The sequence below is a fragment of the Arachis stenosperma genome, chromosome 6 (assembly GCF_014773155.1).
Source record: "Arachis stenosperma cultivar V10309 chromosome 6, arast.V10309.gnm1.PFL2, whole genome shotgun sequence".
Taxonomy (NCBI): Eukaryota; Viridiplantae; Streptophyta; class Magnoliopsida; order Fabales; family Fabaceae; genus Arachis; species Arachis stenosperma.
Window position 1 is genome coordinate 33,516,500 of NC_080382.1, and position 66,454 is coordinate 33,582,953.

Consider the following 66,454-nt stretch of genomic DNA (forward strand, 5'->3'; position numbering starts at 1 on the left):
AAATCACAGAAAAACACACAAACTCATAGTAAAGTCCAGAAAAGTGAATTTTAACTAAAAACCACTAAAAATATACTAAAAACTAACTAAAAGATACTAAAATCATACTAAAAACAATGCCAAAAAGGGTACAAATTATCCGCTCATCAACGAGCTTCAAACTCCTGAAGGCGGGGCGTTAGTGACAGACGCAAAAGAATCACTGGATTCTATTCCGACCTGATTGAGAACCGACAGATGGATAGCCGTGCCGTGACAGGGTGCGTTGAACATTTCCAATGAGAGGACGGGAGGTAGCCACTAACAACGGTGAAACCCTACATACAGCTTGCCATGGAAGGAGCCTTGCGTGTTTGAAGAAGAAGAAAGTAAGAAAGCAGAGATTCAGAAGACAGAGCATCTCCAAAACCTCAACCTGTTCCCCATTACTGCAAAACAAGTACTTATCTCATGTTCTTTTGCTTTCACAATCAATCCTGATAATTTCTGATATCTTGACTAAGATTTACAAGATAACCATAGCTTGCTTCAAGCCGACAATCTCCGTGGGATCGACCCTTACTCACGTAAGGTATTACTTGGACGACCCAGTGCACTTGCTGGTTAGTTGTGCGGGATTGCAAAAGTGTGATTGCAATTTCGTGCACCAAGTTTTTGGCGCCGTTGCCGGGGATTGTTCGACTTTGGACAACTGACGGCTTATCTTGTTGCTTAGATTAGGACTGTTTTATTTTTGTTGGTTTAGAGTCTTTTAGTTGAGTCTAGTTTCATATTTTAAGTTTGGTGTTAATTGCATGCTTTTGTTTTTATTCTAATTTTCGAATTTGCATGTCTTTAGTCCCTTTTTGATCCGTAAAAATTCTAAGTTTGGTGTCCTCTTTGTGTTTTTCCTTTAAAATTTTCGAAAAAAATTGTGTTTGATTTTCTAAAAATTTTAAGTTTGGTGTCATTTTGTTGTTTTTCTCTTTCCTCTTTTCAAAAATCAAATCTTTATCATAAAAATTTTTTCAATCATATCTTTTTAATTGCTATTTTCAAAATCTTTTTAATTAACTAATTGATTCAGTTCTCAATTTGCTTTGATCTTATTTTCTTTTTGATTTTCGAATTTTTATTTTAATTTCCTTTTGTTTTATTTTATTTTTCGGTTAATTCAAAAAAAAAAAACAACAACAACAAAATTTATCTGTTTGCAATCCATATCATTTCCCTTTATCCATTATGGACCTAAGTGGGATTGATCAGTCCAGAAGGACTCTGGGGTCATATGCCAACCCCATTACAGCTGCATATGGGAGTAGCATCTGTACACCTCCCATCAAAGCAAGCAGCTTTGAGCTAAATCCTCAACTCATTATCATAGTGCAGCAAAATTGCCAGTATTCCGGTCTTCCACAGGAAGAACCTACTGAGTTTCTGGCACAGTTCTTACAAATTGTTGACACAGTACATGATAAAGAGGTGGATCAGCATGTCTATAGACTATTACTGTTTCCATTTGCTGTAAAAGATCAAGCTAAAAGGTGGTTGAATAACCAACCTACAGCAAGCATAAAGACATGGAAACAGTTATCAGACAAATTCCTGAATCACTTTTACCCTCCAAAGAGGATGACACAGCTAAGGCTGGACATCCAAGGCTTTAAACAAGAGGATAATGAATCCCTTTATAATGCCTGGGAGAGGTATAGAGGTATGCTAAGAAAATGCCCCTCTGAAATGTTTTCAGAGTGGGTACAGTTAGACATCTTCTACTATGGGCTTACAGAAAAAGCTCAGATGTCTTTAGACCACTCAGCTGGTGGATCTATACACATGAGGAAGACAATTGAAGAGGCTCAAGAGCTTATAGACACTGTTGCTAGAAATCAATATTTGTACTCTAGCAATGAGTGCTCTCCAAAAGAGGAAATCATGACAGTAGTCACTGATCCTAATCCTCAAGAACAGATGATTGAGCTTAATCAACAACTGCTCCTGATGACAGAACAGTTAGCAGAATTTAAAGAGATGCTCCATGAAACTAAAGTTGCTAACAAGAACATAGAACTGCAGTTGAATCAAGCAAAACAGCAAATATCTAAACAGATAACAGAGGAATGTCAAGCAGTTCAACTGAGGAGTGGTAAGACACTGAATAACACTGCTCAAAAGAGAAAAAAGCCAAATAAGGAACAATTGACAGAGGACAACCAAACCACTGTTCAAAATCCCTCTGAGGACAGTAAGAGCCCAGAGAGGATTGCTATTGGCGTTCAAACGCCAGAAGGGGAAGGAAAGCTGGCGTTAAACGCCCATTCCTTACCCAGTTCTGGCGTTCAAACGCCAGAAAAGGGAGAGAAGTTGGCGTTTAACGCCCAATCTTCATCCATTCTTGGCGTTCAGACGCCAAGGGAGGATCAGACACCTGAGAGTGCTGACAGTAATCCCACTAAAAAGGCTTCTTCAACCACTTCTGTAAGGAATAAACCTGCAGCATCTAAGGTTGAAGAATATCAAGCCAAGATGCCTTATCCCCAGAAACTCCGCAAAGCGGAACAGGATAAGCAATTCGCCCGCTTTGCAGACTATCTAAGGACTCTTGAAATAAAGATTCTATTTGCAGAGGCACTTGAGCAAATACCTTCTTATGCTAAGTTCATGAAAGAGATCTTAAGTCATAAGAAGGATTGGAGAGAAACTGAAAAAGTATTTCTCACTGAAGAATGCAGTGCAGTCATTCTGAAAAGCTTACCAGAAAAGCTTCAAGATCCAGGAAGCTTTATGATACCATGCACATTAGAAGGTGCTTGCACCACGACAGCCCTGTGTGATCTTGGAGCAAGCATCAATCTAATACCTGCATCCACTATCAGAAAGCTTGGGTTGACTAGAGAAGTCAAACCAACCCGGATATGCCTCCAACTTGCTGATGGCTCCATTAAACATCCATCAGGCATAATAGAGGATATGATTGTCAAGGTTGGGCCATTTGCCTTTCCAACTGACTTTGTGGTGCTGGAAATGGAAGAGCACAAAAGTGCAACTCTCATTCTAGGAAGACCTTTCCTAGCAACTGGACGAACTCTCATTGATGTACACAAAGGGGAAGTAACCCTGAGAGTCAATGAGGATGAGTTCAAGTTGAATGCTGTAAAAGCTATGTAGCATCCAGACACACCAAATGACTGCATGGGCACTGACATTATTGACTCTCTGGTAGAAGAGATCAATATGACTGAAAGCCTAGAATCAGAGCTTGAAGACATCTTCAAGGATGTTCAACCTGATCAAGAAGAACCACAGGAAACAAAGGAATTTTCGAAAATTCCTCAGGAGGAGGATAAACCTCCCAAACCTGAACTCAAACCACTACCACCATCCCTGAAGTATGCTTTTCTGGGAGAGGGTGAAACTTTTCCAGTGATTATAAGCTCTGCTTTAAATCCACAGGAAGAGGAAGCACTGATTCAAGTGCTAAGGACACACAAGACAGCTCTTGGGTGGTCCATAAGTGATCTTAAGGGCATTAGCCCAGCCAGATGCATGCACAAGATCCTGTTGGAGGATAATGCCAAACCAGTGGTCCAACCACAGAGGAGGCTAAATCCTGCCATGAAGGAGGTGGTGCAGAAAGAGGTCACTAAATTACTAGAGGCTGGGATTATTTATCCTATTTCTGATAGCCCCTGGGTGAGCCCTGTACAAGTTGTCCCCAAGAAGGGAGGCATGACAGTGGTTCATAATGAAAAAAATGAACTGGTTCCCACAAGAACAGTCACAGGGTGGCGTATGTGTATTGACTACAGAAGGCTCAATACAGCCACCAGAAAGGATCATTTTCCTTTACCATTCATAGACCAAATGCTAGAAAGACTAGCTGGTCATGATTATTACTGCTTTTTGGATGGCTATTCAGGTTACAACCAAATTGCAGTAGATCCTCAGGACCAAGAGAAAACAGCATTACTTGCCCTTCTGGCGTGTTTGCCTACAGGAGGATGCCTTTTGGTCTGTGTAATGCTCCTGCAACCTTTCAGAGATGCATGTTATCCATCTTCTCTGATATGGTGGAGAAATTCCTGGAAGTCTTCATGGATGACTTCTCAGTATATGGAGACTCATTCAGCTCCTGTCTTAATCACCTAGCACTTGTCCTGAAAAGGTGCCAAGAGACTAACCTGGTTTTATACTGGGAAAAATGTCACTTTATGGTGACTGAAGGAATTGTCCTTGGGCACAAAATTTCAAGCAGGGGAATAGAGGTGGATAAGGCAAAGGTAGAGGTAATTGAAAAGTTACCACCACCTGCCAATGTTAAGGCAATCAGAAGCTTTTTGGGGCATGCAGGATTTTACAGAAGGTTCATAAAGGATTTTTCGAAAATTGCAAAACCTTTGAGTAACCTGCTAGCTGCTGACACACCGTTTGTGTTTGACACACAGTGTCAGCAGGCGTTTGAGACCCTGAAAGCTAAGCTGGTCACAGCACCAGTCATCTCTGCACCAGATTGGACATTGCCATTTGAATTAATGTGTGATGCCAGTGACCATGCCATTGGTGCAGTGTTGGGACAGAGGCATAATAAGCTTCTGCACGTCATTTATTATGCCAGCCGTGTTCTAAATGACGCACAGAAGAATTACACAACCACAGAAAAAGAGTTACTTGCAGTGGTCTATGCCATTGACAAGTTTAGATCCTATCTAGTGGGATCCAAAGTGATTGTGTACACTGACCATGCTGCTCTTAAATACTTACTCACAAAGCAGGATTCAAAACCCAGGCTAATAAGATGGGTGTTGCTTTTGCAAGAGTTTGATATAGAAATAAGAGACAGAAAAGGGACAGAGAACCAGGTAGCTGATCATCTGTCCCGAATAGAACCAGTAGCTGGGGCGTCCCTCCCTTCTACTGAGATCTCTGAGACCTTCCCAGATGAGCAACTCTTTGCCATTCAGGAAGCTCCATGGTTTGCAGATATTGCAAACTATAAAGCTGTGAGGTTCATACCCCAGGAGTACAGCTGAGTGCAAAGAAAGAAATTAATTTCAGATGCCAAGTACTACCTATGGGATGAGCCATATCTCTTTAAGAGATGTGCAGACGGAATGATCCGTAGATGTGTACCCAGAGAAGAAGCACAAAGGATCCTATGGCATTGCCATGGATCACAGTATGGAGGACATTTTGGGAGTGAGCGAACAGCCACTAAAGTCCTCCAATGTGGCTTCTACTGGCCTACTCTCTATAAAGATTCCCGAGAGTTTGTGCGTAACTGTGACAGTTGCCAAAGAGCTGGTAACTTGCCTCACGGATATGCCATGCCTCAACAAGGGATATTAGAGATAGAATTGTTTGATGTATGGGGAATTGACTTCATGGGTCCATTCCCACCATCATACTCAAACACTTACATTCTGGTGGCAGTGGACTATGTATCTAAGTGGGTAGAAGCAATTGCTACACCCACTAATGATACCAAGACCGTGCTGAAATTCCTCCAGAAACACATCTTCAGCAGGTTTGGTGTTCCCAGAGTACTAATCAGTGACGGGGGCACTCATTTCTGCAATAGACAGCTATACTCTGCTATGGTCAGATATGGAATTAGCCACAAGGTGGCAACTCCTTATCATCCACAGACAAATGAGCAAGCTGAAGTCTCAAACAAAGAATTAAAAAGAATCCTAGAACGGACTGTGATAGCCCGAAGAAAGGATTGGGAAAAAAGTTTGGATGATGCTCTGTGGGCATACAGAACAGCATTCAAGACTCCTATAGGAACCTCTCCATACCAACTAGTGTATAGGAAGGCCTGTCATCTGCCCGTGGAACTGGAACATAAAGCCTACTGGGCAACCAGATTCCTAAACATGGATGCTCAGTTAGCTGGTGAAAAAAGATTGCTCCAGCTGAATGAGCTAGAAGAGTTCAGACTCAATGCCTTTGAAAATGCAAAAATTTATAAGGAAAAGGCAAAGAAATGGCATGACAAGAAGTTGTCAACCAGAGTCTTTGAGCCAGGACAAAAAGTTCTGCTCTTCAACTCTAGGCTCAAATTGTTTCCAGGAAAACTTAAATCCCGGTGGAGGAGTCCGTATGTGATTACAGGAGTGTCACCATATGGATATGTTGAGCTTCAGGATATTGATTCTGACAAAAAGTTCATTGTTAATGGACAAAGAATCAAGCATTATCTTGAAGGCAATTTTGAGCAGGAATGCTCAAAACTGAGACTTGAGTGATTCTCAGTAAAGGTCCAGCTAAAGACAGTAAAGAAGCGCTTGCTGGGAGGCAACCCAGTCATTAGTAGGTCATATGTTTTGTTTTTACAGAGGCAAGTATCAAAAATGAAGGAATTCACAGAGTTACAAAAGGATTCAGCGCAGAAAGCAGAGAAAAAGAGCTTACTGGCGAAAAAACGCTAGTAAGGGGCATTTTGGGCGTTAAACGCCAGAATGGGCACCATTCTGGGCGTTTAACGCCAGTAAAGGTGTCATTTTGGGCGTTAAACGCCAGAATGGGCACCATTCTGGGCGTTTAACGCCAGGTGTGCAGCATCCTGGGCGTTTAGAAAAACGCCCAGTGACAAAGGGGATTCTGGCGTTTAACGCCAGCCAGGGCACCTGGCTGGGCGTTAAACGCCCAAAAGGGGCACCAAATGGGCGTTAAACGCCAGAACGGGTGCCATTCTGGGCGTTTAACGCCAGAAAGGTGGGGGACCAAGATTTTGTTTTCCAATCAAATTTTTTTCAAACTTTCCTTTTCTTACCCATACTTTTCTACATATACCCATCTCAACCTTTCATCATTCACTTTAAAATCCTCACAAATCAAAATCATTCTTCAAATCCCTCTCAAATCAATCCCAAATCTTATTCAAAAACTCACCCTTTTCTCAAATTCTCTCCATATCTTCTCAAATTTCTTTTCAATTTTTTCGAAATCTCAATCCCCCCTTATAAAAACACGTTCGGCCTCACCATTCCCCCACACCATTCGAATTTGCTCTTCTCCTCTCTCTCTTCTTTCCTTTCTTTTGCTTGAGGACAAGCAAACCTCTAAGTTTGGTGTGCTTTTCCGTGATCACTAAGCCAAGATTCATCAAGGTCATGGCTCCTAAGGGAAAACAAACCAATTTAAGAAGAAAGAAAGAGAATAATCCAAAGAACCTTTGGAATCAAGAGAAGTTCTTAACCAAAGAAAATGAAGACCATTATCACAAAATAATGGGTCTGAGGTCAGTGATCCCGGAAGTTAAATTTGATCTGAAAGAAGATGAATATCCGGGGATCCAAGAGCAAATTCGAAACAGAGGATGGGAAGTTCTAACCAATCCTGAGATAAAGGTTGGAAGGAATATGGTTCATGAATTCTACTCAAATCTGTGGCTAACAGATAAGCAGAGAATGACTGGAACTGCTTACCATACCTACAGAACCATGGTCAGAGGGAAAGTTATGTACTTTCATCTGGACAAAATAAGAGAAATCTTCAAATTGCCTCAACTGCAAGATGATCCTGAATCCTTTAATAGGAGAATGGTGAGAGTAGATAAAGGGTTGGATCAAGTTCTAGAGGACATATGCCTCCCTGGAACTAAGTGGATAACCAATTCAAAGGGTGTCCCAAACCAACTCAAGAGGGGAGACCTCAAACCAATTGCAAGAGGTTGGCTAGACTTCATTGGGCGTTCCAAACTGCCCACTAGCAACCGTTCTGAGGTCACTATCAAGAGAGCAGTGATGATTCATTGCATTATGCTTGGAAAAGAAGTGGAGGTTCATCATGTGATTGCTTGTGAGATCTACACAATTGCAAATAAGAATTCCACTGAAGCCAAATTGGCTTACCCAAGCTTGATCTCCTTGCTCTGTAAAGAGGCTGGGGTAAAGATGGGAGTAGATGAGTTCATACCCATTGAACACCCAATCACCAAGAAGTCAATGGAAGGACAAATGCAAGACAACTCTATCAAAAGGAGGGCGCAGGAGTTCCTCCCTGAATTCCCTGAAATTGGCTACTGGGCCAGCCTAGAAGCATCTATCAACAAGTTTCAAGAGACTATGGAGCAACTTAAGGAAGAACAGCAGAATCAGAATTGCATGCTTTGCAAATTGCTGAAGGAACAAGAGAAGCAGGGGCGTGAACTCCAAGAGTGGAAACGCCAAAAGCTCTCCTCTCAAGCTGAGGAAGCATCCACTTCTCAAAATCAAGGTTGTTGAGTCCTAACTTTGTGAAAACCTCTATCATTAGGAGCCTAGTTTAAATTTTTGTTTTCTATTTTTTTCTATTTTTAGTTTCATTTTATATCTATTTTTGAGTCTTATTCTTAATTTATAATTAATAAAATTTAAAGTTTATGCCTTAAAGCTATGAATGTCCTATGAATCCATCACCTTTCTTAAATGAAAAATGCTTTAATCACAAAAGAACAAGAAGTACAGGATTTCGAATTTATCCTTGAAACTAGTTGAATTAGTTTGATGTGGTGACAATAATTTTTGTCTTTCCGAATGAATGCTTGAACAGTGCATATGTCTTTTGAACTTGTTGTTTTGAGAATGTTAAATTTGTTGGCTCTTGAAAGAATGAGAAAAAAGGGGAACTGTTATTGAGGATCTGAAAATTCATCAAATTGATTCTTGAAGCAAGAAAAAGCAAAAAAAAAATCCGAAAAAAAAGAAAAAAAAAAGGAGGAGAAGAAAAAGAAAAAGAAAGAAAAAGAAAGAAATAAAGTGGTGAACCAAGGCAAAAAGAGTGTGCTTAAGAACCCTGGACACCTCTAATTGGGGACTCTAGCAAAGCTGAGTCACAATCTGAAAAGGTTCACCCAATTATGTGTCTGTGGCATGTATGTATCCGGTGGTAATACTGGAAGACAGAGTGCTTTGGGCCACAGCCAAGACTCATACACTAGCTATGTTCAAGAATCATTATACTTAACTAGGAGAATCCATAACACTATCTGAGTTCTGAATTCCTAAAGATGCCAATCATTCTGAACTTCAAAGGATAAAGTGAGATGCCAAAACTGTTCGGAAGCAAAAAGCTACTGGTCCCACTCATCTAATTGGAACTATGTTTCTTTGATATTTTGGAGTCTATAGTATATTCTCTTCTTTTTATTCTATTTTGATTTTCAGTTGCTTGGGGACAAGCAACAATTTAAGTTTGGTGTTGTGATGAGCGGATAATTTATACGATTTTTGGCATTGTTTTTAGTATATTTTTAGTATGATTTAGTTAGTTTTTAGTATATTTTTATTAGTTTTTAGTTAAAATTTACTTTTCTGGACTTTACTATGGGTTTGTGTATTTTTCTGTGATTTCAGGTATTTTCTGGCTGAAATTGAGGGATCTGAGCAAAAATCTGCTTTAGAGGCTGAAAAGGACTGCAGATGCTGTTGGATTCTGACCTCCCTGCACTCGAAGTGGATTTTCTGGAGCTACAGAAGCCCAATTGGCGCGCTCTCAACGGCATTGGAAAGTAGACATCCTGGGCTTTCCAGAAATGTATAATAGTCCATACTTTGCCCGAGACTTGATGGCCCAAACCGGCGTTGCAAATCAGCCTCAGAAATCCCAGCGTTTAACGCTGGAACTGGCATAAAAATTGGAGTTAAACGCCCAAACTGGCATGAAAGCTGGCGTTTAACTCCAGAAAAGGTCTCTACACATGAAAGCTTCAATGCTCAGCCCAAGCACGCACCAAGTGGGCCCGGAAGTGGATTTTTCTGTCATTTACTCATTTCTGTAAACCTTAGGTTACTAGTTCACTATTAATAGGATCTTTTGACATTGTATCTGTACCTCATGACACTTTACACGTTTCTTTGTGTACTTTCCACGGCATGAGTCTCTAAACCCCATGGTTGGGGGTGAGGAGCTCTGCTGTGTCTTGATGGATTAATGCAATTACTACTGTTTTTCATTCAATCATGCTTGCTTCCATTCCAAGATATTACTTGTTCTTAAACCGGATGAATGTGATGATCCGTGACACTCATCATCATTCTCAATTATGAACGTGTGCCTGACAACCACCTCCGTTCTACCTTAGATTGAGTAGATATCTCTTGGATTCTTTAACCGGAATCTTCGTGGTATAAGCTAGAACTGATGGCGGCATTCAAGAGAATCCGGAAGGTCTAAACCTTGTCTGTGGTATTCTGAGTAGGATTCAATGATTGAATGACTGTGACGAGCTTCAAACTCCTGAAGGCGGGGCGTTAGTGACAGACGCAAAAGAATCACTGGATTCTATTCCGGCCTGATTGAGAACCGACAGATGGATAGCCGTGCCGTGACAGGGTGCGTTGAACATTTCCAATGAGTGGATGGGAGGTAGCCACTGACAACGGTGAAACCCTACATACAGCTTGCCATGGAAGGAGCCTTGCGTGTTTGAAGAAGAAGAAAGTAAGAAAGCAGAGATTCAGAAGACAGAGCATCTCCAAAACCTCAACCTGTTCCCCATTACTGCAAAACAAGTACTTATCTCATGTTCTTTTACTTTCACAATCAATCCTGATAATTTCTGATATCCTGACTAAGATTTACAAGATAACCATAGCTTGCTTCAAGCCGACAATCTCCGTGGGATCGACCCTTACTCACGTAAGGTATTACTTGGACGACCCAGTGCACTTGCTGGTTAGTTGTGCGGGATTGCAAAAGTGTGATTGCAATTTCGTGCACCACCCTTCTACTGTTGGGGCATGCATCTCCTTGCATCATTGGCAAGTTGAATGCCAACCTTACATTTTCCGGACTGAAATCTAAGTATTTCCCCCGAACCATTGTAAGCCAATTTTTTGGGTTCGGGTTCACACTTCGATCATGGTTTTTGGTGATCCATGAATTAGCGTAGAACTCTTGAACCATTAAGATTCCGAATTGTTAAATGGGGTTGGTGAGAACTTCCCAACCTCTTTTTCGAATCTCATGTCGAATCTCCGGATACTCATTCCTTTTGAGCATGAAAGGGACCTCAGAGATCACCTTCTTGGCCACAACTTCATAGAAGTGGTCTTGATGGACCTTTGAGATGAATCTCTCCATCTCCCATGACTCAGAGGTGGAAGCTTTTACCTTCCCTTTCCTTTTTCTAGAGATTTCTCCGGCCTTAGGTGCCATAAATGGTTATGAAAACACAAAAAGCAATACTTTTTCCACACCAAACTTAAAAGGTTTGCTCATCCTCGAGCAAAAGAAGAAAGAAGGACGAAGAAGAAGAAAAAATAGAGGAAATGGAGAGTTGTGAGTGGTTCGGCCAAGGGGGAGAAGAAGTGTTTGTGATGTGTGAATTTGAAGGATTGATGAGGGATTTATATAGGAGTGGAAAGAGAAGGTAAGGTTCGTGTATTATGGGTTGGGTTTGGGAGGGAAAGGATTTGGATTTGAATGGTGAGGTGGGTAGGGTTTTTGGGGAAGAGTAGGTGGAGGTGATTGGTGCAGAGGTGATAGGGAAGAGAGATAGAGGTGATTGGTGAAGGGTTTTGGGAGAGGGTGTTATTGGAATGTGTGAAGAAGAGAGAGATTGAGTTGAGGTAGGTGGGGATCCTGTGGGATCCACAGATCCTGAGGTGTCAAGGATTTCTCATCCCTGCACCATTCTAGCATGTAAACGCCCCTTTGAGTGCCAATCCTGGCGTTAAACGCCATGTTGCTGCCCATTTCTGGCGTTTAATGCCAGCTAGGTGCCCTTTTCTGGCGTTAAACGCCAGTCTGGTGCCATTTTCTGGTGTTAAATGCCCAGAATGTGCCAGACTGGGCATTTAATGCCCATTCTGCTACAAATGCTAGTAAGCTCCTCCTCCAGGGTGTGTTGTTTTTAATGCTATTTTTGAATTTTCTTTGATTTTTACAGTTGTTCTTGTGACTCTACATGATCATCAACCTAAAGAAAACATAAAATAACAATGGAAAATGGAAATCTAACATAAATAAATAAAAATTGGGTTGCCTCCTAATAAGCGCTTCTTTAATGTCAATAGCTTGACAGTGAGCTCTCATGGAGCTTCACAGATACTCAGAGCATGGTTGGGGCCTCCCAACACTAAACTTAGAGTTTGAATGTGGGGGCTTTGGTTGACTCTGTATTGAGAGAATCTTTTCATGCTTCCTCTCCATGGTTGTAGAGGGAGATGCTTGAGCCTTAAACACAAGATAGTCTTCATTCAATTGAAAGACTAACTCTCCTCTGTCCACATCAATCACAGCTCTTGCTGTGGCTAGGAAGGGTCTTCCAAGGATGATGGATTCATCCTCCTCCTTCCCAGTATCTAGGATTATGAAGTCAGCAGGGATGTAAAGGCCTTCAACCATCACTAAGACATCCTCTACAAGTCCATAAGCCTGTTTCATGGATTTATCTGCCATCTCTAGTGAGATTCTTGCAGCTTGCTCCTCAAATATCCCTAGTTTCTCCATTATAGAGAGTGGCATGAGGTTTATACTTGATCCCAGGTCACACAGAGCCTTCTCAAAGGTCATGGTGCCTATAGTACAGGGCATTAAGAATTTTTTGGGATCCGGTTTCTTCTGAGGTAATGTCTGCCTAATCAAGTCATTCAGTTCATTGGTTAGCAAGGGGGGTTCATCCTCCCAAGTCTCATTACCAAATAACTTGGCATTCAGCTTCATGATTGCTCCTAGATACTGAGCAATTTGCTCTTCAGTAGTAACTTCATCTTCTTCTTCAGAAGAATATTCTTCAGAGCTCATGAATGGTAATAGAAAGTTCAGTGGAATCTCTATGGTCTCTAGATGAGTCTCAGATTCATTTGGTTCCTCATGAGGGGACTCCCTAGTGGTCAGTGGACATCCCATGAGGTCTTCCTTACTATGGTTGCTAAGCCAGAACGACTCTGCTCAGAATTCTCTGTCTGTTGCTGAGAAGATGATGGAAAAGACTTGCTATTGCTAAACCTATTTCTCCCACCATTATTGTTATTGAAGCCTTGTTGAGGATTCTCTTGATCCTTCCATGAGAAATTTGGGTGATTCCTCCATGAAGAATTATAAGTGTTTCCATAGGATTCTCCCATGTAATTCACCTTTTCCATTGCAGGATTCTCAGGGTCATAAGCTTCTCCTTCAGAGGAGGCTTCTTTAGCACTGCCAGATGAAGCTTGTAATCCAGTCAGATTCTGAAAAATCATATTGACTTGCTGAGTCAATATTTTGTTTTGAACCAATATGGCATTCAGAGTATCAATCTCAAGAATTCCTTTCTTCTGAGTTGTCCCATTGTTCACAGGATTTCTTTCAGAAGTGTACATGAACTAGTTATTTGCAACCATTTCAATGATTCAGACAGACAATCATAGAAGATACCTATGATGCTCCATTTTAAAAGTATGTCAGAAGGACACCTTCTGATCAATTGCTTGTATCTTTCCCAAGTTTCATAGAGGAATTCACCTTCCTTCTGTTTGAAGGTTTGAACTTTCACTCTAAGCTTACTCATCTTTTGAGGTGGAAAGAATTTAGCTAAGAAGGCATTGACCAGCTTTTTCCAAGAGTTCAGGCTGTCTCTAGGTTGTGAGTTCAACCATATACTAGCTCTGTCTCTTACAGCAAAAGGGAATAGCATAAGTCTGTAGACCTCAGGCTCAACCCCATTGGTCTTAACAGTGTTACAGATTTGCAAAAATTTGGCCAAGAACTGATGAGGATCTTCCAATGGAAGTCCATGAAACTTGTAATTCTGTTGCATCAGAGAAACTATCTAAGGCTTAAGCTCAAAGTTGTTTGCTCCAATGGCAGGAATAGAGATGCTTCTCCCATAAAAGTCGGGAATTGATGCAGTAAAGTCACCAAGCACCTTCCTTGCATTGTTGGCATTGTTGTTATTTTTGGCTGCCATGTCTTCTTCTTTTTCAAAAATTCCTGTCAAGTCCTCTCCAGAGAGTTGTGCTTTAGCTTCTCTTAACTTCCTCTTCAGAGTCCTTTTAGGTTCAGGATCAGCTTCAACAAGAATGCCTTTATCTTTGTTCCTACTCATATAAAATAGAAGAAAATAAAGAAAGTATGGAATCCTCTATGTCACAGTATAGAGATTTCTTGATGTGTCAGAGGAAAAGAAGAATAGAAGGATGAGGTAGAGAGAGGAATTCGAACTTATAGAGAGGGAGGGGGTCCGAATTATTAAAGGAGGATAAGTGTGAGTGATTAAATAGAAAGAGATGGGAGAGAAAAGAAATTTGAATATTGAATAAAAGAAAGAAAAAGGGAAAAATATTTTTATTTTTATTTTAAAAATTAGTTAGTATTCGAAAATTAGGAAAGGAATAAAACAAAATTAGAGTTTAAAACAATTAGTTAATAAAAAAGATTTTTGAAAAAGTTATTAGTGGTTTTGGAAAATTGGAGAGAGAAAAGTAGTTAGGCGATTTTGAAAAAGACAAGAAGTTAGAAGGATATTTTGAAATTAAAATAAAAGAGATATGATTTAAAAAGATCTGATTGAAAAAGATGTGTTTGAAAAGATATGATTGAAGAAAATTTTATTTTTAAAAAGATATGATGGAAAAGTTATGGTTGAGAAAGATTTTTGAAAAAAAGATTTGATTTTTAAAATTAATGACTTGACTAACAAGAAACTAAAAGAAATGATTCTAGAATTCAAAGATTGAACATTTCTTGACAAGAAAGTAACAAACTTGAAATTTTTGAATCACAGCATTAATTGTTAGCAAGGATTTTCGAAAATATTAAAAGAAAAATGAAAAAGATTTGATTTTGAAAAAGATATGATTGATAAGAGAGGATATGAAAAAGATAAGATTTTGAAAAATTAGTTTTAAAACTTGAAAAATTGAAAAAAATTTGAATTGAAAACAAATTACCTCCTTGGTGTTATCCTGGCGTTAAACGCCCAGAATGGTATCCATTCTGGCGTTTAATGCCCACTTGGCTACCTCCTTGGGCGTTAAACACCCAGCCAGGTACCCTGGCTAGCGTTTAAACGCCAGAAATCCTTCCTTACTATGGGGTTTTGAATGCCCAGCTTTTTCTCTGTGATTCCTCTGCTGTATGTTATGAATCTTTAATTCTCTGTATTATTGACTTGAAAAGACATAATTTTGAATTTTTTTTAACAAAAGAAAGACATGTAAGACACCAAACTTAAAAATTTTCATACTAGAGACACTAACAAATTGAGAATGCACATGAGAAACAAAAAAAGATACAAAACAAGAGAATTTAAAGATCAGACAAAGAAAATCATCAAGAATAACTTGAAGATCAATGAGAACACAAGAACATACTTTCGAAAAATGCAAGAAGAATAAAGACATGCAATTGACACCAAACTTAAAAATTGACACTAAACTCAAACAAGAAACACAAAAATATTTTTGATTTTATATTTTTATAAAAAAATTTGTAATTTTTCAAAAAAATTTTTGGAAAAACGAAAAAGAAGAGAAAAAATTTTTTGAAAGATTTTTGAAAACTTTTTGAAAATAAAATAAAGGTTGAAACAAGAAGAAAATTAACTAATATAAGCAACAATATAAACCATCAGTTGTCCAAACTTGAACAATCCCCGACAACGGCGCTAAAAACTTGGTGCACGGAATCGTGATTCACACTTTTCACAACTCCGCATAGCTGACCAGCAAGTGCACTGGGTCGTCTAAGTAATACCTTACGTGAGTAAGGGTCGATCCCACGGAAATTATCGGCTTGAAGCAAGCTATGGTCATCTTGTAAATCTCAGTCAGGCAGATTCAAATGGTTATGGGATTTTGATAATTAAAAGATAAATAAAACATAAAATAGGATAGAGATACTTATGTAATTCATTGGTAGGAATTTCAGATAAGCGTATGGAGATGCTTTATTCCTTTTGAATCCCTGCTTTCCTACTGTTTTCATCCAGTCATGCGTACTCCTTTTCATGGCAAGCTGTATGCTGGGGGATCACCGTTTTCAATGGCTACCGTCCGTCCTCTCAGTGAAAATGGTCCGGCTACAGGTTACGTAGGGCTCATCATCTGTCGGTTCTCACTTGTGTTGGAATAAGATCCAATGATCCTTTTGCGCACTGTCACTGCGCCCAGCACTCGCGAGTTTGAAGCGCGTCACAGTCATCCCATCCCAGATCCTACTCGGAATACCACAGACAAGATTTAGACTTTTCGGATCTCAAGAATGCTGCCAATTGATTCTTGCTTATACCACGAAGACTCTGATCTCACGGAATGGAAGGCTCTATTGTCAGGAGAGGCAACCATACGTCGTGGACCAGGAGGCCAAGAGATATACATTCAAGCTTGTTTTCATGTAGAACGGAAGTGGTTGTCAGGCACGCGTTCATAAGTGAGAATGGTGATGAGTGTCACTTGATCATCACATTCATCATGGTGAAGTGTGAACGAATATCTTAGAACAAGAATAAGCTTGAATTGAATAGAAAACAGTAGTAATTGCATTAATTCATGAGGAATAGCAGAGCTCTACACCTTAATCTATGAGGTGTAGAAACTCCACCGTTGAAAATACATAAGTGATGAAGGTCCATGCATGGCCGAATGGCCAGCCCCCTAAGCGTGATCAAGATATCAATAGTGATACAAAGATAGTCTCAAAAATGATCTAAAGATCTCCTTCTCTCAAAATACAATAGTAAAAGGTCCTATTTATAATGACTAGTAACCTAGGGTTTACAAAGATAAGTAAATGATGCAAAAATCCACTTCCAAGGCCCACTTGGTGTGTGCTTGGGCTGAGCATTGAAGCTTTCACGTGCATAGGCTTTTTTTGGAGTTAAATGCCAGCTCTGGTGCCAGTTTGGGCGTTTAACTCCAGCTTTCATGCCAGTTCTGTCGTTTAACGCCAGAAAAGGGTCTCTGACAGGCGTTTTGACGCCAGTTTGGACCATCAAATCTCGGGCAAAGTATGAACTATTATACATTGCTGGAAAGCCCAAGATATCTACTTTCCAACGCAATTAAGATTGTGCCAATTGGGCTTCTGTAGCTCCAGAAAATCCCCTTTGAGTGCAGGAAGGTCAGAATCCAATAGCATCTGCAGTCATTTTTCAACCTCTGAATCAGATTTTTGCTCAGGTCCTTCATTTTCAGTCAGAAAATACTTAAAATCACAGAAAAACACACAAACTCATAGTAAAGTCCAGAAATGTGATTTTTTCATAAAAACTAATAAAAATATACTAAAAACTAACTAAATCATACTAAAAACTACCTAAAAACAATGCCAAAAAGCGTATAAATTATCCGCTCATCAGCCTCTCAGGTATTTGCTTGCTCAACTGACCTACTTGCACCTCTAAGTTTCTGATGGAAGCTCTAGTTTCCTGCATAAAATTATTCAATAATACTTCCCAATCAGTATTCTTCTGGGGTTGAGAATTTGCCTGCTGAGGTGGTTGTTGTTGATGATACTGAAACTGGCGGTTATTGAAATTATTCTAATGGAAATCACCCTGAGAATTATTATTAAAATTCTATGGCCTCTGAGGTTGCTCTCTCCACCCTAAATTTGGGTGATTTCTCCACCCCTGATAATAGGTCTTGGCATATGGATCATTATTGGGGTTTCCAAGAGCATTTCCCATATAGTTGACATGTTTAGAAGGAAATTAAGCATAATCATAATTATCACCTTGCATGAAGCTACCGGTCATGTCATAAGGAGCCACTTGAGGGGCAGTCTGAGTATTAACAGCTGAAACCTGCATCCTACTCAGTTACTAAGTAATCAAATTCATTTGCTGAGTCACAACTTTGTTCTGAGCAAGAAGAGCATCCAAAGCCTCTACTTCCAAAATGCCTTTCTTCTGAGGGGTTCTAGAGTTCATAGGATTCCTATTAGATGAGTAGAGATATTGGTTGTTAGCAACCAACTCAATAAGCTCAATAGTCTCCTCTGGTGTCTTCTTCAAGTGTAATAAACCACCTACAGAATTATTTAAACACATTTTGGACATTTCGCATAAGCCCTCATAAAAGATATCCAGCTGAGTCCATTTAAAAAACATGTCCAGAGGGCATTGCCTGGTCAGTAGCTTGAACCTCTCCCAAGCTTCATAAAGGGTCTCACCATCCTTCTGTCAGATGGTCTTAACCTCCACCCTTAACTTAGTCAGCTTTTATGGTGGGAAAAATTTAGTCAGAAATCCAGTGACCACCTTATCCCAAGTATCCAGACTCTCCTTGGGTTGAGAATCTAACCACAGCTTTGCTCTATCCCTCATAGAAAATTGGAAGAGCATGAGTTTGTATACCTCCGGATTCACTTCGTTAGTCTTCACAGTATCACAAATCTGTAAAAAATTAGAAATAAACTGATTTGGGTCTTCGTGAGGAAGTTCATGATACTGGCAATTTTGTTGCACAAGAGTGACCAACTGTGGTTTCAGCTCAAAGTTGTTTGCAGCTATAGGAGGCACCACAATGCTTTTTCCATAAAGATCTGCATTGGGAGCAGTGTATGAGCCAAGAACTTTTCTAGGTTGCTCATTCTCATTCAGATTTGCCATATTGGCATTCACATCATGATTCTGATCCATGGTGGAATTTGCAGCTTCCCTTTCAAGAGTTCCACTCAGATTTTCACTAGCCTTGTAAAGTCTAGCTTATTGCAAAGGCCGCCTCAAAGTCCTTTCAGGTTCTGGATCAAAATCTGTAAGGGGTTCCTTGTCCATGTTCCTTCTCATAAACAGACAGAAAACAAGAAAAAAAGTGGGAATCTCTACGTCAGAGTGCAGAGAATTTCCAGTGAGGTAACCTGTGTAAAAGAAATAAAATAAAGCAACTAAATAAATTAAGCAATAAAATTCAAAAATTATAGCAAAACTAGGACAAAAAATTTTCGAATTTTTTTTTAATTAGACAGGAAAAATTAAAATAAAAATAACTAGGGGACACCAAACTTAATTTCAGAAATTACGGAAAAATAGTGGCTAAAAATTTCAAAAATTAAAGTGTAAAATTAAATAAAATTAAAGCTAAAATGCCTAATCTAAGCAATTAAACAACTAATAGTTTTCAATTACAGTCAATCCCCGGCAACAGTGCCAAAAACTTGGTGCGGAATTTATAGTCCACAAACTAACCGGCAAGTGCACCGGGTCGTCCCAAGTAGTACCTCAAGTGAATGAGGGTCGATCCCACGAGGATTGATGGATTAAGCAACAATGTTTGTGTGATTTACTTAGTTAGACAAACAGAAAATGGTGTTTTGAGATTTCAAAAGCATTAACTGTAAATTCAGAGAATCAAAAAGCAAGTAGTAAACAAGTTGTGAAATATATGGAGATAACAATTAAGCCTTCACAGATATCTATCTTCCGGATTGACTTTTCTTACTAACTATTTTAATCATGCAAGATTCAATTCATGGCAAACTATATGTTACTAAAACCTAATTTTTTAGACCTTTTTAGTCTCCTCTAACTTTCATCAACTGTCAATTCCTTGGTCACTTAATTTCAATTAGAGGGGGAAGTTCAATTCTAGTTTATATGCCATAGAAACCCTAATTACCCAAATATAAGAGGATTATATGTCATGTATCCTGTTAAGTCCAGATAATTAGAAATTTAGGAGAAATTATTTTCAAGATGTTGTTCAAGAAAAGAGCGTTTCCAAATTATACAAGAACTCAATTAGAACAAGGGTCATACTTCCGTTCCACCCAGATTTATAAGATAAAGAACGAAACAATTCTTGAAATAGAAATCAGTACATAAATTAAAATAGAAAAATAATAGTATCAATCCATACAATAGACAGAGCTCCTAGCCTTAACAGTGGAGGTTTAGTTGCTCATGGTTCAGAGAGAAAACTAAGATTCAGAAAAACTGTAAATTGCGGAATGAAGTAGAAGAGAAGAGAAGAGCTCGAAGGGCTGATTCTTTTCCCTTTTATATCTAATCCTAATTAATATAAAATATATTTCCTAAAACTAAACAATATATTTTCCTATTTTAAAAATAAAATAAAAGTTTAAGAAAAAATTTACAAAGCAATTCGTGCAGCCTTCATAGAGCAAATGGGGACCACTCGTTGTACTAAGGGTGGCGCCAAACTTGGAGGATCCATGTTTGGCTTCATTGATGCCGTATGCAATCCTTGGAGTTTCTTTGGTTGGCGCCAAACTTGAGGTATCTCATGTTTGGCTTCAAGTCACCCGTGATGCACTCTTCAATTTTCCTTGCTGGCGCCAAACTTGAAATACCTCAAGTTTGGCTTCAAGTAATCCGCAAGCATTCCTTGGACATTCTCCTTGCTGGCACCAAACTTGAGTAACTTCAAGTTTGGCTTCGGCAAGCCAGTATGCGTTCTTCAAATCTCCCTTGGGTGAAGCCAAACTTGAGGTTTCTCAAGTTTGGCTTCACTGAGACCGAAAGCAATGGGGGAATATAGTGCTCCTGGCACCAAACTTGGAGAATTTCAAGTTTGGCACCGTTAAGGCCGAGTGTGCTGGAGAAGAAGTATGCACTATTATACATCGTTGGAAAGCTCTGAGCGTTAGCTGTCTAATGCCGCTAAAAGCTTGTCAATTGGACCTTTGTAGCTAAAGTTATTCTTGTTGGAGTGCAAGGAGGTCAGAATAGACAGCATCATTCACTTTCTTCTCTTTTTCTACAGAAATTCCATCAAATCTATCTGAATGCTACCTGAAAGAAACAGAATTGCACACAACTCAAAGTAGCATTCATAGTGGCTAGAAGATGATTAATTCTTGATTAAACTCACAATTTGAATGCAAATTCACTAGGAAAAGATAGGAAAGATGCTCACGCATCAAGCATATTATGCTACTTCATGGGGACACAGGGAGAAAATACATAATGAGAGGGAAGGAGTTGAAGCACTATGATCAACCCCCACCTTAATAAGAAACTAACCGTCAACCTAGTGATGTTAAAGAAGCGCTTGTTGGGAGGCAACCAAATATTTAGTATCATTTGATTTTTATTTATTTTTGATTTCTCATTATTTTATTCAGTTATTCATAGTTTTCCTTCTTTTTACATATATTTTGGTCATGCAAGGTGTTTATAACAAGAATAATTTTTCTTTACTTGGGTACAAGAAAACTTTAAAGTTTGGGGTTGTCAAGTGAGCTCGTTGTTTACCTTACTATCAATGGCTCCATGGGGAGGTGAATCTTCTTCATGGAGGAGCATAGCTTGAGGGGTGAGATAACCACCAGGATGACTGAGGTGGTTGAGTTTTCTTTCGTTCTATTTCCTGTTTTCATTCTTATTTTGTTATCTCCTATTTCTTGTTGGTTTATTTTCTGGCCCTTGCATGATCTTTAGTATTGTCAGTCTTTTTAGGTTTATTTTAGTTTGATTCAATTATTTTTATTTTTATTTTTAAAAGATGTATCAAGTATAGCTCATTGAGCTTAAATTCAAAAAGAAAAAGAAGAGAAAAGTGGTGTAATGCATGAGTAGTTGAGTTTATATTCAGAAGTCTCTTATTTAATTGGATGTGGTGGTATTTATCTGTGATTTTGAATGTATGAAAAAGAAAAGTGCATGTTTGATCTTGGAATTAAGGTTATTAATTCATGAGGAACGGGAGTTTAGAGAAGTATTATGAATTCTCTAAATTTAACATAAAGTTGGTCCTTGAAACAAAAGAAACAGTAAAAGAAAAAGAAAATACAAAGCAAGGCCCAAAGCTCTGAGCATCAATGGCTAGGAAGGTTAAAATTGATCAAATCTCAAAGAGTTATTTTCCTAGGTATATGCTTGTCGTGTGCATGTGTCAAGAAATTCTTGAGACAGAAAACTTAGAGTCAAAACCAAGTACAAATAAAGAGTATGCCAAAGGCTCTGAGCACTACTAACTGAAAAAATTCAATAGAAAAATCAAAACTTAAATAGTCCCCCAATTATGTGCTTGTGGTGTTTCTGTGTCAAGCAAAGCTTGAGACAAAATATTTAGAGTGACGACAGGCTCAAGATACAAAGCACCATAGAAAAGAAAGAAAAATGTTGTGTTCAAGGATTCATCAGAAGTTAAAAGAAAGAGAATTCATAATATTATCCGGATTCTAATTCTGAATGACATTGGCATTCCTGAACTTCCAAAGGATAGTGAGATACTGAAACTATTCAGGGTTACAGTGTGAGTAACCCCATTCAAAAGATAGACAGGAGCTTAATTGAAAACCCAACTCCTAAGAAAACCCACATCTGAGGTTCTTATTGTTTTCAGTTGCTTGAAGACAAGCAATAACTTAAGTTTGGTGTTGTGATGCGTGAGCATCTTTTCTATATTTTCTTAGTAATTTAGATGTGGATTTGTGGAGTTTTTATGAGCTTTTGGTGTTTTAGACCATCATAGATGCTACTTTGAGTTGCACTATTGTTTTAATGATTTCAGGAAAAATTCGAACAAGTTTGACAGAGTTCAAGCATAAGAAAAAGAAAAAAATTGATGCTGCCAATCTGGCACTAAGCGCCACTGCTCGACGTTTAGCGCCATAAGCCTAGTAGTTTGTGTAAGCTCTCTGTTTGGTGGCATTAAATGCCACAAGATGGCGTTTAATGCCAAATGCATCGTAAGTGTGCCAAGATCATGCGCTAGTTGCGCTAAACGCCACTACCTGGCATTTAGCACCAGGTGCCCAAAAACATTGGAAAAGTTCTCTGTCCAGTGACAGTGGCATTTAGCGCCAGTAGCGCGTCCTCAAATCTCCATGGAAGGCTTTATTTAGTTTTTAATTTTCTTTTATAGTTTTTAGGGCTTTGATTAAGAAATTTAGAAAAATTTGGATTGGATATAAAAAGGGATAAGACTCAGCCATGCGGGCTTTTTTCTCTTCTTCTTCCTCATTTCGCACTTTAAGACTTTTACTCTAGGTTTTTCTCTAAGCCATGAGCAAGTAAACCTCCACTGTTAAGGTTAAGAGCTCTGTTTATTTTAATAGATTAATACTATTGACATTCTACTCTTAATCAATGCACTGATTTAAATTTAAGGATTGATTTCGTTCTTCATTCTAGGAATTAGAATATATTGGAAGATAATTTTTTTTCTATTTAAATTCTTGTTGAATCTTGGAAAAGTTAAATCACTTGAATAATAGATTGAAATCAATTCCTCACAATTCTCTAATTATCTGAATTAACGGGATACGTGACATATAATCTCCTTATTTTTTGGTACTTAAGGTTTGTGTGGTTTATAAACTAGAATTGGACTTAATCTTCTAATTTAAATTAAGTGACCAAGGAATTGGCAATTGATTGAGTTAGATGATATTAAATTACTAAGGAATTAGAGTTTAATCACTTAAGGTTTTTCACAAATTGAATCTTTGCATGATTAAAGTAGTTAATAAGAATTGTTAATCTAAAAATTTAAACATCTCCAAAGCTTTAACTGTTTTTTCATATTATTTTTACCAACCATTCACTGTTTGCTTTCTTGCATTCTCTGATTTACTGTTTTATGCTATTGAACTTGAAACCACTATTTTTAGCTTGTCTAACTAGTCTAATCACTCAATTATTGTTGCTTAATCCATTAATTCTTGTGGGATCGACACTCACTCACCTGAGTTTATTACTTGCTACGACCCGATGTACTTGCCGGTTAGTTTATGGTATTCGAAATTCCATACCAGTATTTATAGTGGTGCCTAACAAGGCAACCTTCAATATGCTAATGGAAAGAGATTAGATCCATGGAGTAGGGGCAATTCCCTTGACTCTGCATCAAAAGTTGATGCTCTGGGACGAGGATGGAAGGATCGAAGAAATGAAGCTGACGATAGTCCCTGCTGTGCCGAACAGATTAATGTTGGCTTTAGGGAATATCATACTAGTGTACAGCACTAGATATTGATATGGGCACCTTTGGCCCAGCTTTTATTAATGGTTTCTATGTCGAGGCCATGGTATGAAGTTGGTCCCTAAGGACAAAGAAAGCTTGGCCACAAAATCCACTTGATGGATATATCGAGCCATTGGGCTCGACTCTTAGCCTATATGGCTGAGAAGAGGGAGTTCACAGTGAAACGTGCACAAGATTGTATATATGATCTCGACCCTTTAGGGTTTGAGAAGTCTGATTTATTTTCAGAAGACCCGCACGATAAAAAAAGTCGAAGTACAAGACCCTCTCGACGAAGTAGAGATTGGTGGCGAAGGTTAAGTTACATATGTCAGCAAATGCTTAGATCCTATTTTTAAAGAAAAGCTTATAGAGGTGATGAAGAGATATCAGGATTGTTTTGCTTGGCAATACGAGAAAATGCCTGAATTGGCTGATATTTGGTTGTGGTCGAACATAAGCTTTTGCTTGTCGATAATGCTCAACCTATAAACCAAGCTCCTAGATGTTTCGCCGCCTGAAATCATGGTTAAAATCAAAGAGGAGGTCAAACATTTGTTGGGAGCTGGTTTTATTCGAAAGCCATGTATGTCAAATGGATTTCTAATATTGTGCCTGTCATCAAGGAAAATAAAAAGCTAAGGGTGTGTATTGATTTTAGAAATTTAAATAAAGCGACACCAAAGGATAAGTATAACATGCCAATTGCAGAGATGCTGATTGACTTTGTAGTAGGAAGCAAAATTCAGTGCTTTATAGATGGATACTCAAGATATACTAAAATATTCATATCCCAAGAAGATGTGTCAAAAATAGCTTTCTGATGCCCTAGAGCCATTGGTACATATGAATAGTTAGTCATGCCATTTGGACTAAAGAATGCTAGGGTAACTTACCAAAGAGCTATGAATTCGATTTTCCATGATTTTATTGGTAAGTTTATGAAAATTTACATTGATGATGTAGTGGTGAAGTCAAAGTCAAAAAAATCTCATCTGGATAACTTAACAAATGAGATACCGACTCAAAATGAATCCTTTGAAATGTGCTTTTGTGTATCTGCAGGAAACTTTTTAGGATTCGTTGTGCAGAAAAAAGGAATAGATGTCGACACTAACAAGGAAAAAGCTATCTTCGACTCATTACCTCCTAAAAACAAGAAAGAACTTCAATCATTCTTAGGTAAAGTAATTTTTCTTCGACGTTTCATTTCGAGCCTATCTAGAAAAACAAGGATATTTACTCCTTTGTTGAAATTGAAACAGGAAGAAGAATTCAGATGGGAAGCATTCGACCTGATCAAGAAGTATTTGACTTTGCCACCAATCTTGGCAGCTAAGCAAGGTCAACCACTAAGGTTATATAAAGCTACGTCAGAAATAACTCTAGTGGGCATGCTGACCCAAGAGAATGAAGATGGTAGTTAAAGAATGGTTTACTATCTAAGTCAAATGTTGAGTTATGTAGAAACTCAATGAAGTGCAGTCGAGAAACTTTGCTTAGCATTATATTTCTCTTGTACTAAGCTGAAAAGCTATTTAATTTGTTTTAAGGTTAATTATACAGTTGATCCCTACACTTTCAATGAAATTGAAAATTGGTCCCTACACTTTAAAAGTTTATAATTGGGTCCCTAAAAAGAATTAAAATTTGTAATTTAGTCCTCGTCGTTCAAAAAGTGTTTGATTTAACAGAATATTCTCAGAATATTCTCTATTTTAAACATGTGCGCTGCACATGTTTGACAATAGGGATTAATTTCTAATTTTAGTGAAAGTATGGGGACCAACCGTATAATTTTATCATTTGAAAATAACCAAAAACTCTCTAAGCTATCTGAACCCACCCTACCACTCCCCAGCTCTCTCACTCTCACTTTCTCACTTTCTAAAATGACACCCCAACCCCAGCACTCTCTGTCTCTCACCTTGGTTCACCGTTGCCGCACCGATCCGCCGCATTTGTGCTCACAAGTCATGTCTCGGCTACTTCCTCCATCTTGTCTCTCTCATTCGATGACTTTTTCTTCTCTTCCAATCCCAATATTGAACACCGAAAAATGGAAGAGAACAATTCCAATCTCAAACATGCTCAAAGTGAACAATTCAATGTCTAAGAAAAAAAATAGCAACAAATTAATGTAAAAAACTAAAAATAGTAACTCAATTTATCAGTGGATCCGGCGCAGTAACGAAGGCAAAAGGCACAGTGATTATGAACCGAGGTGAGAGACAAAGAGCGCTGGGGTTGGGGTGCCATTTTAGAAAGTGAGAGTGAGAGAGCTGGGGAGGGGTGGGGTGGGTTCCAATAGTCTCAGGAGTTTTTGGTTATTTTTCAAATGGTTAAATTACACGGTTGGTCCACATACTTTTACTAAAATTGCAAATTGGTCCCTATTGTCAAACATGTGCAGCTCACAAGTTTAAATAGAGAATATGCTGAGAATATTCTGTTAAATCAAATATTTTTTAAATGGCAGGGGCTAAGTTGCAAATTTTAATTCTCTTTTGGGTCCCAATTACAAACTTTTAAAGTGTAGGGACTAATTTGTAATTTTAGTAAAAGTATAGGGACCAACTGTATAATTTAACGTTGTTTTAAAATTCAATGTTATTAAATACATGATTTCTTATGCAATCTTGAGAGGTCAAATTGGCAAGTAGATGTTAGCCTTAATCAATTATTCTCTATTGTTCTTGGCAAGTGATTGCTGACTTTCTGCCAACTACCTTTGTGTTGATATTGATGATCGGCTCATACTGGGATATCTAGAGCTTAAACCCTGGAGGTTGTTTTTTAATGGGTCAACATATCAAACGGAGTAGAAGTGGGTGTCTTGAGAATCACCCCTGATAACATTTCGACTAAGTTCATGTTTCAACAAGAGCCAGGACTGTCAAATAATGAAGCAAAGTTTGAGGCTTTAATCATTGGCATAGAACTCTTAATTGAAAAAGGAGCTTGAACAGTCGAAATCCTAGGAGATTCACAATTAGTAATTCAACAGTTGGCTAGAAACTATCGTGTTATTAGTTAAAATTTATCCAAATATTTTGTGGTAGCCATTCGACTCTTAGCTGAGTTCGACTTAGTTTCAATAAAGTACATATTAAGAGAGTCGAATTAGGAAGCTAATGAGCTAGCTCAAATGACTTCTGGCTGTAAAATATCTTCCGAATTGATAAAGGAGTTTAGTGAAATTGAAACTAATTTAACTCCTTTCGAAGAAAGAGAAATTTGTTGTGTAAACACTCTCGATCTAAATAATTGGAGATATAAGATCATCAACTTCCTTAAAAATTCCAATTAAATAACAGATTGAATAATTAAATTTTTAGCATTGAATTTTGTATTGGTTGGAGGAGATCTATTCAAGAAACGTGTCGATGGTTCTTTGCTCCAATGCTTAAGTATACAAGATGCATATTTAGTTATGGCTTAGATGCATGAAACCATTTGTGGAGCTTATCAAGCGGGTCAAAAAATGCATTGGACCTTTGGTGCACGAAATTGTGATCACTACAACTTCGCACAACTAACCAGCAAGTGCACTGGGTCGTCCAAGTAATACCTTACGCGAGTAAGGGTCGATCCCACGGAGATTGGTGGTATGAAGCAAGCTATGGTCACCTTGTAAATCTCAGTCAGGCAGACTCAAATGTATAATGGTGATGAATGAAAATAACATAAAGATAAAGATAGGGATACTTATGTATATCATTGGTGTAAGAGCTTCAGACAAGCGTATGAAGATGCCTTCCCTTCCGTCTCTCTGCTTTCTTACTGTCTTCATCCAATCCTTCTTACTCCTTTCCATGGCAAGCTCGTGTAGGGTTTCACTGTTGTCAGCAGCTACCTCCCATCCGCGCAGTGAAAGCTAATGCACACACTCTGTCACAGTGCTGCCAATCACCGGTTTGGTTCCCTCCCCTACCGGAATAGAATCACTCTTTTGCGTCTGTCACTAACGCCCAGTAGGTTACAGGTTTGAAGCACGTCACAGTCATTCAATCATTGAATCCTACTCAGAATACCACAGACAAGGTTTAGGCCTTCCGGATTCTCTTGAATGCCGCCATCAGTTCTTGCCTATACCACGAAGATTCCGATTAAAGAATCCAAGAGATATTCACTAGAGTCTCGGATGCTTGTAGAACAAGAATGGTTGTCAGTCACCTTGTTCATGGGTGAGAATGGTGATGGGCGTCAATCATCACCTTCATCATGTTGAAGAACAAGTGATATCTTGGATAAAGAACAAGCGGAATTGAATGGAAGAACAATAGTAATTGCATTAATACTCGAGGTACAGCAGAGCTCCACACCTTAATCTATGGTGTGTAGAAACTCCACCGTTGAAAATACATAAGAACAAAAGTGATCATTGGTTTCGGCCCCAAAGAGGGAACCAGAAGAACCAAGATCGGATCTAAGAACTAGATGTCCGAAGATTATAATACAATAGTAAAAGGTCCTACTTATAGAAAACTAGTAGCCTAGGGTGTACATAGATGAGTAAATGACATAAAAATCCACTTCCGGGCCCACTTGGTGTGTGCTTGGGCTGAGCAATGAAGCATTTTTCGTGTAGAGACTCTTCTTGGCGTTTAACTCCCGTTTTGGTGCCAGTTTGGGCGTTTAACGCTGGAATTTCTTGAGGTGACTTTGAACGCCGGTTTGGGCCATCAAATCTTGGGCAAAGTATGGACTATTATATATTGCTGGAAAGCCCAGGATGTCTACTTTCCAATGCCATTGAGAGCGCGCCAATTGGGCTTCTGTAGCTCCAGAAAATCCACTTCGAGTGCAGGGAGGTCAGAATCCAACAGCATCTGCAGTCCTTTTTGGTCTCTGGATCAGATTTCTGCTCAGGTCCCTCAATTTCAGCCAGAAAATACCTGAAATCACAGAAAAACACACAAACTCATAGTAAAGTCCAGAAAAGTGAATTTTAACTAAAAACTAATAGAAATATACTAAAAACTAACTAGATCATATCAAAAACATACTAAAAACAATGCCAAAAAGTATACAAATTATCCGCTCATCACAACACCAAACTTAAATTGTTGCTTGTCCCCAAGCAACTGAAAATCAAATAAGATAAAAAGAAGAGAATATACTATAGACTCCAAATTATCAATGAAACATAGCTCCAAATTAGATGAGCGGGACTAGTAGCTTTTTGCCTCCAAACAGTTTTGGCATCTCACTTTATCCTCTGAAATTCATAATGATTGGCTTCTTTAGGAACTCAGAATCCAGATAGTGTTATTGATTCTCCTAGTTAAGTATGATGATTCTTGAACACAGCTACTTATTGAGTCTTGGCCGTGGCCCAAAGCACTCTGTCTTCCAGTATTACCACCGGATACATACATGCCACAGACACATAATTGGGTGAACCTTTTCAGATTGTGACTCAGCTTTGCTAAAGTCCCCAATTAGAGGTGTCCAGGGTTCTTAAGCACACTCTTTTTGCCTTGGATCACAACTTTATTTCTTTCTTTTTCTTTCTTTTTCTCTTTCTCCCTTTTTTTCGTTTTTCTCCTTCTTTTTCTCCTTTTTTTTTTGTATTCACTGCTTTTTCTTGCTTCAAGAATCATTTTTATGATTTTTCAGATCCTCAGTAACATGTCTCCTTTTTCATCATTCTTTCAAGAGCCAACAATTTTAACATTCATGAACCACAAATTCAAAAGATATATGCACTGTTCAAGCATACATTCAGAAAACAAAAGCATTGCCACCACATCAAACTAATTAAGCTAGTTTTAAAGATGAATTTGAAATCCTGTACTTCTTGTTCTTTTGTGATAAAAACAGTTTTCTTTTAAGAAAGGTGATGGATTCATATTCATAGCTTTAAGGCATAGATACTAAGACACTAATGATCATAAGACACAAACATGGATAAACATAAAGCACTAAAATTCGAAAAACAGAAAAATAAAGAACAAGGAGATTAAAGAACGGGTCCACCTTAGTGATGGCGGCTCTTTCTTTCTCTTGAAGATCCTATGGAGTGCTTGAGCTCCTCAATGTCTCTTCCTTGTCTTTGTTGCTCCTCTCTCATGATCCTTTGATCTTCTCCAATTTCATGGAGGAGGATGGCATGTTCTTGGTGCTCCACCCTTAGTTGTCCCATGTTAGAACTTAATTTTCCTAGGGAGGTGTTAATTTGCTCCCAGTAGTCTTGTGGAGGAAAGTGCATCCCTTGAGGTATCTCAGGGATTTCTTGATGAGAGGGGTCTCTTGTTTGCTCCATCTTCTTCTTAGTGATGGGCTTGAGGTCATGCCTTCTCAGTTGAACCGGCTTTGGATGCCATAAATGGTTATGGAAAAACAAAAAGCAATGCTTTTACCACACCAAACTTAAAAGGTTTGCTCGTCCTCGAGCAAAAGAAGAAAGAAGAGAGTAGAAGAAGAAGAAATGGGGGAGAGGGAGATGGCTTTGTGGTTCGGCCAAAAAAGGGGGAGAAGTGGTGGTTTATGAAGGATGGATGTGAGTGGTGAAGAGAAAGAGATGTTGAGGTGATTGGTGAATGGGTGAAGAAAGAGAGAGAGTGGTGGGGTTGGTGGGGATCCTGTGGGGTCCACAGATCCTGAGGTGTCAAGGAAAAGTCATCCCTGCACCAAATGGCATCAAAATCCACGTTTTGAGCCATTTCTGGCGTTAAACGCCGGGCTGGTGCCCATTCCTGGCGTTTAACGCCAGGTTGTTGCCCTTTACTGGCGTTTAACGCCAGTCTGGTGCCCCTTTCTGGCGTTAAACGCCCAGAATGGTGCCAGACTGGGCGTTAAACGCCCAACAGCTAGCATTACTGGCGTTTGAACGCCAGCTTCTTCTCCTCCAGGGTGTGCTGTTTTTCTTCCTGTTTTTCATTCTTGTTTTTGCTTTTTTCATTGTTTTTGTGACTTCTTATGATCATCAACCTACAAAAAAGATAAAATAACAAAAGGAAATAGTTAATTATAAAACATTGGGTTGCCTCCCAACAAGCGCTTCTTTAATGTCATTAGCTTGACAGAGGACTCTCATGGAGCCTCACAAATGATCAGAGCAATGTTGAAACCTCCCAACACCAAACTTAGAGTTTGAATGTGGGGGTTCAACACCAAACTTAGAGTTTGGTTGTGGCCTCCCAACACCAAACTTAGAGTTTGACTGTGGGGGCTCTGTTTGTCTCTGAATTGAGAGAAGCTCTTCATGCTTCCTCTCCATGGTGATAGAGGGGTATCCTTGAGCCTTAAACACCAAGGATTCTTCATTCACTTGAATGATCAACTCTCCTCTATCAACATCAATCACCGCCTTTGCTGTGGCTAGGAAGGGTCTGCCAAGGATGATGGATTCATCCATGCACTTCCCAGTCTCTAGGACTATGAAATCAGTAGGGATGTAATGGTTTTCAACTTTTACCAGAACATTCTCTACAAGTCCATGAGCTTGTTTTATTGAGTTGTCTGCCATCTCTAGTGAGATTCTTGCAGCTTGTACCTCAAAGATCCCTAGCTTCTCCATTACAGAGAGAGGCATGAGGTTTACACTTGACCCTAAGTCACACAGGGCCTTCTTGAAGGTCATGGTGCCTATGGTACAAGGTATTGAAAACTTCCTAGGATCTTGTTTCTTTTGAGGTAATTTCTGCCTAGACAAGTCATCCAGTTCTTTGGTGAGCAAAGGAGGTTCATCCTCCCAAGTCTCATTTCCAAATAACTTGTCATTTAGCTTCATGATTGCTCCAAGGTATTTAGCAACTTGCTCTTCAGTGACATACTCATCCTCTTCAGAGGAAGAATACTCATCAGAGCTCATGAAAGGCAGAAGTAAGTCCACTGGAATCTCTATGGTCTCATTTTGAGTCCCAGATTCCCATGGTTCCTCATTGGGGAACTCATTGGAGGTTAGTGCACGCCCATTGAGGTCTTCCTCAGTGGCGTTCACTGCCCCTTCATCCTCTCCAAATTCGGCCATATTGATGGCTTTGCACTCTCCTTTTGGATTTTCTTCTGTGTTGCTTGGAAGAGTACTTGGAGGGAGTTCAGTAACTTTCTTGCTCAACTGTCCCACTTGTCCTTCCAAATTCCTAATGGAAGATCTTGTTTCATTCATGAAACTTTGAGTGGTTTTAATTAGATCAGAGACCATGGTTGCTAAGTCAGAGGGGTTCTGCTTAGGATTCTCTGTCTGTTGCTGAGAAGATGATGGAAAAGGTTTGCCATTGTTAAACCTGTTTCTTCCACCATTATTATTGAAACCTTGTTGAGGTCTCTCTTGATTCTTCCATGAGAGATTTGGGTGATTTCTCCATGAAGAATTATAGGTGTTTCCATAGGGTTCTCCTAGGTAATTCACCTCTTCCATGGAAGGGTTCTCAGGATCATAAGCTTCTTCCTCAGATGAAGCATCCTTAGTACTGTTTGGTGCATTTTGCATTCCAGACAGACTCTGAGAAATCAAATTGACTTGTTGAGTCAATATCTTGTTCTGAGCCAATATGGCATTCAGAGTGTCAATCTCAAGAACTCCTTTCTTCTGACTAGTCCCATTGTTCACAGGATTTCTTTCAGAAGTGTACATGAATTGGTTATTTGCAACCATTTCAATCAATTCTTGAGCTTCTGCAGGCGTCTTCTTCAGATGAAGAGATCCTCCAGCAGAGCTATCCAAAGACATCTTGGATAGTTCAGAGAGACCATCATAGAAAATACCTATGATGCTCCATTCAGAAAGCATGTCTGAGGGACATCTTCTGATTAATTGTTTGTATCTTTCCCAAGCTTCATAGAGGGATTCTCCATCCTTCTGTCTGAAGGTTTGGACTTCCACTCTAAGCTTACTCCATCTTTGTGGTGGAAAGAACTTTGCCAAGAAGGCATTGACTAGCTTTTCCCAAGAGTCCAGGCTTTCTTTAGGTTGAGAATCCAACCATATTCTAGCTCTGTCTCTTACAGCAAAAGGGAATAGCATCAGTCTGTAGACCTCAGGGTTAACCCCATTAGTCTTGACTGTGTCACAGATTTGCAAGAATTCAGCTAAGAACTGATGAGGATCTTCCATTGGAAGTCCATGGAACTTGCAATTCTGTTGCATTAGAGAAACTAATTGAGGCTTAGGCTCAAAGTTGTTTGCTCCAATGGCAGGGATAGAGATGCTTCTCCCATAGAAATCAGGAGTAGGTGCAGTGAAGTCACCCAGCACCTTCCTTGCATTGTTGGCATTGTTGTTGTTTTCGGCTGCCATGTCTTCTTCTTCTTTGAAGAATTCGGTCAGGTCCTCTAAAGAGAGTTGTGCTTTGGCTTCTCTTAGCTTTCTCTTCAAGGTCCTTTAAGGTTCAGGGTCAGCTTCAACAAGAATGCCTTTGTCTTTGTTCCTGCTCATATGAAAGAGAAGAAAACAAGAAAATATGGAATCCTCTATGTCACAGTATAGAGATTCCTTGAGGTGTCAGAGGAAGAAAAATGGAAGACAGAAGTAGAAAATTCGAACTTATCAAAGAAGATGGAGTTCGAATTTTGCATTAAGGAATAGAGTTATTCCAAAAATAGAAGGATGTGAGAAGAAGGGAAGTAATTTTCGAAAATTAAGTAAAAGATTTTGAAAACATTTTGAAAAACACTTAATTGATTTTCGAAAATAAAAGTGGAAAAGAAATCAAGTGATTTTTGAAAAAGATTTTGAAATTAGAAATCAAAAAGATTTGATTGAAAACTATTTTGAAGAAGATGTGGTTAAGAAGATATGATTGGTTTTAAAAAGATGTGATTTAAAAACAATTTTAAAAAGATATGATTTGAAAACAATTTTTAAAAAGATATGATTTGAAAACAATTTGAAAAGATATGGTTTTTAAAAATTAATGACTTGCCTAACAAGAAAAGATATGATTCAAACATAAAACCTTCCTCAACAGAAGAGGCAAAAAATGTGCAATCAAATCATTAATTGTTAGTAAGTATCTTTGAAAAAGGAAAGAAATTGATTTTGAAAACATTTGATTGAAAAGATATGATTTGAAAAAGATTTGATTTGAAAAACTTTGAAAACTTGAAAAAAATTGATTTTGAAAACAAAATCTTCCCCCTTTGCCATCCTGGCGTTAAACGCCCAGAATGGTGCACATTCTGGCGTTTAACGCCCAAACTACTACCCTTTTGGGCGTTAAACGCCCAGCCAGGCACCCTGGCTGGCGTTTAAACGCCAGTCTGTCTTCTTCACTGGGCATTTTTGAATGCCCAGCTTTTTCTGTGTGATTCCTCTGCAGTATGTTCTGAATCTTCAATTCTCTGTATTATTGACTTGAAAAGACACAAATTAAAAATATTTTTGGATTTTTAATAATGAGGAATAATCAAAATGCAACTAAAATCAAATAACAATGCATGCAAGACACCAAACTTAGCAGTTTGTATACTACTGACACTAACAAAATGAAAATGCATATGAGAAACAACAAAACACTCAAGTCAAGAGAATTCAAAGATCAAAACAAGGAAATCATCAAGAACAACTTGAAGATTAGTGAAGACACATGCATGAATGTAATAAGAACAGAAACATGCAATTGACACTAAACTTAAGATGAGACTCTAGACTCAAACAAGACATATTTTTGGATTTTATGATTTTGTAATTTTTTTTTTTTTGTGCTTTTTTCGAAAATTAAGTGAAAAGGAAAATAAAGGTATCAAAATTCATAATGAGAATTCCAGGAATCATGCAATGTTAGTCTAAAGCTTTAGTCTAAAGGAATTAGACAGGGCCGGCTAAGCTTCAGCAGGACATTGCATTCAAGAGCTAAATTGATGAGAATCAATCAGCCTTGGTGATGATAAGAACATCACTTGAAACACTAGAATTCATCTTAAGAACTCTGAGAAAAAAAAAATACCTAATCTAAGCAACAAGATGAACCGTCAGTTGTCATACACAAGAACAATCCCCGCAACGGCGCCAAAAACTTGGTGCACGAAATTGTGATCACTACAACTTCGCACAACTAACCAGCAGACTCAAATGTATAATGGTGATGAATGAAAATAACATAAAGATAAAGATAGGGATACTTATGTATATCATTGGTGTAAGAGCTTCAGACAAGCGTATGAAGATGCCTTCCCTTCCGTCTCTCTGCTTTCTTACTGTCTTCATCCAATCCTTTCTTACTCCTTTCCATGGCAAGCTCGTGTAGGGTTTCACTGTTGTCAGCAGCTACCTCCCATCCGCGCAGTGAAAGCTAATGCACACACTCTGTCACAGTGCCAATCACCGGTTTGGTTCCCTCCCCTACCGGAATAGAATCACTCTTTTGCGTCTGTCACTAACGCCCAGTAGGTTACAGGTTTGAAGCACGTCACAGTCATTCAATCATTGAATCCTACTCAGAATACCACAGACAAGGTTTAGGCCTTCCGGATTCTCTTGAATGCCGCCATCAGTTCTTGCCTATACCACGAAGATTCCGATTAAAGAATCCAAGAGATATTCACTAGAGCCTCGGATGCTTGTAGAACAAGAATGGTTGTCAGTCACCTTGTTCATGGGTGAGAATGGTGATGGGCGTCAATCATCACCTTCATCATGTTGAAGAACAAGTGATATCTTGGACTATACCACGAAGATTCCGATTAAAGAATCCAAGAGATATTCACTAGAGCCTCGGATGCTTGTAGAACAAGAATGGTTGTCAGTCACCTTGTTCATGGGTGAGAATGGTGATGGGCGTCAATCATCACCTTATCATGTTGAAGAACAAGTGATATCTTGGATAAAGAACAAGCGGAAATTGAATGGAAACAATAGTAAGCATTAATACTCGAGGTACAGCAGAGCTCCACACCTTAATCTATGGTGTGTAGAAACTCCACCGTTGAAAATACATAAGAACAAAAGTGATCATTGGTTTCGGCCCCAAAGAGGAACCAGAAGAACCAAGATCGGATCTAAGAACTAGATGTCCGAAGATTATAATACATAGTAAAAGGTCCTACTTATAGAAAACTAGTAGCCTAGGGTGTACATAGATGAGTAAATGACATAAAAATCACTTCCGGGCCCACTTGGTGTGTGCTTGGGCTGAGCAATGAAGCATTTTTCGTGTAGAGACTCTTCTTGGCGTTTAAACTCCCGTTTTGGTGCCAGTTTGGGCGTTTAACGCTGGAATTTCTTGAGGTGACTTTGAACGCCGGTTTGGGCCATCAAATCTTGGGCAAAGTATGGACTATTATATATTGCTGGAAAGCCCAGGATGTCTACTTTCCAATGCCGTTGAGAGCGCGCCAATTGGGCTTCTGTAGCTCCAGAAAATCCACTTCGAGTGCAGGGAGGTCAGAATCCAACAGCATCTGCAGTCCTTTTTGGTCTCTGGATCAGATTTCTGCTCAGGTCCCTCAATTTCAGCCAGAAAATACCTGAAATCACAGAAAAACACACAAACTCATAGTAAAGTCCAGAAAAGTGAATTTTAACTAAAAACTAATAGAAATATACTAAAAACTAACTAGATCATATCAAAAATATACTAAAAACAATGCCAAAAAGTATACAAATTATCCGCTCATCAACCTTACATCGACATCGACTATATTGGCCCTCAATGATGAAGGATTGTATCAATTTTGCTCGACATTTGTGAGCAATGCCAAAGGCATGCACCAATTCAGAGAGTTCATGTCTCTGCTTTACATGTTATAATCAGGCCCTAGCCATTTACAGGTTGGGCTCTCGACCTAATAGAAATTATCCATCCTCCTTCGACTAAGGGAAAAAAATTTATCTTGGTGGCAGTCGATTACTTTACAAAAATGGGTGGAAGTTGTGCCCATGAAAGAAGTTACCCAAGTCAAGATAATCAACTTTATTGAGGAGTCGATCATTCATAAATTTGGCATTTTCCAAATGCGAACTACAGATCAGGGGACCATGTTTTCTGGTCGACAAATAAATCTAAGTCACGAGCCATTAAAATAGTACATTTGACTCTCTATTATGCATAAGCTAATGCCCAAGTCAAAGCCATTAATAAAATTATGATAAATTTGATAAAGAAGCATATAGGGAGGCAGCCTCGAAACTGGCATACTACACTAAGTCAGGTGTTATGGGCTTACAAGTGTTCTCCAAGAGAATCAATGAAATCGATACCTTATGAGTTAGTGTATGGCTATAAAGTTATTTTGCCACTTGAAATAAACTTGCAAAACATAAAGGTGGCAAGGCAGAATGATTTGCCAGTTGAACAATATTGGTAGAGTTTGATTGATGAATTAGATGAGTTAGACCAAGTTCGACTCATGGAGCTAGACAAAATGATAAAGCAAAAAAAGATGATATCCAAGTCATACGATCGAAAAGTGAAAGGTAAAAAATTTGCAATTGGTGGCTTAGTATTGAAATTAGTACTTCCAACTGAGCAAGTCAAATGCAAATGGTCTCCTTTATTGGAAGGACCCTTTGAAATCAAAAAAGCTTTCGATGGCAATGCATATGGAGTAAGAGATATAAATAGTAGTTGAACCATGGATGTAAATGGTCAGTATCTCAAAAAGTACCATTGTCACTAAAACAAAGTAAGTCAAAAATACTAAACAAAATAAGTGCAAAAGAGAGCTAGAGTAAGCTCCTAAACATGAGTTTTAGATCCTCTTGACGTTGGTTCAGGCTTGAGGACTCTTGCATTGTTTCTTGGGCATTGGTTGCTCAAGTGACCCCTTCGACAAAAGCACCTCGACTTGAAAGTTTAGAAGCATGAGCCTTTTCAATCATTTGCAGTCGAAGAGAGAGAACAGCATTGGTGGATGCAATTTTTTTTCTGGTTTTAGATCAATCAATTCTTTCTCTAAGGCTGCAATCTTCGACACCATGTGTTGTTCCTTTGTTCGACCCTCCGACAAAATCTCAGTGACCTGAGACTTAGCCGTGTCATATTTTTTTGTTGAGTATCACAATCGACTAAAGTCTCAAGTGACTTATTCAGTTCTTGGTCAGCATCGTGAATTTTAGAAGAGTGGGAGGAGACGTCCTCAATAAATGAGCCAAGAGCTGAATGCATGTCAGAGGAAATATGTCGATTCAGAAAGGCAAGTGAATCAATAAGTTGAGCCTTTAGCATAGTATTTGTCATCAATATCTTCGATGGAATGGTTCGAGCAATCAAAAACAATATTAATTCTATCGACAACTTGAGGATCTGGATCCATGGACACAAGGGAAGTAACTTTTTCTATAACCTCTTTTTCTTTGGTTGATGGTGCCTGAGTCTACTTCTCAGCTTGAGGGATAACAGTGCTCAACTCTAGACCAAAAGTCAATGCCATAGTTACTTCAAAGGAATAAACCTGTCAAGCTTCAGACATGATATTTTCCAGGTCGAAGTTGATGTTATTGAAATTCAAATCTCTAGCTTCTGGAGAAAGAACATTAAATGGTGGTTTCGTATCTTGATCGACAAATTTCTGTGTCGACAGTTCGATGAATTTCTATGTCGAATGTCCAAGAACAACAGTGATAGTTACAATAGTCAACCCTAATCCATATGTAGGCCTAGATTCTTGGTGAGTTTCAACATCACTAAGAAAAGGCATATAGCGAATCTGAAAAAGGCAAAAATATAAGGATCAGTCAAAGGAAACTTAGCATTGAAAATCTAAACAAAAGTAGTACCAGTGGAGAAGAGGTCAAAATATGAGATGCTATTGTCGATGATGGATTTTGAGTCGGAGTTCGAACAAGAGAAGATGGACTAATAGTTTGAGTAGTCTGAATAGGCTGAAGGAATTCTGTTTCAGCATAAACTGACTGATCTACTTCTTGATCAGAGGGATTATCAATATTAGCAACTCAATAGGAAGTCCCTTTTTGGGATTTCTTCTACTACAATATATTAGAAAAAATAAAAATTGCAAGTATAAGGTAAAATTTCTGAGTTGCGACAGACATCATTAAGTATATACCTTTGGGGTTGTAGGGCGAACTTCTTGAAGCTTTGGTGTTTCAGCTCTCATCAGAATATTAATAGGACCACGCTTCTTTGAAGCAAGTCTTGCACCACTCGACCTTCCTCTACTTTGACCTCTTCCTTAGTTGGTCTTTTTCTTAGATGTTGAGTCCTTATCAGTATCCTAGTTTTTTTCAACTAGTTGTGGGTCAACAGCAACTTGAGTGATCGGTGTCTATCGAGTAACTGGAGAAATTAAAAGGCAAACTGATTTGAGTATCAAAATGATACCTAAAGAACTACTAAGTACTTGAAAAAAAATTAAAGATATCTTTTATATACTCACCTTTGATTTTCTTTAATGCTATCTGCGCAACAGGAAAAATCAGATTCAAGAGGACTTAATCGACAGATGTGCAATGAATAGACAAATACTTTGACCACCATTCATGAAAGTCAGAAGTCGACAAGAAACAACGATTGATATTCAGATACTGGTATTGAGTTAACATTCTTTGGTGGTTCATCTCTAACATCTTATCGAATTCTTTTCTCTCTGACACCTCATAGTGAATTATTTGAGCCTTAGGGTCGAGAGACAAAGGAGAAGGTATAGCTTAAGCCAAGCCAAACTGTCGGGCTACGTACTGGAGGAAATAAATGACTAGTTTCTTTTTAAGAGCCTAGGTCGATTCATGAGGTAATCTGACAGGGAGAATTTAAGGAGTGCTTTATTCAAGAATGGCTCATTAAATCCCAAAGAACGTTGCGCATTTTCAAAAAATTGCACGTCATTTTAAATGATGTGTAATTGTCCTTTTGAATTTTGAAAATTTGAAAAGGTTACATGTGCCCAACTGATGAGCGGATAATTTGTATGCTTTTTGGCATTGTTTTTAGTATGTTTTTAGTAGTTTTAGTTTAGTTTTTATTATATTTCTATTAGTTTTTAATTAAAATTCACTTTTCTGGACTTTACTATGAGTTTGTGTGTTTTTCTGTGATTTCAGGTATTTTCTGGCTGAAATTGAGGGACCTGAGCAAAAATCTGATCCAGAGACTGAAAAGGACTGCAGATGCTGTTGGATTCTGACCTCCATGCACTCGAAGTGGATTTTCTGGAGCTACAGAAGCCCAATTGGCGCGCTCTCAACGGCATTGGAAAGTAGACATCCTGGGCTTTCCAGCAATATATAATAGTCCATACTTTGCCCAAGATTTGATGGCCCAAACCGGCGTTCAAAGTCACCCTTAGAATTCCCAGCGTTAAACGCCGGAACTGGCACCTAATTGGGAGTTAAACGCCCAAACTGGCATAAAAGCTGGAGTTAAACGCCAAGAAGAGTCTCTACACGAAAAATGCTTCATTGCTCAGCCCAAGCACACACCAAGTGGGCCCGGAAGTGGATTTTTATGTCATTTACTCACCTTTGTACACCTTAGGCTACTAGTTTCTATAAGTAGGACCTTTTACTATTGTATCTACATCTTTGGACATCTAGTTCTTAGATCAATCTGGGGCTGGCCTCACGGCCATGCCTAGACTTTTGTTCTTATGTATTTTCAACGGTGGAGTTTCTACACACCATAGATTAAGGTGTGGAGCTCTGCTGTACCTCGAGTATTAATGCAATTACTATTGTTCTTCTATTCAATTCCGCTTGTTCTTTTACCAAGATATCACTTGTTCTTCAACTTGATGAAGGTGATGATTGACACTCATCATCATTCTCACCTATGAACAAGGTGACTGACAACCATTCTTGTTCTACAAGCATCTGAGGCTTAGTGAATATCTCTTGGATTCCTGATTGCACGATGCATGGTTGATCGCCTGACAACCGAGTGCTCGCCTGACAAACGAGCCAGCCATTCCGTGAGATCAGAGTCTTCGTGGTATAGGCAAGAACTGATGGCAGCATTCAAGAGAATCCGGAAGGTCTAACCTTGTCTGTGATATTCTGAGTAGGATTCAATGATTGAATGACTGTGACGTGCTTCAAACCTGTAACCTACTGGGCGTTAGTGACAGACGCAAAAGAGTTATTCTATTCCGGTAGGGGAGGGAACCAAACCGGTGATTGGCAGCACTGTGACAGAGTGTGTGCATTAGCTTTCACTGCGCGGATGGGAGGTAGCTGCTGACAACAGTGAAACCCTACACGAGCTTGCCATGGAAAGGAGTAAGAAAGGATTGGATGAAGACAGTAAGAAAGCAGAGAGACGGAAGGGAAGGCATCTTCATACGCTTGTCTGAAGCTCTTACACCAATGATATACATAAGTATCCCTATCTTTATCTTTTATGTTATTTTCGTTTATCACCATACCCATTTGAGTCTGCCTGACTGAGATTTACAAGATGACCATAGCTTGCTTCATACCACCAATCTCCGTGGGATCGACCCTTACTCGCGTAAGGTTTATTACTTGGACGACCCAGTGCACTTGCTGGTTAGTTGTGTGAAGTTGTAGTGATCACAATTTCGTGCACCAAGTTTTTGGCGCCGTTGCCGGGGATTGTTCTTGTGTATGGACAACCGACGGTTCATCTTGTTGCTTAGATTAGGTATTATTTTTCTTCAGAGTTCTTAAGAATGAATTCTAGTGTTTCAAGGTGATGTTCTTATCATCACCAAAGCTGATTGATCCTCATCAATTTAGCTCTTGAATGCAATGTCCTGCTGAAGCTTAGCCGGCCATGTCTAATTCCTTTAGACTAAAGCTTTAGACTAACATTGCATGATTCCTGGAATTCTCATTAAGAATTTTGATACCTTTATTTTCTTTTCCACTTAATTTTCGAAAAAGCCAAAAAAAAAAATTACAAAATCATAAAAACCAAAAATATTTTTTGTTTGAGTCTAGAGTCTCATCTTAAGTTTGGTGTCAATTGCATGTTTCTGTTCTTCTTGCATTTTTCGAATTTTTGCATGTGTCTTAATTAATCTTCAAGTTGTTCTTGATGATTTTCTTGTTTTGATCTTTGAATTCTATTGACTTGAGTGTTTTGTTGTTTCTCATATGCATTCTCATTTTGTTAGTGTCAGTAATATACAAACTGCTAAGTTTGGTGTCTTGCATGCATTGTTATTGATTTTAGTTGCATTTTTTATTATTCCTCATTATTAAAAATCCAGAGAATTGAAGATTCAGAACATACTGCAGAGGAATCACACAGAAAAAGCTGGGCATTCAAAAATGCCCAGTGAAGAAGACAGACTGGCGTTTAAACGCCAGCCAGGGTGCCTGGCTGGGCGTTTAACGCCCAAAAGGTAGTAGTTTGGGCGTTTAACGCCAGGATGGCAAAGGGGGAAGATTTTGTTTTCAAAATCAATTTTTTTTCAAGTTTTCAAAGTTTTTCAAAAGTTTTTCAAAATCAAATTTTTCAAATCATATCTTTTCAATCAAATGTTTTCAAAATCAATTTCTTTCCTTTTTCAAAGATACTTACTAACAATTAATGATTTGATTGAACATTTTTTGCCTTTCTGTTGAGGAAGGTTTTATGTTTGAATCATATCTTTTCTTGTTAGGCAAGTCATTAATTTTTAAAATCAATCTTTTTAAAATTGTTTCAAATCATATCTTTTTAAAATTGTTTTCAAATCATATCTTTTAAAATTGTTTTCAAATCATATCTTTTCAATCACATCTTTTTCAAAATAAGTTTTCAATCAAATCTTTTTTATTTCTAATTTCAAATCTTTTTCAAAAATCACTTGATTCTTTTTCTATTCTTAATTTTTGAGAATCAATTAGTGTTTTTCAAATGCTTTCAAATCTTTTACTTAAATTTTCGAAAATTACTTCCCTTCTTCTCCTTCTATTTTGAACTAACTCTACTCCTTAATGCAAAATTCGAACTCCATCTTCTTTGATAAGTTCGAATTTTCTACTTCTATCTTCTACTTTTCTTTTCCTCTGACACCTCAAGGAATCTCTATACTGTGACATAGAGGATTCCATATTTTCTTGTTTTCTTCTCTTTCATATGAGCAGGAACAAAGACAAAGGCATTCTTGTTGAAGCTGACCCTGAACCCGAAAGGACCTTGAAGAGAAAGTTAAGAGAAGCCAAAGCACAACTCTCTTTAGAGGACCTGACCGAATTCTTCAAAGAAGAAGAAGACATGGCAGCCGAAAACAACAATAATGCAAACAATGCAAGGAAGGTGCTGGGTGACTTTACTGCACCTACTCCTGATTTTTATGGGAGAAGCATCTCTATCCCTGCCATTGGAGCAAACAACTTTGAGCTTAAGCCTCAATTAGTTTCTCTAATGCAACAGAATTGCAAGTTCCATGGACTTCCAATGGAAGATCCTCATCAGTTCTTAGCTAAATTCTTGCAAATCTGTGACACAGTCAAGACTAATGGGGTAGACCCTGAGGTCTATAGACTGATGCTATTCCCTTTTGCTGTAAGAGACAGAGCTAGAATATGGTTGGACTCTCAACCTAAAGAAAGCCTAGACTCTTGGGAAAAGCTAGTCAATGCCTTCTTGGCAAAGTTCTTTCCACCTCAAAAATTGAGTAAGCTTAGAGTGGAAGTCCAAACCTTCAGACAGAAGGATGGTGAATCCCTCTATGAAGCTTGGGAAAGATACAAACAATTAATCAGAAAATGTCCCTCAGACATGCTTTCTGAATGGAGCATCATAGGTATTTTCTATGATGGTCTCTCTGAACTATCCAAGATGTCTTTGGATAGCTCTGCTGGAGGATCTCTTCATTTGAAGAAGACGCCTACAGAAGCTCAAGAGCTCATTGAAATGGTTGCAAATAACCAATTCATGTACACTTCTGAAGGAATCCTGTGAACAATGGGACAAGTCAGAAGAAAGGAGTTCTTGAGATTGACACTCTGAACGCCATTTTGGCTCAGAATAAATTATTGACTCAACAAGTCAATTTGATTTCTCAAAGTCTGTCTGGAATGCAAATGCACCAAGCAGTACTAAGGAGGCTTCATCTGAGGAAGAAGCTTATGATCCTGAGAACCCTTCAATGGAAGAGGTGAATTACCTAGGAGAATCCTATGGTAACACCTATAATTCTTCATGGAGAAATCACCCAAATTTCTCATGGAAGAATCAAGAGAGACCTCAACAAGGTTTCAACAACAATAATGGTGGAAGAAATAGGCCTGGCAATAACAAGCCTTTTCCATCATCTTCTCAGCAACAGACAGAGAGTTCTAAGCAGAGTACTTCTGACTTAGCAACAATGGTCTCTGATCTAATCAAACCACCCAAAGTTTCATGAATGAAACAAGGTCTTCCATCAGAAATTTGGAAGGACAAGTGGGACAGCTGAGCAAGAAAATTTCTGAACTCCCTCCTAGCACTCTCCCAAGTAATACAGAAAAAATCCAAAGGAGAGTGCAAAGCCATAACCATGGCCGAATATGGAGAGGAAAGAGAGGAGGCGGACGCCATTGAGGAAGACCCCAATGGGCGTGCACCAATCTCCTCTGAGTTCCTCAATGAGGAACAATGGAAATCTGAGGCTCAAAATGAGACCATAGAGATTCCATTGGACTTACTTCTGCCTTTCATGAGCTCTGATGAGTATTCTTCCTCTGAAGAGGAGGAGTATGTCACTGAGGAGCAAGATGCTAAATACCTTGGAGCAATCATGAAGCTAAATGACAAGTTATTTGGAAATGAGACTTGGGAGGATGAACCACCTTTGCTCACCAAAGAACTGGATGACTTGTCTAGGCAGAAACTGCCTCAAAGAGGCAGGATCCTGGGAAGTTTTCTATACCTTGTACCATAGGCACCATGACCTTCAAGAAGGCCTTGTGTGACTTAGGGTCAAGTGTAAACCTCATGCCCTCTCTGTAATGGAGAAATTAGGGATCCCTGAGGTGCAAGCTGCAAGAATCTCATTAGAGATGGCAGACAATTCAAGAAAACAAACTCATGGACTTGTAGAGAATGTTTTGGTGAAGATTGAAGACCATTACATCCCTACTGACTTCATAGTCCTAGAGACTGGGAAGTGCATAGATGAATCCATCATCCTTGGCAGACCCTTCCTAGCCACAGCAAAGGCTGTGATTGATGTTGATAAAGGAGAGTTGATCATTCAAGTGAATGAAGAATCCTTGGTGTTAAAGGCTCAAGGATATCCCTCTGTCATCATGGAGAAGAAGCATGAAGAGCTTCTCTCAAATCAGAGACAAATAGAGCCCCCATAGTCAAACTCTAAGTTTGGTGTTGGGAGGCCACAACCAAACTCTAAGTTTGGTGTTGAACCCCCACATTCAAACTCTAAGTTTGGTGTTGGGAGGTTTCAACATTGCTCTGATCATTTGTGAGGCTCCATGAGAGTCCTCTGTCAAGCTAATGACATTAAAGAAGCGCTTGTTGGGAGGCAACCCAATGTTTTATAATTAACTATTTCCTTTTGTTATTTTATCTTTTTTGTAGGTTGATGATCATAAGAAGTCACAAAATCCATTGAAAAAGCAAAAACAGAATGAAAAACAGGAAGAAAAACAGCACACCCTGGAGGAAGAACTCACTGGCGTTTAAACGCCAGTGAGGCTAGCAGTTGGGCGTTTAACGCCCAGTCTGGCACCATTCTGGGCGTTTAACGCCAGAAAGGGGCACCAGACTGGCGTTAAACGCCAGAAAAGGGCTAGAACCTGGCGTTAAACGCCAGAAATGGGCACCAGCCCGGCGTTTAACGCCAGAATTGGCTCAAAACGTGGATTTTGATGCCATTTGGTGCAGGGATGCCTTTTCCTTGACACCTCAGGATCTGTGGACCCCACAGGATCCCCACCAACCCCACCACTCTCTCTCTTCTTCACCCATTCACCAATCACCTCAACATCTCTTTCTCTTCACCACTCACATCCATCCTTCATAAACCACCACTTCTCCCCCTTTTTGGCCGAACCACAAAGCCATCTCCCTCTCCTCCATTTCTTCTTCTTCTACTCTCTTCTTTCTTCTTTTGCTCGAGGACGAGCAAACCTTTTAAGTTTGGTGTGGTAAAAGCATTGCTCTTTGTTTTTCCATAACCATTTATGGCATCCAAAGCCGGTTCAACTGAGAAGGCATGACCTCAAGCCCATCACTAAGAAGAAGATGGAGCAAACAAGAGACCCCTCTCATCATGAGATCCCTGAGATACCTCAAGGGATGCACCTTCCTCCACAAGACACCTCCCTAGGAAAATTAAGTTCTAACATGGGACAACTAAGGGTGGAGCACCAAGAACATGCCATCCTCCTCCATGAAATTGGAGAAGATCAAAGGATCATGAGAGAGGAGCAACAAAGACAAGGAAGAGACATTGAGGAGCTCAAGCACTCCATAGGATCTTCAAGAGAAAGAAAGAGCCGCCATCACTAAGGTGGACCCGTTCTTTAATCTCCTTGTTCTTTATTTTTCTGTTTTTCGAATTTTAGTGCTTTATGTTTATCCATGTTTGTGTCTTATGATCATTAGTGTCTTAGTGTCTATGCCTTAAAGCTATGAATATGAATCCATCACCTTTCTTAAATGAAAACTGTTTTTATCACAAAAGAACAAGAAGTACAGGATTTCAAATTCATCTTTAAAACTAGCTTAATTAGTTTGATGTGGTGGCAATACTTTTGTTTTCTGAATGTATGCTTAAACAGTGCATATGTCGTTTGAATTTGTGGTTCATGAATGTTAAAATTGTTGGCTCTTGAAAGAATGATGGAAAAGGAGACATGTTACTGAGGATCTGAAAAATCATAAAAATGATTCTTGAAGCAAGAAAAAGCAGTGAATACAAAAAAAAAAAAGAAGGAGAAAAACGAAAAAAAAGGGGAGAAAAAGAAAAAGAAAGAAAAAAAAGAAATAAAGTTGTGATCCAAGGCAATACGAGTGTGCTTAAGAACCCTGGACACCTCTAATTGGGGACTCTAGCAAAGCTGGGTCACAATCTGAAAAGGTTCACCCAATTATGTGTCTGTGGCATGTATGTATCCGGTGGTAATACTGGAAGACAGAGTGCTTTGGGCCACAGCCAAGACTCAATAAGTAGCTGTGCTCAAGAATCATCATACTTAACTAGGAGAATCAATAACACTATCTGGATTCTGAGTTCCTAAAGAAGCCAATCATTCTGAACCTCAGAGGATAAAGTGAGATGCCAAAACTGTTCGGAGACAAAAAGCTACTAGTCCCGCTCATCTAATTTGGAGCTTAGTTTCATTGATAATTTGGAGTCTATAGTATATTCTCTTCTTTTTATCTTATTTGATTTTCAGTTGCTTGGGGACAAGCAACAATTTAAGTTTGGTGTTGTGATGAGCGGATAATTTGTATGCTTTTTGGCATTGTTTTTAGTATGTTTTTAGTAGTTTTAGTTTAGTTTTTATTATATTTCTATTAGTTTTTAATTAAAATTCATTTTTCTGGACTTTACTATGAGTTTGTGTGTTTTTCTGTGATTTCAGGTATTTTCTGGCTGAAATTGAGGGACCTGAGCAAAAATCTGATCCAGAGACTGAAAAGGACTGCAGATGCTGTTGGATTCTGACCTCCCTGCACTCGAAGTGGATTTTCTGGAGCTACAGAAGCCCAATTGGCGCGCTCTCAACGGCATTGGAAAGTAGACATCCTGGGCTTTCCAGCAATATATAATAGTCCATACTTTGCCCAAGATTTGATGGCCCAAACCGGCGTTCAAAGTCACCCTCAGAATTCCCAGCGTTAAACGCCGGAACTGGCACCTAATTGGGAGTTAAACGCCCAAACTGGCATAAAAGCTGGAGTTAAACGCCAAGAAGAGTCTCTACACGAAAAATGCTTCATTGCTCAGCCCAAGCACACACCAAGTGGGCCCGGAAGTGGATTTTTATGTCATTTACTCACCTTTGTACACCTTAGGCTACTAGTTTCTATAAGTAGGACCTTTTACTATTGTATCTACATCTTTGGACATCTAGTTCTTAGATCAATCTGGGGCTGGCCTCACGGCCATGCCTAGACTTTTGTTCTTATGTATTTTCAACGGTGGAGTTTCTACACACCATAGATTAAGGTGTGGAGCTCTGCTGTACCTCGAGTATTAATGCAATTACTATTGTTCTTCTATTCAATTTCGCTTGTTCTTTTACCAAGATATCACTTGTTCTTCAACTTGATGAAGGTGATGATTGACACTCATCATCATTCTCACCTATGAACAAGGTGACTGACAACCATTCTTGTTCTACAAGCATCTGAGGCTTAGTGAATATCTCTTGGATTCCTGATTGCACGATGCATGGTTGATCGCCTGACAACCGAGTGCTCGCCTGACAAACGAGCCAGCCATTCCGTGAGATCAGAGTCTTCGTGGTATAGGCAAGAACTGATGGCAGCATTCAAGAGAATCCGGAAGGTCTAACCTTGTCTGTGGTATTCTGAGTAGGATTCAATGATTGAATGACTGTGACGTGCTTCAAACCTGTAACCTACTGGGCGTTAGTGACAGACGCAAAAGAGTTATTCTATTCCGGTAGGGGAGGGAACCAAATCGGTGATTGGCAGCACTGTGACAGAGTGTGTGCATTAGCTTTCACTGCGCGGATGGGAGGTAGCTGCTGACAACAGTGAAACCCTACACGAGCTTGCCATGGAAAGGAGTAAGAAAGGATTGGATGAAGACAGTAAGAAAGCAGAGAGACGGAAGGGAAGGCATCTTCATACGCTTGTCTGAAGCTCTTACACCAATGATATACATAAGTATCCCTATCTTTATCTTTTATGTTATTTTCGTTTATCACCATACCCATTTGAGTCTGCCTGACTGAGATTTACAAGATGACCATAGCTTGCTTCATACCACCAATCTCCGTGGGATCGACCCTTACTCGCGTAAGGTTTATTACTTGGACGACCCAGTGCACTTGCTGGTTAGTTGTGCGAAGTTGTAGTGATCACAATTTCGTGCACCACCAACACGAGGAATATTAAAACTTGTATTTTTGAACAAAATAACAAGTTTTAAAGGAGCAATTTGTTGGTACAAAAAATGAGTTTTTTTTTTTACAAGAGGGCGTTATGACTGTCAATGGTTTCGACTATAGAAAAAGTGTTTCGACTACAAAAGCAAAGACAGGTAAGCTGAATTTGAAGAAAGACAGTATAAAGAGCATATAAGTCGAAAGATAGTTATTGCCTTTTCTTGAGCATCAAGGCTTGCTATTCAACCTTCAAACTGAGTGGAGAATATAGGTGCAAAATTTGAGGAGCAAGATGAAGAAACATGGTACTTGAAGACCAAGGAAGATGTGGGTGTCAAAAAATAAACAAAAAAGTACTTTTATCTTATTTTACCCAACATAATTAATAGAGATATGAGAACATAAAATCACTTTTACTTTTATAAAGATCTTTAAAAAAAATATCATTTAAAAAAATATCTTTTTCGAAAATGGTGCCCAAACAAGCCCTAAAATGCATATCATATTAGGGTTTACTTTCTTAAACTATGTTATTTATATGAGATGTGCGGATATGCAGATTTGCGAATCGGATCCGCAAATACCACTGCGAAATCCACAATCCAATCCTACCATAGTGCGGATCGAATCTAATCCGCTCCGATCCGATGACTCTGCGGATCGGATAATATCCAAAAAATTCGGATCAGATGCGGATATTATCCGATTCATGTGCAGCCCTACTTTACGTATTTTATTTTTATTTTTATTCTTTAAGCATGTTTGCTTTCTTTCTGTTTCAATTTAAAATTTTTATTTGTCTTATTGCAATTCTTTATTATTTGTTAGTTGCCACAATCCAAACATTTCATATATTTTAACACAAATGTTAAGTAATTTTTGAGTTAAGTCTACTCTTTTTTAGAAAAATTGTGTCTGTTTTTTTAAATTTGAAATTTTAATACAAATTTAATTCGACATCCTGTCAAAAAAATTTTATGGAGGTTATCAAAAATAAAGTGAAACATTAATTAATTTAAAAATTAAGAAATAGATTTAATTATTATGTAAAATTTAAAAGATTAATTTGATTATTATTCATTACGCACGGGAACGCAGTGTTAACAAGTGATTTCGATTTGAAATGTGAGTATGCGACGACCCTACCATGTTAGCCCTTCGCCATCAACTTTCGATTTCGATTTGAAATGTGAGTATGCGACAACCAACATTATTATACCACTGATTAAAAAAGTAGAAATTAAAAAAAAAATTGCTTACACAAAATTCTTATAAAAGTATATGACATTAATTATTATTACATTATAGTCTCATACCCTTATTTTGTTTAATGAACTGCGCCAAAAATGAATCAATATTTCATTTTCTTACGGTATACGATAATTAAGTATTAATGCAAATGCACAATCATCGAGCATAGAACAATAAAATTAACCAACAATCACTTCAAATATATAAAGCAGCTGGAACATCAGTTTGAACATTTATTAGAATTTGGCGAATATACACCTGCCACCACTGACCCCTCTGTGTCGGTGACTCGGTGCACTGTGCGCGGACACTATCACAATATCACTGCTAAATTCATAAAATAATATATTTATTTACGACATAGAAATAGTAATTATTTAATCATCTTGTATGACATTAATTTGGGATTTTTTTTTAATAAATGAAATAAATATTTTATTTATTAAAATATATAATTTATAGCATTTTTATAAAATTTATAGTATTTTTTATCGCACGAAATAAAAGTATATGTCTCTCGTTTATACTGTAAACGAAATAAAGTATAAAATATTAGATATATTTATTTTATTTATAGTGTCAATAACATACGTGCACTTTTATTTCGTTTACATTATAAATAAGATATGTAAAGAATTATGACGTTTATAGTATAAACGAAATATATTACAATAAATTTTCAACTGATATAAAAAAATATACAACTCTCTATATTCTTTACAAATATCACATTTTTTCTTCTCTTTTATTTTTCTTCTAAAAAATAAACTAAAATATCTAACGATAACAGATATGTGATTATAAGTATGTATTCTAATTTTTCAAACCCGCCACCTAAAAAAAATTATGTACTTCGTTTAAATGATTAAATTATTTTAAAATAAGCTCATATGTTGAATAATAACATATTACTTCATGCCTCAAAAAATTTTTGGGGATATTATTTTATATATAGTTATTTTAGAAGAATTTTTCTTATGATCCACCCAAAAAATGTGTCTTTCTAATTCTATGCCCTTTTTGAATATTTTGACATGAGTGAGTTTCAATTGTATAGTAAGTTATAGTTTTGAGTTTCTCATAAATAATCATGAATATTTTTATACTACTTAACAATATATTCGGAATGAAAATTTAAGAATGACTATATTTTCTTGGAGAAAAAGAGCAATAAAAATGTATTATTTTAAAACAAACATTTATTTTAAGCTTTAGCTGTGACTAATGAAAATTCAGAAGAAAATAATATCATAATATTTTGGTTTTTTATTTAAATAAAATAAAGAGATATTAATATTATCTAATTCCTCTAAACTAATTTTTAAACGTAAATCTTCTATTTTTAATAATATATAAATCATTCTAAAACTGTGTATTTTAAATTATATGTTAACCGTTATTTCCTAGAATAATTTATGCTTTGAAGTGCTCTCAAGAAATACACATAAAACATTCTAGAATACTAAGTTTTCAAAATTAACGTAAATCGTTTCAGGGTATGATGATTTATATGTTTTACGAATAGAACAATTTAGGGCAATTTTCTCAAATAAATAAAATGGCCTTCATATTTACCTTATTACACATTTTCAGAAACCCAAACACAATTGCATTTTTTGACGAATCTATAGAAACCGCTACTGTCAGCCGCGGTTTACGAGCAATGGCGTTTTAACAGAAACTGCTATAAGCAGTAGCGGATTCTGTGCAGCAACGTTTGACCATAAACCACTACAGGCAGTAGCGGTTTATGGATTGAAAGCAAGCAACGTAAGCCGCTATAAGCAGTAGCGGTTTACGTGGAGAGGCGTCTATATAATCCGTGGCTTGCAGTCGCGGATTTCATTTGTGCCTTTGTGGGGTTGCCTAGAGAGAGAAAACTTTTAGAGAGAAAGAGGAGCACTTAGAGGAGGGTTTTAGGAATTTTTCGAGCACTGAATGATTGAAATTTAGGGAACCGGTCATCTGGCCATGAAATTTAGTTTACTTAGTGGGTAGCTTATGAAATTTTATATTGTATTATTATATGAATGATTGAATTTAAATTTTAAATGTAGGGTGTAGATGCTAGAATAAATTAATGTTTTGAAAATCGGACCGGACCAGTCGGTTTAACCAGGATAACCAGAAACCGATCATCTGGCCATGAAATTCAGTTTAGTTAGTGGGTAGGTAATGCACCACTATTTCGTGGTACATCTTGTGCTTAATTGAGTGGATTTTGTCCACGATTCCCATACATATTCATATAATTTGCATGATTTTACAATTCCTTCCTAATTTTGTTCCATGATTGAAAACATGTTTTCTAAGCCTTTAAATTGTGTATTTTAAATTTCCTTTATTACCATTCGATGCTGTGATTTGTGTGTTAAGTGTTTTTAGGCTTTATAGGGTAGGAATGGCTTAGAGGATGGAAAGAAAACATGCAAAAGTGGAAGGAACGCAAAGAAAATGAAGTTCTAAGAAGCTGGCAGCGACGCGTGCGCGTACCTGAAGCGTACGCGTGACTAGCGCAAAGGACAAGCGACGCATACGCGTGACAAGAAATTTCGTCAAATGATGCGTACGCGTGACCTACGCGTACGCGTGACATACGCCACGTGCAGAAAGCGCTGGGAACAATTTTTGGGCTCCATTTTGGCCCAATTCTAAGCCCAAAAACACAGAATAGAAGTTGCAGAGTGGAGGAATCAATTCATTCACCATTCACAATTTTAGGTTTTAGAATTTCTATTAGTTTTAGGTTTATTTCTTCCCAATTCCAATTCCAGGTTCAATGTTCCTTTAATTTAGTTTTCTTCTACTTTTATTTATTCTATTACTTTAGTTTATCTTCTTCGCTTGTTAATTTATTAACGCAAAGAGTATTTTTCTATTTAATTTCTTTATCCGTTGATTATTCTCACTTTCATTCCAATTAATTTGATTATTATGTCTTCTTTCTAATCCCTTTACATGTATGCAAAATTGGCATCCATGTCAATGGAGTAGGCTCTCAACTTGACTTTGGAGTTGATTAATATTTGGAAACCCTTGAGTTGGAAGACTCAAGAGTTAAATTGTAATTGGAAGTTGTTGGCTGGCTCTCTAGTCACTAACGCTAATCCTTCCCAAGGGAGAGGATTAGGACTTGTGAATAAGAGTTAGCTCAACTACTTGACTTTCCTTCATTCGTTGAGGGTTAACTAAGTAGAAACAACAACTTATTACTATTAATCTTGGAAAATCCAACAAGGATGGAACTTCCGATTAATCCTCTCCTAGTCAAGGGTTTTTAATTCAATTACATAAAATCTCTTGTTAATTTTCCTTGCTTTAATTTATAATCATTTATTTGCCCATTTTCCAAACCCCAAATTTCTCAGAAAATCTCATAACCAATAATAAATACACCTCCCTGTAATTCCTTGAGAGACGACCCGAGGTTTGAATACTTCGGTTATTATTTTTATAGGATTTGTTACTTGTGACAACCAAATTTTTGTACGAAAGGATTCCTTGTCGGTCTAGAAGCTATACTTTCAACGAGAACTTATTTATGAAATTCTAGACCATGCGAGAAATTCATTCGTCAAATGGCACCGTTGCCGGGGAGTTGCAAACGTGTGCCTTATTATTGGTTATGTTAAATATTTGCTTTTTGCTTGTTTGTTAGTTTCTGTTAGTTTAGGACTTAGTTGCTTATTTTTACTAGTTTCTGTTTTTATTTTCTTTAGCTACTATGAATTCTCACCCTTTGGCTATGAGTTTAGTTCAAATTATGTTGTAGGAAATGGAGGCTACAATGAGAATATGCATCAAGGTTGGAACAATCAAGGTTGGGAGGAGCCACAAGGATTTGATCAACCCTCTTGGTAACAACCTCCACCAACATACTATAACCAAGAGCCATTCCAAGAAGCATATCAAGATAACAGCTATGGTAGCACTCTTTTGATTATCAACAACCACCACCATACGCCTATAAACCCCCTCCTCAACATAGTTTTGAACTACCATACTCACAAGCACCTTACCACCAAACACCCCCATATGACCCTAATCCTTACCCACCATACCAAGAGCCTTATGAGCCCTACTTAGAACCACCACCTCAATATACACCATCTCCATATCCTTATCAAGAAGAACCACCTCCGTATTATGAGCCCTTTCCCCCAGTAAATGAACCCTCCTATCCACCCCAACCTCCATTGGATAACAACGCCCTTAGTGCTATTCTTCAAGGGCAAGAAAGAATGAATAAGAGTGTGCTAAACTTTGCGGCCGCCTTGGGCGAGTTGGTAAATCAATTAGCATCCCAATACATGAGCACTCAAAGTGGCCCATGGCTGCATGCAGGGAATCAAATGAAGAGCATAGCATGAAGGAGATATCAAAAACCCCGGTGGAACATGAGGAATGTTGCTCTGTGTTGGAACAAGTGGAGGAAGCCGTAATAGTTGAAGAGAAAGAAGTGGTTGAAGACTTAGGAGACGCTGAACCTCCATGGGAATCTCAAATTATAGAGTATTCCTCCAATAAGCTTGAATTTGATGTTGAGGAGGATAGTGCACAACCTCCAAGGCATGTTCCTTATGAAGAATTGGATGGAATAGATCAAGAGGCAAGTTCCCTTGGTGATGATAATCATGAATCAAGCCCTCCTAGTGATGAACTTGCATCCGCAATTGAACCCCTTGAGTTTGAAGAACCTTCTCCAAGTGAATCTGAAGATGATGTGGAGGTAGATTTTTCTCAACCTCCAACTTATGACTTGAGTGATGGGGAAGAATTTGAAGAATTTGATCAGGGTGCAGTTGAAATTGAAGTGGTTTGCAAGGAGGTGGAAGAATTCAAAGAATAGTACAAGGGAGTAGAGCTTGCAAGGCCATTGGAAACACCTCTCCCCAAGCCATCACCATCTATCCTTTCATTCAAGTGGGTAAACCTCTTATCTCTAAGCTTTATAATCTCACTTGAATATGGCTTGCTTGAGACGGATGGTTAACTTAGAGCTCTTTGTGGCTTTAAGAGTAAGAGGGAGATGGTTAGTGGTAGGAGTTGTCATGCAAGATTCAATATGATTGAAAGCTCAAAGTTTAAATGCAAAGGTTGGTGTAGAGCTCAATTGAATGGGTCTAGGAAGTTGTTTGGATGCTTCCATGAGAATTCAAATTACTTGCCACCCGGTTGGAAAAATGATGATCAACAAGAAGAAAGGGTGATGACCAATAAGATATGGGACCCCGGAATTCATTCTAGCAATCAACACTCTTGGAGCCTTGTCACTTGCTTCAACTTGCTTGAAGACGTTATGCGCCTAGTTTGGGATCCCGGAGGCTATTGGAATTGTAAGCATTGGTGGTGATTCCTGGAAGAGTTCAAGCATAAGCCGCCCTGACAAGGAGCTCACCAAATGTCCAACTTAAGGACTTTAACTAAAAGTGCTAGGTGGGAGACAACCCACCATGGTATGATCTTTCATTTTTATCCTTAATTTTATTTTATTCTATTTTTATTAGTATCCAGCCATAATGTCTGCATCAACATCTGCATTTTGCATTCTATTAAAAAAAAGAGAGAAAGAAAAGTGCGTTCCACGCGTACGTGTAAACCACGCGCACGCATCACATACGACGCTAAAACTTACAGTAAGTTACACGGGAGCTCTACAGGAAGGGTGCCTTGTGCACGAGCCAAACCACGCGTACGCGTAGGCGACGCGTGTGCATAACCCGTATTTTAGTTAACCCACGCGTAGGCGTCAGCGACGCGTACACGTGGGCTGCAAAATCGTCGTCAATGAGTGATTTAGCCGAGAGTTGTGTTGCCTTGGTGCTGGTAATGTGCGTTTCGCACGACCAGAGGTCACGCGTATGCGTGACCGACGCTCACGCGTCAGTGTTCATTTTTGGCCGTTCACGCATACGCGTGGACAACGCTTACACATCGCATGGCCATTTCAGTTTTCACGCATACGCGTGATGCATGCGCGCATGTCACGTCCGTTTCTTGTTCTCTTATCATTTCTCCTTCTTTCTTCTCTTCTTTTCTTCTATCCTCTTCCTTCCTTACTTTCTTCTCCTCCTTATTCTCTTTCATATGTTTTCCTCATTGCATTTGCATACTTTCATTCATTGCATTTTAATTTTGTGCATGTTTTTATTTTCTTTTCCAAATGTGATACTTTTTTTCTTGGTGTTAAAATTTTCTTACTCAACTGTTGCATATTTCCTGCATTATTTTAGGTGCTTCTTGACTTGTTTGCTATTCAGTTGGCAGGTCCTGTGCTTTTACTATTTTCTCACTTACATGTTGTAACTACCATGTAGTTGAGAACCTTATTATTTGGCACTAGCCCACATATGTTTTATTTCTTTTCATATCTTTGCTTGTGGGTTCTTTCCCTTCCTTTTTCTCTTTTTTCAGGATGGCCACCAAGAGGAAAAAGGAAAAGTTTCTAACTGAAGCAATAAACAAATCTACTGCACGATCTTTGGAGAAAGGCATCAATTGGAGCAACCCGTCCACTTGCACATCTTTGCATGCACCGAGGACGGTGCAATCTTTAAGTGTGGGGAGGTCGATACCGACTTCCGTGGGTTAGTTACTTCCTTTTTAACACCAATTCTTACTCTTCTTTGTAGTTAGTTGTTGCATTTGCATGTTTGATTGCATGTTTGTTACATTTTGTGCATATTTTACCACTACTTGGTTGAAGTAATAATTTCTTTTTTAAGAAACTTTTTTATAGCATTTCATTAATTTGAATTAAAATTTTGTTAAACTTTCTTGAAGAAATTGATTTGGGAACATGGTTTAGAGCTCGAACACACAAAACCAGTGAGATTTTGAGCCTATTTGATTAGTTGCATTTTATCAACCAATATTTTATTTTTGGTGTGTGTTGTTCTCTCTAAAATTGTGATCTTTGTCTTGCTTAATTCTATATTTTCATTTTTTAATGTATGCATGCACTTATATGATTGAGGCCTTTGTTTCACTGAGCTTACATACCCATATGGCCTTAACCTTTTCATTATCCTTTGCAAACCAAAGTTGAGCCTATTTTACCCTCTTTGTTCTTTACTTTAGCTCATCACTAACTCTAAGCGGAAAACAATAATGTCCTTAATTTGAATCCATGGTTAGCTTAGACTAGTGAGAGTGCTCATGAATTAAGTGTGGGGAAAGTGGGTTTGGAAATGTTTGGTTTGGAAATTGAGTATTTTAGACTTTTCTGTGAAAATGTGAAAAAATGTTGAGCATATATATTCTTGTACTCAATACTTTAATCATATGCATTGAGAAAAACAAAAGAAAAGAAAAGAAAAATAGAAAAAAAATAGAAAAAAGAAAAGAAAAAGAGTAAATAAAAAAAGGGACAAAATGCCCCAAAGTAAATGGTGAAAGCAATGCATATGAGTTGTACTAAAACTGGGATGCATGAATATGTGGCAAAACATAGTTAATGGGTAGTTAGGCTTTATATTATGATTACATGGATTGTCCTAAGTTAGGTGAGAAGTTTACGCTGATTAAGGATTCAGATTTTAGTCCACTCGACCAAATACAATCCTACCTTGACCCTAACCCCATTACAACCTTTAAAAGACCTCTTGATATGTGTATCTGTGCATTAAATTTTTGTTGAATGGTAGAAGAAGAGCAAGCCTTAGAAAGCAAGATTAGTGGAGAATTGAGAGAATCGAATCTTAAACACCTGAGTGATTAGAATGTATACACTTCCAGTGAGGGTTCGATGCTCGATTCTTTGTTCCTGGCTTTCCTGAGCTATCTTTTTCTTGCAAGTCTATTTGTACTTCATTTTTATGATTTGAATTAGTGAAATACAGTTCATATTTGTTCTTGAAAGGTTTATTTACTTTTCACCAAGTAGGTAGAATCATTTTTTGCATGTAGTTGCATTCATATAGATAGGTTGCATCTCATACTTTCTACTATTCCTCTTCACTCTTTTAGCTTCTCTTGAGCTTAGCATGAGGACATGCTTGATGAGCGGATAATTTATACGCTTTTTGGCATTGTTTTTAGTTATTTTTTAGTATGATCTAGCTACTTTTTTGGATGTTTTTGTTAGTTTTTATGCAAAATTCACATTTCTGTACTTTACTATGAGTTTGTGTGTTTTTCTGTTATTTCAGATATTTTCTGGCTGAAATTGAGGGATCTAAGCAAAAATCTGATTCAGAGGCTGACAAATGACTGCTGATGCTGTTGGATTCTGACCTCCCTGCACTCGAAATAGATTTTATGGAGCTAAAAAACTTCAAATGGCGCGCTCTCAATTGCGTTGGAAAGTAGACATCCAGGGCTTTCCAGCAATATATAATAGTCCATACTTTATTCAAGTTTAGACGATGCAAACTGACGTTCAACACCAATTCCATGCTGTATTCTGGAGTAAAACGCCAGAAACACGTCACAAACCAGAGTTAAACGCCAAAAACACATTACAACTTGGCGTTTAACTCCAAATGAAGTCTCTACACGTGAAAGCTCAAGGCTCATCCCAAGCACACACCAAAGTGGGCCCGAAAGTGGATTTCTACACTTAAACTTATTTCTGTAAACCCTAGTAACTAGTTTAGTATAAATAGAATTTTTTACTATTGTGTTTTCATCTTTGAATTAGTCTTTTGATTAATCTCTTGATCACGTTTGGGGCCTGGCCATTCGGCCATGCCTGGACCTTCATTACTTATGTATTTTCAACGGTGGAGTTTCTACACACCATAGATTAAGGTGTGGAGCTCTGCTATACCTCGAGAATTAATGCAAAGTACTATTGTTCTTATATTCAATTCACGCTTATTCTTATTCTAAGATATCCATTCGCACTCAAGAACTTGATGAATGTGATGATTATGTGACGCTCATCACCATTCTCACTTATGAACGTGTGCTTGACAACCACTTTCGTTCTACATGCAAATAAGCTTGAATGAATATCTCTTGGATTCCTTAATCAGAATCTTCGTGGTATAAGCTAGAATCCATTGGCAGCATTCTTGAGAATCCGGAAGTCTAAACCTTGTCTGTGGTATTCCGAGTAGGATTCTGGGATTGAATGACTGTGACGAGCTTCAAACTCGCGACTGTAGGGCGTGGTGACAGACGCAAAAGGATAGTAAATCCTATGCCTGCATGATCGAGAACCGACAGATGATTAGCCGTGCGGTGACAGTGCACCTAGACCATTTTCACTGAGAGGACAGACGGTAGCCATTGACAACGGTGATCCCCCAACATACAGCTTGCCATGGAAAGGAGTAAGAATGATTAGATGAAAGTAGTAGGAAAGCAGAGATTCAAAAGGAACACAGTATCTTCATGCGCTTATCTGAAATTCCCACCGATGAATTACATAAGTATCTCTATCTTTATTTTATGCTTTATTTATCTTTATATTCGAAAACTATTATAACCATTAGAATCCGCCTGACTGATATTTACAAGATGACTATAGCTTGCTTCATACCATAATCTCTGTGGGATCGACCCTTACTCACGTAAAGTTTATTACTTGGACGACTCAGTGCACTTGCTGGTTAGTTGTGTGAAGTTGTGAAGAATGTGTGTGAACCATGTTATTATGCACCAAGTGTTTTTGGATCTGTTGCCAGGATTTGTTCGAGTTGTGAAAAGTATGAGTCACAATTTTACCCCCTTCCCAATAATATTGATGAATCCGCTCTTGGCAAGCGCACCAAAATTATCGTCAAGTATAACCCACAGTGGAGTGGGATCGTATCCACAGAGATTGGTAGATTTGAGCAATTTTAATTAATTGGTGAATTAGTCAAGCTCAACAGTATAAGTTGTAAGTGCAGAATTATAAATGGTAGAAACATAAATGGCAAAAGAATAAAGGAAAGCAATGAAGTGCAGAAATGAAAATAGCAGGAATGTAAAGGGGAATGGGATTTTGCAGAATGTAAGTAAAAGTTATAAAAGAATGGGAGAGATAAGAATGAGGAAATTCATTGAGATCAGGAGATATTGTCTCTTTGGATTAAGTCCAACACATATCCTCTTCAATCATACAACTCATTGACCTCTTGGCAATCATGATTGATTGAGCCCCAATCCCTTGGTGACTCAATCTCTCAGATCTTGATCAATAGCCAATTCCTTGGTCTATTTGCTCATGAAGAGAGATATGCTTGGTCCCTGATTATACCACACATCATCATAGATCCAAGTAGAGGGAGGATTGTATGTCACCATATTCAAACACCAAAACCCAGATTCTACTCAAGTGTGAGAAGGAATTTCTAGCATGGTTTCATGTTTCCTTTTCCAAGGTTCCCATGAAACCCATTTTGCATTCAATCTCTTTTCCAAGTTAATTGAACACTAAGCATGAAATTCGAAATTCCTTCTAGCAAATCAAAGAGAAGATGAAGATATTGTCTGCTTTGGCACGCAAGGCCTCATAATTTTACCTTTGACGATAGGGATGCTAGCCGAAGCCCCCACACTCACTCGTCAAAACGTGTCATGCTAGGGAGAGGTATCCACACCCTTATAAGGCATGCTTTGTTCCCCTCCCCAACCGATGTGGGCCTTTACAATCCACCCCCCTAAGGGAGCCCAGCGCCATCACTAGCACATCGATCTGGGTTCTGGCTCTGATATCATCTGTAACAGCCCAGACTACTCGCTAGCATGATATTATCCACTTTGGCACACAAGGCCTCACGGTTTTGCCTTTGATGATAGGGATGCTAGCCGCCCCACACTCACTCATCAAAACGCGTCATGCTAGGGAGAGATATCCACACCCTTATAAGGCATGCTTCGTTCCCCTCCCCAACCGATGTGGGACCTTACAATCAACCCCCCTAAGGGAGCCCAGCGCCATCGCTGGCACATCGATCCGGATTCTGGCTCTGATACCATCTGTAACAGCCCAGACTACCCGCTAGCACGATATTATCCACTTTGGCACACAAGGCCTCACGGTTTTGCCTTTGACAATAGGGATGCTAGCCAAAATCCCCCACACTCACTCGTCAAAACGCGTCATGCTAGGGAGAGGTATCCACACCCTTATAAGGCATGCTTCGTTCCCCTCCCCAACCGATGTGGGACTTTACAATCCACCCCCCTAAAGGAGTTCAGCGCCCTCGCTGGTACATCGATCCGGGTTCTGGCTCTAATACCATTTGTAACAGCCCAGATCACCCGCTAGTACGATATTGTCTGCTTTGGCACACAAGGCCTCACGATTTTGTCTTTGACGATAGGGATGCTAGCCGAAGCCCCCCACACTCACTCGTCAAAATGCGTCATGCTAGGGAGAGGTATCCACACCCTTATAAGGCATGCTTCGTTTTCCTTCCCAAACCGATGTGGGACCTTACAATCCACCCCCTAAGGGAGCCCAGCCCCCTCACTGGCACATCGATTCGGGTTCTGGATCTGATACCATATTGTAAGGTCCCATATCGGTTGGGGAGGGGAACGAAGCATGCCTTATAAGGGTGTGGATACCTCTCCCTAGCATGACGCATTTTGACAAGTGAGTGTGGGGGGCTTCAGCTAGCATCCCTATCGTCAAAGGCAAAACCGTGAGGCCTTGTGTGCCAAAGCGGACAATATCGTGCTAGCGGGTGGTTTGGGCTGTTACAGATGGTATCAGAGCCAAAACCCGGATCGATGTGCCAGCGATGGCGCTGGGCTCCTTTAGGGGGTGGATTGTAAGATCCCACATCGGTTGGGGAGGGAAACGAAGCATGCTTTATAAGGGTGTGGATACCTCTCCCTAGCATGACGCATTTTGACGAGTGATGGTGGGGGGTTTCGGCTAGCATCCCTATCGTCAAAGACAAAACCGTGAGGCCTTGTGTGTCAAAGTGGACAATATCGTGCTAGTGGGTGGTCTGGGCTGTTACACTCCCTCTCTCAATGAGAGGGAATTTAGCTACTCATATCTCAGAAAGAAAGTACAAAAGATGGAAGAGATGAAGTGTGAAAAGTGAAAAGTGAATTCAAAACTAAACTATGTGACTTCCTAACCCCTTTTTCAATACTTCCATAGGTATTTATACTACTCCTAGATCTAGAAAATAAAGGAAAATTACAAAAGTGAAAAGAAAATTACAATTTGGAGGGAAAAGAAACTCAACAAATGTGATTTTCTAGCTGGCGTGCGACTGGCGCTTCTCTGGCGAGTCACGCTCCCTCTGTTTCTGACTTGGCGTGCCACGCCTCACCATTCAAGTGGCACGCTGTCCTCTATTTCACCCCTGCCGTGCCACGCCTTCGAGCCAAAGTGGCACGCCCAGGATATTTTAATTGGCCCAAGTAACCTGGCGTGCCACGCCTTCGACACCAAGTGGCACGCCCAAGGTCATCTTCCTCATCTCCATGCTTCTGGAAATTTGTACCAGCGTGGCACGTCCATGGTCTGGCGTGCCACGCTCCTCTTAAAGCTTCACCCTCTTGCTGGCATGCCATGCCTCGTCATCCAAGTGGCACGCCTGAGTTCACTGGCTTCTCTTCTTCCTCTCTGAAAAATACTACCAGACTGGCGTGTCACGCCCTTCATTTGCTTCATCTTTTTGCTGGCGTGCCACGCCTCATCTCCCAAGTGGCACACCTAAGTTCATTGGCCCTTTAATTCCTCCTCTGGAAAACACCATCAGCGTGCCACGCCAAGAGACTGGCGTGTCACACCCTTTATTTGCCTTGGTCCCAGAGGTTGGCGTGCCACGCCTGAATGTTCAAGTGGCACGCCAAAGTGGGATGATTGAGCTGGCGTGCCACGCCTTCGATACCAAGTGGCACGCCTAGCTTTATTTGGCCTCCTTAAATGCTGGCGTGCCACGCCTCATCACTCAAGTGGCACGCCTTAGTGGGACTTCTTAAGCTGGCGTGCCACGCCTTCGATATCAAGTGGCGTGCCCAGCTTTTGTATTGTCTTTTTGTTCACTGGTGTGCCATGCCTTGTTGCTCAAGTGGCATACCCATTCAATTGTGGGTCATTTAGGCTTGGCGTGCCACGCCTTGATCCTCAAGTGGCACGCCCAAGTGAACTCTGGAGCTGGCATGCCACGCCTTCGATACAAAGTGGCATGCCATAGTGATGGTTCTTCTAGTAATGAATTGGTGTGCCACACCCTGCTTCTGGCATGCCACGCCCCTTTGATGATCTTCATTTGTTGCACTCTGAAATGTTGTACCAGCGTGCCACGCCCAGCTTTTGGCGTGCCACGCCAATACATTTTTGTGGCGTTTGTTCCAAGTGGCACGCTTGCTTCACACGCCCCACTTGTTTTGTTGTTTTCTTTCCCATTTTTGATGTCTTTTCCACCTGAAATTCAGCACAAACTCATTTCAAAGCAATGTACTATGATATTCATCAATTAAGGCATGAATTGCAATGATCAAATGAGATTATGCCTCTTTTATGGTCCTTTTTATGCAAGAAAAATGGTAGATGATGTAAGTCATCAGGTATCGAGAAATTTGCTCTTCCTTAGACTCTTCATCATCTTCTGAAGAAGAGTATTCTTTAGGGTCCTCACTCAGTAGAGGGGCGTGCATGGTGACTATCTCAACTTCCTCATGAGCTCTGATTTCCTTGAGATCCTCTACAGCAAGCTCCTCTTTGGGTTCGATCACAACCTCCACCATTAGCGCCTTGCACTCTTCCTTTGGATTTACTTCTATGTTACTTGGAAGAGTATTAGAAGGGATCTCTGGGATTCTCTTGCTCAGCTGACCAATCTATATCTCTAGGTTCCTGATGGAGGACCTAGTTTTTGTCATGAAACTGTGTGTGGTCTTGGAGAGATTAGAGACTATAGTAGCCAAGTCAGAGAGGCTCGGCTTGGGTGTCTCCATCTGCTGCTGAGAGGGTTCGAATGGTTTATTGTTGAACCAGTTCTGGTTCATTCCATTCTGACTATTGCGGAAGCCTTGTTGAGGCTTCTGCTAATCTCTCCATCCAAAGTTAGGGTGATTCCTCCATCCCTGATTGAAAGTATTCAAATAGGGATTATTGTTGGAGTTTCTAGAGGAGTTTTCCATATAGTCCACCTCCTCCATGGTGGTCTAGGTGTTATCACCTGTGTCCACCTCATAGGCTGTCTTTGGACAGTAAGCCTCTGAGCTCTGCGCCCCATTCAAGTGCTGAGTGATCATGTTGATCTATTGGGACATGAGCTTATTTTGAGCTAAGATGGTGTCTAAGGCATTTACCTCAAAGATGCCTCTCTTCTGTGTAGCCCCATTGTTCATAGGGTTCCTCTAAGAAGTGTACATGTACTGGTTGTTAGCAACTATGTCAATAAGCTCTTGCGCCTCTTCAGGCGTCTTCTTCAAGTGGATGGATCTACCTGCGGAGTGGTCCAATGCCATCTTGGACATCTCAGATAGGCTATCATAAAAAATATCTAACATGGTTCAATCTGAGATCATGTCAGGAGGACATCTCTTGATCAGTTGACTGCTTGTATCTTTCCCAAGCTTCATAGAAGGATTCACCCTCTTTCTGTCTGAAGATTTGTACTTCCACCCTAAGCTTTCTCAGCTTTTGAGGTGGAAAGAACTTGGTCGAGAATCCATTGACCACCTTCTCACATGAATCCAGGCTCTCTTTAGGCTGGGAGTCTAGCCATAGCCTTGCTCTGTCTCTTACAGCAAAAGGAAAGAGCATGACCTTGTAAACCTCTAGAGATTAACTCCATTGGTTTTGACAGTGTCACATATCTGCAGAAAGTCAGATATGAATTTTTTTGGATCTTCCTATGAAAGTCCATAAAACTGGCAGTTTTGTTGTACCAGAGTGACCAACTGAGGCTTCAACTCAAAGTTGTCTGCTCCAATAGCAGGAATGGAGATGTTGCGCCCATAGAAGTCAGAGTTGGGTGCAGTGTAAGATCCTAGGACCTTTCTTGCGTCACCCCCATTGTCTGGATTAGCTACCATTGTTGTTTCTTCAGCTTCTTGTTCTAGGGCTCCTGTTAGATTCCTTACAAATCTGCTATCTTGAGCTTGTTGCAGACGCCTTTTTAGAGTCCTTTCAGGTTCAGGATTTGGATCAAAGAGATATTCTTTATCCCTACTCCTGTTCATAAACAAGAAGAAAGAAACCAAGAAGAGAAGAAGAGAAGAAGAAAGGATTCTCTATGTCAAAGCATAGAGGTCCTTTGTTAGAAAGATAAATGAAGAAGAAAAGAAAAGAAGATGTCTTTTAAAAGAATAAGTTTTTGAAAATAGACAGAGAGGGAGAAGATTTTCGAAATTGAAGAGAGAGAAAAAAGTAAAAGATTTTCGAAAAAGATGAGAGAAGGAGGGTGTGAAATTTTCAAAAATTAGAAGAGAGAGAAAAGTCAAGGAGATACCAAACTTTTTAAATTAGAATGAGATAAAGTAAGTAACTAACTAAAAAGATTTGAAAACAAAAGATTTGATTTTGAAACTTTTGAAATTAAAAGGAAAGAGTTAATTAAAGATTTGAAAAATCAAATTTGAAAAGAAAAAGTCAAACAAGATAAAATAAGATTTTAAAATTAAGGAGAAAAGATTTGACTTTAAAAAGTTTTGAGATTAGAGAGAGAAAGTCAAGGAAAGATTTTGAAAATTGAATTTTAGAAAAAGTCAAAAGAGAGAGAGAAAAGATAAGATGATATTTTTTAAAATTTTAAAGATTTAAAGAATTTTAAAAGAAAGAGAAACCAACTAGATACTAAAATTTTGAAAATTGAATTTAAAAGAAAGATAAGATAGCAAAATTTTAAAAATCAAAGAAAGAAAAGATAAGATAGAATATTTAAAGAAAAGATAAGCAAGAAAAACCAGACTACCAACAGAGATACCAAACGTAAAATTTTTTGAAAATAAATTGGACAATTTTTGAAATTTTAAAAAGGAAGAACACTACAAGACACAAATTCAAAAATTTTGAAATTAGAGACACCAAATTTTCGAAAATTAACAATGACAAACACTAAGGGACACCAAACTTAAAGATTTTAAAGATCAAAGACACAAATTTTTGAAAAGCTTGAATGAAAAACACCAAAAGACACCAAGTTTAAAATTTTTGAAATCAAACAAGAAAAATAGCAAGAACAATTCGAACACCAAGAAAGAAAAATAAGACCAATTTTCAGACAGACTCAAGAAAAGACAAAAACCAAAGTGACAACAAACTCAAAAATTGACACAAGACTCAAACAAAAGAAAAAATGATTAAAGATAGAGAAAGTTTTTTTTTAAGTTTTCAAAAATTAACAAAAAAAAGCTAGTAGAAATTACCTAATCTAAGGAGCAAGATAACTATTAGTTTGTCAATCACGAACAATCCCCGGCACTGGCACCAAAAACTTGGTGCGCGAATTTGTGACTCGCACAACTGAACCGGCAAGTGCACCGGGTCGTCCAAGTAATACCTCAGGTGAGTGAGGGTCGAATCCCACGAGGATTGCTAGATTGAGCAAGCTGTGGTTATCTTGCAAATCTTAGTCAGGCAGATAGAGAG

General features: G+C 38.8%; 3 non-coding genes across 3 annotated transcripts; 2 read left to right on the forward strand and 1 right to left on the reverse strand.

Annotated features, from left to right (window-relative positions):
- Positions 1-17,991: 17,991 nt before the first annotated feature.
- Positions 17,992-18,100, forward strand: LOC130937622 (small nucleolar RNA R71). The gene has a single exon (XR_009068832.1). It is a non-coding gene; the product is annotated as a small nucleolar RNA R71 (small nucleolar RNA).
- Positions 18,101-32,553: 14,453 nt separating this feature from the next.
- On the forward strand, positions 32,554-32,661 carry LOC130938367 (small nucleolar RNA R71). Its single transcript, XR_009069535.1, has one exon. It is a non-coding gene; the product is annotated as a small nucleolar RNA R71 (small nucleolar RNA).
- A 10,633-nt stretch (positions 32,662-43,294) lies between these two features.
- LOC130937422 (small nucleolar RNA R71) lies at positions 43,295-43,402 on the reverse strand. Its single transcript, XR_009068643.1, has one exon. It is a non-coding gene; the product is annotated as a small nucleolar RNA R71 (small nucleolar RNA).
- Positions 43,403-66,454: the final 23,052 nt, after the last annotated feature.